A 72,089-nucleotide genomic window follows, 5' to 3' on the forward strand; every position below is an offset into this window, starting at 1 on the left:
AGAGTTTACTTAGAAATATGCCTGATGCTAAATGTGGGTTTAATAAATGATAGCTTATATTAATATAATAATTTAAATAGAGGGGAAAAAGGCAAATTTTCTGTCTGATGTTAGTTATCTAGAAGAGCCTGAATAAAGACTTCAAATGTGAGAGGGCTTTTGATAGGTGCTCTAATTCAGCAACTGTAGCATTCAGTGGATGTACTAGAAGGGCTCAGAAGACAGGAGACTTGAATATAAATTCTAGCTCTACCCTGGGATTGGTTCTTTTATTAATTATTTATAAGAGCCAAATATTGTTATAGCTAGAAGGGGTGCTAGAAAAAAATCTAATTCATTATATTTTAATTTTATTTATAGGTAGACCCATTGAGACCATAGGTAATATTCAAGGAGGCTGTAACCACCCCCCCCCAGGCTTTCAGGGAAACTTTGGAATGAGTTAGTATATGTTATTGTTGCACCCCTCCCCCTGCCCCCCCCCCCCCCACTCAAGCAAAACATCCTCATTGTTTTATGGTACTATGAGAATTAGGAGCCATTTATCTGGAACAACTTCTAAAAAGCTTAGCCTTGTATAGAAAGTATTTTTACACAGCTAGTCAATGACAAAGCCAGAACTAAAATCTAACCTGCATTCTTTTTCTTATACCAATAAAAACAATTGAAAAAAATATGCTTTTGTATTTATTTTAATGTTTGATCGAGTGTGCTTAACCAACGAAAAGGTGAAATGAACGTGAAATGTAAGGAGTTAGAGGTTGCATTTGTTTCATTTATTATGTTCCAGTGCCGAGAGCATACCCAACACAGAGTAGGGTCTCAATAAATGTTTTTTTGAATGAATAAATGACATTAACTAGTCTGTCTCACTGAATTGTTTGTTAGATTTCTGAGAACAAAATGCATACTTCAACCACATGGTGGAGCCATTTCATAGTTTATTTGAAAAACAGTTTAGAAGAAACCAAATAATCCAACATACTACCTTTTCTTTGATAAAGTGATTTGAATGCAGAGTATGAAATTTAGATAATTTATCTGGTGAATCTACTCACTTAGAAATCCTTAACAAGTAAAATGGTTAGAATTACTGATAGGAGAATGAAATGTTGCATAGGAGTAGTTTTTACTTCTACTGGTTTAGTTCAGAGAATGTTTTAATCCAAATGACATTTACTTGGTAACTGGTAGGCACTACCTATGGCTCTCTAGTAAGATCCCTTGGGACAGATAAAAACATTCACAAAATAGCTGAATCAAGATGGAGATCCCACCTGATGTCTAAAGGTATGGACACATGGGCCACAGAGGTCTCAGGAGAAACAGTAAGAACTGGAGCTTTTCTAAATTTCTACATTTTATCTGACATTAAGGTGAATCAAAGAACTTGGGTCTAAGAGACATGGAAAAATAAAACTTTGTAAGTGGGCTTAGATGCTAGAGCTAAAGAGGAAGGGCAGTGATGAAGTGTACTTGTATCAGTTCTAAGGGGCAGGTGATCCTCATTTATTTTAGTTTTTATATTCAATAATGGGGATAGGGGAATAAGTGAGAATTCCAACATCCATACTCAACGCCATTTCAGAGTTGACTTTGTGGTTTTCTTTCTAATGTTTTCAGGCTGTTTCTGCACATTCACCCTACCTCTAATACACATATGCCCTTTCTCTTACGCGCACATGCATTCACACACACATTACATTACCTTTTCCAACTGTGGTCACCAGCCTCATCCTCTGGATAGTGCCCTAGGTTTCAGGATGATATGTCACTATTAAAATACCACTTCCCACATATATCTCTATGTAAGTGATTTTATCCATTTTTTTTTTCTCTCATTTAAGCTCATCATTTTGAATCATCTCAAGACAAATATATCTTGAATTCCAAACCATCTGGGGTAGATATCGGGACTACATTCCCCCTATAAATTATCCATGAAAGTCTAGTGAAAAGAAACAAAGTCCCTGGACAGGGACTAGAGCAGGCTGCCGTCGACTCCGTTATGACATTTTCTTTGGTTCTTTTCAATAGCCCATTCTAAGCTCCTTGTCATATAACCTTAACTTCTCTTTTTATTTCTCTACCAAACCCTCAATGTCTTAATGTAACCTTCTTTTTCATTCAAAGCACTAAGATAAACATTCCAAAATATTGGTGCATCAATGTAGTAAATAATGCCTCAAATTTTAAAAATTGTTCCTTTAGCCAACCATATGAAAATGGCATTTTCTCAATGACTCACAGTATTATGTTGGAACATCCATTCCATAAGTGAAATCCCCTTAACTTTCTCAGGGGTCTACAAATTCCATTTAGAGGAGAAATGAAGGATTATGAGAGAGAGAGAGAGAGAGAGAGAGAGTGAGTTTGTGTGGGGAGGGTGCCCGTGCACGCAATTTGACATTGTTGAAATAAATTCCCCTCTTCTTTAAAAGTTTTACAAAAGGATAGAGTCATTTATAGCTTAAATCTATATTTTTTAATATATAGTACATGGGAGCATACAGACAAAAGTATGCTTTGAAAAACACTTGCACTAAAAGCAGTGAAGGCAGGACCTGACATTCCCTGCAAAACTCTTAGGAAGTGCCAGAGGTATGGCTGTCAAGGAGAAATAAAAAGGGAAAAGAAAAAGAAAAAGGAAGAAATGGAGTTTTTGTTTTTAAGCAATTATGAGGAGGCTGGTAGCTTTATGACAGATCAAAATCTAAACTATAGGCCAACTATCTTACCAGAGAGAACCATGGAAAGAGACAGCTAAAATGAGCCCTCGTGTGGTCAGAAAAATCCCTAAAGACTACTGTCAAAAACTACCTGCTTGGAATTGTGTCAGAGTGTAATTCCACTTATGCCCCAGGGATTATTGAAAACAATAGAGCCATCAGCCAGCAATTGAAGGAGTCTAAAATTGAGGGGAATATTAAAGTAAGCAGACAATTTAACAGAGAGATCAGATAAGGTTAGCCAAAGAGAGCTCTGTTAAAATCACCATCACCCCAGAGTGATTCTGCTCTTGCCCTAGCTGCACACTTTGAGGAGTAAGATCAGCAAGTTCACACTGAGAGGATGAAAGCCTTCCCTAAAATAGTCTAATCAATTCACTAAACAGATTAATGAGCTAATCACAACAAAACAAGACCCAGAAAGGGGTAAGGAGAATAAGCATCCACAATTACTATATTACCTAAAATATCGGCTTTTAATTTTTTTTTTTTTTTTTTATTTTAGAGAGAGGGTGTGTGCTAGCAGGGGAGAGGGGCAGAGGGAGAGAGTAAGAGAGAGAATCTTAAGCAGATTCCATACTGTGACCTGGGGCCAATCCCACAACCCTGGGATCATGACCTGAGCCAAAATCAAAAGTCCGGGGTGCAACTGACAGAGCCACCCAGGTTCCCTAAAATATCAAACTTTAAATATATGACACATGCAAAACAGGAAAGTATGACTGTATGACTCATATACCTGGAAAAAAAAAAAGAGGCAGGAGCCCAAGATAGGACTAGGAGATATGGAATTTAAAGGAAAAAGACTTAACAGGCACTATAACCACATTCAAAGAACTAAGAAAAGCTTAAAGGAAGCTAACATGACAATATCTCATCAGAAGGTGAATACCCTTAAAGAGTTAGAAATTATAAACAAGAAGCAAATGGAAATTACTGAAGTTGTCAAAGTAATTTCACATATAATTTAATAACCAAAAGGAAATAGTCCTTAAAGTAGGTTTGAGTAGATTATGTCTGAATTGAAAGAATCACTGAACTAACTATAAAATAGCATGAGAGAGAATACCCAATCTGAAAAACAATGGGAATAAAGAGTGAAGAAAAATAAACAGAGCTTAAAAAACTAGAAGACAGTTGGCTGAAAGTTCCCCAATTTGATAACAGGAAAAAATAGTCTAACACATGATGCTGGTATAACTAGATAGCCAAATTGAAAAGAATTTAGATTTCCGCCTCATACCATATAATAAAGTTAACTGAAATGGACCTTACACCTAATGTAAGTGTTAATACTATAAAAAACTAAGAAGAAGAAAAAAGCTATGTTTTATGAAATTGTGCTTCAAAAGAAACCGTCAAGAGAGTGGGGAAAAAAAAACACTGAATGGGAGAAACACATTTTCATAAATTTATAAAGGACTTTAATCCAGAATATGTAAAAGAAAACTTTTATAACTCAGTAATAGAGAGCCCAATTAAAACTGGGTAATGGATTTGAACTGATATTTCTCCAAAGAATATATACAAGTGGTGAGTAAGCAAGTTTAAAGATACACAACATCATTAGCCTCAGAAAAACACACATCAAAAACACAGTGAGAAACCACTCTCTCTATTCACTAAGATGCCTATTATCAGACAGAGAAGAGTAAGTGTTGGTGAGGATGTGGAGAAACTGGAACCATCAAGAACTGCTGGTAAAATGAAAAATGGTGCAAACATTTGAGAAAGCATTCTTCCAGTTTCTCGAAAGATTAAATAAGGATTTACCATATTACCCAGTAATTTCACCCCTGTCTGAATACCTAAGACCATTAAAAACATATATTCAATAGAAACCAGTGCACAAATATTCATAGCTGCATTACTTATAATAGCCAAAAAGTAGAAACAATCAAACTGCTCAACTGATAAATGGTTAAGATGTGATATATCCATATAATAGAATACTTAGCACTAAATATAAATGAAGTATACTAAATGCTATGACCTAGATGAATCTTGAATATATTATGTAAAATGAATCCATTCACAGAAGACCACATGTTGTTTGATTCCATTTATATGAGATATCCAGAATAGGCAATCCGTAAGACATAGAGTAAAAGAGTGGTTGTCTAAGGCTGGAGGGGTTGGGGGGAACATAATGAAGGCTGCCAGTAAGATGGGGTTTCCTTTTGAGGTGATGAAGTGTTCTAAAATATATTGAGGTTATGTTCGCACCATCTTATGAATACACTAACACCATTAAATTTTACATTTTAAATCTGAGTTGTGTAGTGATTCATGGTTCAAAAACGCTGTTAATTTTTTAATAACATGTCCTCGTGGATTTGAGGAAAATGAGAATAAAAAACTTCTAAAAGCTTTTTACAGAGGCAAAAGAGGTTGCCTATAAAGGAATAGGATTTAAAACTTATTTAAAAAACTTAGTCACACAGGAAGGAATCAAGATTTCAAAATTCTGGAGAAAAGTTTAGTTTTCTGTTTGATTTCCACACCAAAAATGTTCTCATTCAAGTGTAAGTAATATATTAGTTTTTTTTCTTTTAATTGCTGCATAACAAATTATCACAAACTTAGTTTAAAATAATCTACACTCAGCAACTTCCCTGTGTCAGGAGCCCAGTCTGGCTTAACTGGGTTCTCTGCTCAGGGTCTCACACAGTAGTAATCTAGATATTGGCCAGGTTATACTCCTTTCTGGAGCTTCAGGTCCTCTATGAATTTACATGGTTGTTGGAAGAATTCCTCTTTCTCAAAGTTATAGGACAAAGGTCCCCTCTTTCTTTCTACTTTCAGCTGGGGGCTAATTTTGGCACTTCTAGCACCCCTCGGTTCCTTGCCATGTGGCTCTCACAGACCCTCTTACAACATGGCAGCCTGCTTCATCAAAGGATATTCTTCTCCAGCCATCTAAAGTGTCATCTTGTAGTCATGGGAGTGACTATTCCATCACCATTGTTAGAAGTCAGTCACAGTTTCCCACCCACATTCAAGAGGAGACTATACAAGAATTTAATTCATTTGAAGGTCATCTTAGAATCCTTTCTACCATACAAGGTTTAAGTCTCAGAAAGTTTATCCTCATGCCTTTTCAGAGCAAGTGATCTCAGACAGGCGCTTACAAAACATGGCAAAAAAAAAAAGAACAAAAACAAAACAACAACAACAAAACTGGGACTTGTGATATAAAAGGGGGGCATATACCACAAGGACCATTTTGAGATATGGCTGATTATTAACATTTTAAGGAGTTTTCAGGCCAGTTGTTAAATGTAGTCAATATTAAATAAGTGTACAGTTAAATAAGTTATATTTAAAAATGGAGGGGTTCCTGGGTGGCTCAGTCAGTTAAGCGTCTGACTTTGTCTCAGGTTGTGATCTCATGGTTGGTGAATTCAAGCCCCGCATCAGGCCCTGTGCTGACAGCTCAGAGCCTGGAGCCTGCTTCAGATCATGTGTCTCCCTCTCTCTCTGCCTCTCCCCCCATTCGTACTCTGTCTCTCTCAAAAATAAACATTAAAATCTAATAAATATAAAAAAATAAAAACAGTGACAATACTCATTCTTATCACTTCCTAGTTATTTTACTACATTTTCTTACTACTATGCCCAAGATTACTTACACCTATTATATCTTTATGATAGGCATACTGGACAATAATGAATTACTGCACATCTCTTTCCAACTCTGCCTTCAGTGACTTCAGGTTGGCAGTTTGAAATTAGCCATATAGGGAGTATTCACACCACAGAACTTGGCAAAGATTACAAATAAGGCCCAATCCCTTATTGAAGAGCTGGTTGTTAAATATTCAGTACCTCATTGATTGCAGAAAGAAATTTTAGATTTCAAGGCACTATGCCTTATAGAAAAGCAGAAACAGCATAGCTGTTTACAGCTATGAACTTTGAATACAAAGATGATAGTACAAGGTTTTGAGAGTTTGGGAATGGGAAAAACTATTCAGAGGGTAGAACAAGGGATTCAAATATGGGTATGGTATAAGAATCCAACTCCATAGCCCAACTAGAACTTTGCATTCTAAGGTTATTTTGGAATAGGAATATCTTAATACCTTTGGTAAAGATGATTACTCATTGTAGTTCCTAGCTCTCAAGGATATTAACCCCTAGATGGGCTCTATAGTAAATTCTTTCCTCTGGTTGATCCTGTGGAGTAACAGGGAGAGTGAAGGTGGCTGGCCTAGATGGGAGCATAAATTTATGAGATCATTAGTCCAGAGAACATCATATTCCCCTAAGCTTCACCTTTACTGAAGTGTAAGATTGTTGTGGGCAGAGGATCAGTCCTGCCTGAAAATTTCTTCAGGTCAACCACAGGCCTTGTACAGAATAGATGCTAAGTATTGTATGCAGATGTCATATTGAATTGAATTGAGCTGAGCTACCTGGCATAGAATTAAGGCCTATGTTCAGTACTTTAATGAATATGATTAATGATTTAAGGATCAGAGATAATGTACTTGGAATGAAAGCTTATGAACAAAAGTAATCTGATGGTCTTATATTTATGAGCATACTGTCTAAACATTTTATGTATGAAGAATTCCAGCGACACGTATCTATACTAAAATACAATTTTATTTTATGGAAAACAATTAGGAAGCTCCAACTAAAAATTAAGAACACAACTCACCCCAAATATAAAGTGCTTTTTCTTTATATGCATTTTGAGTATTTTATCTTTTGACATAGAATGCTACACTGAGTTCTACTTTTGAGGACACTGTTTCTTTTTTAATCAGAGAACATTAAAATTTACAGTAATTTTCTCATAGAGAGAGAATATGGAGGGAACCAAACTATTTGAAGTGTTTCATTCTTTGGCTTATTTCTCTATGAATACTTGAATCCAATAGCTTATAAGTAGATATCCCTGTGAATCTGATATTTCAACTTTCACTCTACAGGATGAAGTTTCTAATGTGTCCTGGGTAAATGGCTTTCTTGGTCAAGACTTCAATTCTCAACACTTTTTGTAATCTCCACTAATTGTAATTCAGTGCTAAGTTTTGAGCTTTACAAAACACAAGATCCCTAAACTTGATATTGAATTTCATTTCATTTAGCATTTAATGACTGCTAACAAGTACACTTAACAATAGTTCTTCAACAAATTCATCACCTGTAATCCATAATGCCTTCCTGCTTTCATTATCTGTCAGCCCCATTTTATCTTCATTTTCCCTCATAACCAGCATAGAAGCCATGTTTCACTTACTACAACAATTACTTTGAAAATACCCAATATTTCATTCTCCTTTCTGCCTCCATCATTCTTACAAAAATAATTCGACCAACCATACTTTCTATTAATATACCAGAGCAGCTAGAAAGAATCATGCAACTAGGTAGAACAGTATATTAGTTTCCTAGAACTACTATAACAAATCAACACAAATTTGTTGGACTAAAACAACAAAAAATTACTCCCTCACAGTTCTGGAGGCCAGAAGTCGGAAATCATTACCACTGGACTGAACTCAAGATGTTGTCAGGGTATTACCTACCCTGTTGCAAGATCATCTAATTTTGGCCTCTGTGGTCACATTTTCTCCTCCTCTTTTGTGTATAATGTTACTCTGCTTCACTCTTATGCCATCATCTACCTGAACATTCTGAGGTAATTTCCTCAATTCAACATCCTTAATCACATCTTGCATAAACTTTACCATGTAAGTTAACATTCACTGGTTCCAGGATTTAGGATCTGATACCTTTGGGGGACCATTTATTAACCTACCACAAATAGTTGCTCTTTAAATTCATGATCTCAAAATTCAAGTAGGTTCTCCACATTGCCTAGCAATCTTACTATATATCAGCTGACTCTCCAAGAGGACTGTACATCTGCTCTCTCTCAAATCTTTGATATTGTGTCTTTCAAACTCCTCAGCTAAAGAAGAGTCTACATGTTTTATTTTCCTATCTCTCCAACCTCATTCCATGCCATTGCTCAATTGCTTGCTATGCACCAGCCACAGTTCATTCAACACATACAGCTCTTTCTTAATTCACAGCATTTTACACACACCATACCTTCTCAGATATGTTGCATTGTACTGCTTTTCTTCCTCTTAGTTCTCCCCCAAACTAAAACCAAGACTCTCCTTGCTTAATCCTGCGAGGTCACAAAACATCACTTTATATTCAACTTTTCAGGCAACACTATCTTGTTTCCAATTTCCACCCTCTCCACACTCTTCCCACTCAGTTATTTAATGTAACTGAAGACCACGTTTATTTATCTACAATTGTATACCTAGTATATAGTCCAATGTCTGGAGCTTAAAAGGCACTCAATGATTTTCTAAATGAATTCTAAATGATAAATGGAATAACTAAATGTTAAAACCTCACAATTTCATGTTGAAGTATCTGCATGGCTGAGACTGTGAACTTTGGGGTCAAAAAAACTTGTATTTGAATCCTGGCTTCCTCTTGTCTTAACTGGAAGAATGTGAGCAAAGTAAACAATATCTTGGTATTCTACCTATCACTGATTAAAAGCAGTGTCAAGTTACAACTCTACCTCTGACCAGGTCTGTAATTATGGACCTTGTCAGACCTCAGTTCTTCATCTTTAAAATCATGGGCTCGGATTAAGTGAAGTCTGACATTCAAATCATGTCTAATATTCTATAATTCCCTTTTTGTGGAGGATTCTAAATGGGAAAATTCAATAGGACAAAAAATTTATTAAAATTTCTGACAAAACTTAGGGGCACCTGTGTGGCTCAATCGGTTAAGCATCCAGCTTTGGCTCAGGTCATGATCTCATGGTTTGTGAGTTTGAGCCCCACATCAGGCTCTGTGCTGACCGCTCAGAGCCTGGAGCCTGCTTCAGATTCTGTATCTCCCTCTCTCTGTCCCTCCCCTGCTCACACTCTCTCTCTCCAAAATAAAGAAATATAAAAAATTTTTTTAAAAATAAATAACATAAAATTTATGACAAAATTTATATAGCTATTCTGAATATTTATGACTTTTTAAACTTTTTGATGTTTATTATGTACAACGAAGGCACATGAAAATATTGGTCATCACAATATCTATCTTTTCAGATTTTACTATGCTTGATTCAGGGGGTTGACAAGCCACACTGTTTGCCAATCATCTTTCATCCTACACATTTGACAGATTGGAAAGCCGTGACAAAGAACTAATTTCAGTTCAGCTTGGGTTATTCTTTGAAACTTTCACAGAACTAGATGGATGTGCTCTATGTGAAACAGATGATAGTTTTGGACAACACATCTGTGAGATGGATAGGTAAGAAACAGTATGAGTTCACTCAGAATTTTTATTTTATATATTGTCAGAATATGGAGAAAAAAATTAACCTCTTTGGTACAAGACAATGTCATATCTGGAAACTACTAGCTACTAATTAGAAAAATATTTTAAACATTGTTTCAGGTCAGGCAAGAACTGAAGGCAAGCACATATAGATAATAGACCTTGATATCAGAACCAAGAAGGATATTTAAGATATGCATGCACTGAATAATGAAGAGGGGAAAAAAATGAACTTGGAATCAAGATTATCTGGATTCTAGTTCTGGCACTGTCCTGAGCTTGCTTTATAACAATATATCATATAACGGTATATATGTCAGTGTTTTCTCCTGCACTAAGATGTATTGAGTCAAATAATTCTTGTCAACTGTCAACGATATGAGTATCAGTTAAGATGACCTAATGCAAGTAACAGAAGACTTAACTTCAAGTTTACACAATAGGAATACTTACGATTTCATACAATATGAAATCTAGTGATCAGACATTTGATGGCTGCTTGATTTAATGATCAACAATGTCATGAAGGGTCCAGGTTCTTTTCACCTGTGAAGACTCATCCCCTCTTAAAGGATGACTGCAGCAATTTCAGAAATAACACTCACACACAATGTTCAAGAACCAAAGGGACTCTCTGATGCCTTTAAAAATAAGAGAATTGAGAACATTTTTAAAATTGAATTTCATACACACACACACACATATATACACACAAGCATACAGAAACAGGAGGGATGTATATATGTACACATAGGAAGATGGTATATTTTAAACCTTAGAATACTTTGGTCAAACTGAGTATAATAAAATTGATTGGTTATTCCTAATTTTGCTGGACAAAGTAGAGAAAGAAAAGGATAAGCCTGGGATTCCAAGTGTCAACTCAAGTACCTCATGAATGACCTGAAGTTTTCTGGGTCTGTCCTAAAAGAAACCCTTATCTCCTATAGCTGCAGAGCTGAAATTGTTGAAAACCAAACCCAGAGCCTCATCCTAAGAGTGGCTGAATTATAATGTAAGTTGAATTCCCAACCTCAGAGTGCTGCTGTTAAAATAAGAGCATACGGGTGCCTGGGTGGATCAGTCAGTTAAGCGGCTGACTTGAGCTCAGGTCATGATCTCACGGTTCATGGGTTTGATCCCGCCATCGGGCTCTATGCTAACAGCTGAGAGCTTGGAGCCTGCTTCTGATTATGTCTCTGTCTCTCTCAAAAATAGTAACTATAATTTTTTTTTTTTTTTAAATAAGAGCATTGATTGGGATAGAATAAGATTCTCAAAATGGGAATGGAAACATACGGGAAGTTCCTGATGAATCTGGAGACACTGAATGCTTAAGTTCTGATGAGTCTCTTTTGCCAGTGAAAACTACCATGGTATCCGTATCTAAGAAGATTACCCCTGCTTTGCCTGAGAAAAACATAACAGTTTCCCATGAAATAACTGCAATGCTGCTAATTCTCTTCAGGTACTCCTCACCTCTGCCCGAGGCTCTTAGTTTCTAGACCCATAACTAGACTCATGTCCCGGCAGGCCCTGAAAATTGAGGTACAAAGTGTGGCCTATGAAGAGGTGTATTATACTACAAAATAACGCCATGCTTTTTCCAATTTATACAGGCAGAAATCCAGAGAATATGTGTGGCAATGGATATTGAGGGTAAGGGATAATGGTAGAAGGAACATAAAATTTACTCAGGCTGAATTTATTGGTATCAGCCATTTAAGCAGATAATCTGAATGTAATGTTGTGGCTTAGAGGATTAAAAAGGAATCTGGTTGGCTGAAACATAGGCCAAAAGGTGGCCTACACCACATTAAGTAGAAATGCCAGGGCCACCTGGGTGGCTCAGTTGGTTAAGCGACCAACTTCAGCTCAGGTCATGATCTTGCAGTTTGTGAGTTTGAGCCCTTCATCGGGCTCTGTGCTGACAGCTCAGAGTCTGGAGATACTCAGATTCTATGTCTTCCCCTCTCTCTACACCTCCCCTGCTCACGATCTGTGTCTCTCTATCTCTCAATAATAAACATTAAAAAAAAAAAAAAAAAGAAATGCCAGACGGTCTTGGTAAAAGGATAGAAGTGCTTAGGGAAGTTGGAATGTTAAGGTATATTTATCCTGTAAGACCTTCTCACTCACTGTTGGAGGGTCCAGAGTTCATAGCTTGACTGTGAGAAATTTGTGAGCACAGCCCCAACATCCTTGAACAGCTTTATAGTCACTCTTCTCTACAGATGAGAAATTATAGTGGGAGCTGCTACCACTGAATCAGGAAATCTAAATGCAAAAGGGACAATTGGATTTCAGAATAGCAGAGGGCAAGTGAAAGCACTTAATCAAAGGCAAGGTAGGTGTAGTTGTCCTAGAGAGAACAGAGCCAAAGTAGCAATCAGAATAGTCTAACTAGAAGAGAACACATAATGTTGGCTAGCTGAGCACAGTGTTCCTAAGTATCAAATAGATGCATGTCTTTTAAATTTTTACTTGGATGGGGGGACACCTGGCTGACTCAGTCTGCATAGCATGTGATTCTTGATCTCAGAGTCATGAGATCAAACCCCATGTTGAGCATGGAACCGACTTAAATATGAAAAATAATTTAAAAAATAAATTCTTATTTGATTTGTATAAGCAGAAGAGTTCTGGGTCAAGTGAACAAAAGTCTAACTTAAATAATAAAAACAGAGTCATGACCAATGAATTCCCAGATTTGAGTCAGTGTATAAACCCAGAAACTCATGAGTCAAGGGGAGGGTGGGTTCTCTTGAGGAAGAACCCTGTCACACTGTCAAAAATTTGTATTAATCCTTCTTTTAGCCTTCCCCAAAGGTACCTACAGCCAAAGTGACTGTACCTTAGGGAACATAAAATAATCAGATTATTTAACACTGGCTCTAAACTGATACTAATTCAAGGAAACCCAAATTTCACTGTGTTCTACCACTCAGAATAGGGCTTATGGAAATCAGATAATTAATGGAATTTTAGTTCAGATTTGTCACAGAGTGGGTCCCCAAACTGATTTTATAATCATTTTCCTAATCCTGGAATTCATAAGTGGAATATACATACTCAGCAACTGGTACAACCCACGCATTGGTTCCTTGACTCATGGAGTGAGGGGTATGATAGTAAGAAAGACCAAGTGGAAGCCATTAGAACTGCCTCTATCCAAGAAAATAATAAACCAAAAGCAATACTGAATTCTTGGAGGGATTGTAAAACTCAGTGCTATCATCAAGGACTTGAACAGGATTCCTATCACATTTCTATTCAACTTGCCTATTTGGCTTGTGCAGAAAACAGGCGGACCTTGGAGAATGACAAAGGACTATCACAAGCTTAACCAGGTGGTGACTCCAATTGCTGCTGAACCAGAAGTGGCTTCATTGCTTGATCAAATTAATACATAGTCTGGTAACTGGTATGCAGCTATTAATATGGAAAACGCTTTTTTTGTCAGTATACCACCAGAAGCTATTTGATTTCAGTTAGCAATGCCAGAAATACACCTTCACGGTCCTACCCCAGGGGTGTACCAACTCTCTAGCCCTAGGTCATAATTTAGTTCACAGGGATTTTGGTTGCCCTTTCCCTTCTACTGATCTAGAACACTGATGACAGACTGATTGGACCTACTGAGCAAAAAGTAGCAACTACTCTAGATTGTTGGTAAGATACTTGTAGGTCATAGGATGGGATACAAATCTGACAAAATTTCAAGGGCCTCTACTTCAGTGATATTTCTGGGGGTTTAGTTGCATGGGATATGTGGAGATAACCCTTCTAGGATAAATAATAAATTATTGCATTTGGCCCCTCTTACAACCAAAAAAGAGGCACAGTGCCTAGTGGAACTCTTTGGGTTTTGGAGACAACATTCCCCATCAGAGTATGCTGCTCCAGTCCATTTACCTAGTGACCTAAAAAGCTGTTTGTTTTGAATAGGACCCCAACAAGAGAAGGCTCTGCAACAGATTTAGGCTGCTGTGCCACCACCTGTGTCATAAGATCCAGTACCTCTAGTGTTTGAGGTGTCACTGTCAGGTAGGGATGCTGTTCGAATCTTAGGCTGGCTCCTAGAGGTCAATCACAGTGCAGACACTTAGGATCTTGGTTGATCACTGGATAATCAAGTAACTGGCTTGATACAGTGGTGGAATGGTCCTTTTTGAAGACACAGTTACTGGTCTTGGTGGAAATACTGTGAAGGTCTGAAGCAAGGTTCTTCAGAAGGATGCATATGTGCTAAATCAGCATCCAATGTATGGTGCTATTTCTCCCATAGCCAGGATTCATGGAGTTAGGAATCAAGGTGTGGAAATGCGAGGGACATTATTCTATAATGGGAGTCTATACCACTGTTTACCTCCTAGTGACCCACCAAAATTTTGCTTCTTTTCTCCATTACCTCATGTGCTGCTACTCTAGAGATCTTAGTTCCAAAGGGAAGAATGCTTCTACCAGGAGACACAACAATTATTTCGTTGAACTGGAAATTAGGATGAACACATGGCTATTTTGGGTGACTGGTCCTGAATAATAGGAGAAAACTGAACTGCTACTCTACAATGGAGTTAAAGAGTATGTCTGGAACACAGGCTATCTCTTAGGACATCTGTTAGCAGTACCATATCATGATGAAAATGAAAATGGTCAATGGAAAACTACAACAACTCAATTCAGGCAACATTATCAATGGCCCAGATCCTTAGGGAACAAAGGTTTGGATCACCCTCTAGGTAAAGAACCATGACCAGCTGAGGTGCTTGCTGAAGGCAAAGAGAATATGAACAGAAGGTAGTTCTAAATACTAGCAATAGCCATGTGACCAGTTATAGAGTCAATATCTGTAATTTGAATATTTATTCTTTATTCCATTATGAATATGTTTCTATTTGTATGGGAAATATATTTTCTTTCCTTTCTTCTTCCCTCATATAACAGAACATATATTGACTTTATATCATACTATTTAAGTTACTGGATATCAACGAGAAGAGTGAACATCACCCAAGGACTTCCCATCATCTTCTGGGGAAAGGGTATTTTTGGTTGTACACAGGATAGCTGTATCATGTTAGGTGGAAATATGATCTTGTTATTGTCTTTGTCTGGAGATTATGTAGGATTTAAAGAGATGTGTGTGTGGGGTAAATTGACAAGGGATAACCTATGGTGGTTAATTTCCTATCAGCTAGACTGTAGTACCCAGTTGTTTGGTCAAACATCAGTCTGGATATTTTAGATGTAGCTAATGTTTAAATCAGTAGAATATGGCTGAAGAAGATTATCTTTATTAAGGTGAGTGGGCCTTATCCAATCAGTTGAAGGCCTTAAAAGATTGAGGTCTCCCAAGAAAGAAAGAATACTGTCTTTAGAATCAAAAACCTTATCACCTCTCCCCTGGGTCTCCAGCCTCCAGATCCTCCTACCTGCAGATTTCAAACTTGCCACAATTGTGTGAGTTAATTCTTTAAACAGCTCTCTCCATATATATATTCCATTAGTTCTGTTTCTCTAGAGAACCCTAATACATCTGATAGGTTCAATAGGTTTTCATAAAAATTTCTGTGAGATCAGCTCCCAGCAAGCATCAAGTCTACCCTCCCCACACCTAATTATGGTCATCTCCACAACCCTGTATGAGACCACTATCCTAACTTCTCATAGCAAATATCAATTTGTGGTTTTTATATATTACATAAATGTAGGGCTATAGTTCATCTGGCTTATTTCATTTATCACAATGTTAAGAAGATTCATCAATATTGTATGTGGTTACAGTTCATTCTCATTTAGTATAATATTTCATTGTTTGAATATAGTGACTTAAAATGGATATTTAGGTAGTTTTAAAATTTTATTTAATACTAATGATTTTGCTACAAAAATTTTAGTACATGTCTTTTGGCAAACAAATGACTTCATTTCTTTGGTGAATAAATGCATATATACTTAGGAAAATTGCTAGATAAGGTGCATACATGTCCAGTTTTAGTAGCTGTAGCAAAAACATGTTTTGTTAATTTATATTCTCGTTAACTATACGTAAGATAGAATGTTCTACATTATTTTCAACACTTATTTTCTCTTTTTTTAAACTTTAACCGTCTGGTAAGTATGTGTTAGCATTCCTTCATAGTTTTATTATGCATTTCCCTGATGACTAGTAAAGCTGAACACTTTACATATATAATATACAACATAATATAAATATGGAAAAATATTTTATACAAATACGTGTAGATTTTATAAGTTTTTATAGATCTTATAGATACAAAAGCTTTTATATATACAAATTTTATACATACAAATCTTTTGTTCATTATTTTATATGGGGACATACATTATTTCTCTTTTTAAAACTATCATGTAGTAAGGTGTGTATTCAAACTTTTGTCCTTTTTTTCAATTGGGTTGTTTTTTCTATGTAGTCAGAAGGACTTTTTTGTTTATTAAAATTGCTGTTTGTTTAAAGATAAAATTTTAAATATGTCCTCCATTTGTGTGAACTATTTTTTCCCCATCTTGTAATGGTATCTTGTGATCATTAAGAAATAAAAATTCTTAATTTTAATATAGTCCAATTTATTAATTTTCCATTCTGATTAGCAATACTTTCCATCCCTTAAGGCTGGAAAACAAACAAAACAAAAAACTTTACCTAAAAAATCCCAGCAAATTACCTCTTATATTTAACTGGCCAAAACTGCATCCTAGGTCTATTCCAAAATTATTAAATGAGAGGAAGAACAGAATTGACCTGAAGTAATCAAACTCAACATTCTGGGGCTAAAGAGGGGTCCAGCTTCTGTGTGGCTTTTTATTTGGCCTTTGGGCACAAGAACACTGCATAGAAGCACTCAATAAATATTTCATAAGTTTTTCAACAAGGAAAAATATAGAGAAAATGACTACTGGAGAGTCAACTAAAATTAACCATGGAAAACTACATGTAATATGTGCATTCCTTGTTTGCCATCTCTAATCAGTGTTCTTTATGCTTTTTTTATGAATGAATTAGATCACCAGTCAGTCTAGAAACCTAGAGAGACCCATGTACGTCAAATCCATATATATGAAAATACATTTTTTTAGCAAATTGTACTATGTACTTTCCCTTTTCACATTCTTTCTCTTCTTTTTCTCCTTCCATGCATATTGACGTTATCATTACCTCATTTTAGGCTTTTTAGAATAGTCTTCTCTTCCTACACAGAACCCCTTCCATGAATCCTTCAATACACAAAAATCCATCCCCTAATTTTCTTCCTAATGCATCATTTTCTTTAGAATATACTTCCCTGCTTCCAATCTTCCAATGATTCCCAAATGGCAAAGGTAGTGTGATGATTCATTTTACATGTCAACTTGATTGGGCCACAAGATGCTCAGATATTTGGTGAAATATCATTTTAAGTGTTTCTATGAATATTTTTGGATGATATTGATATTCAAAATCAGTAGACTGAGTAAAGCAGATTGCCTTCCTTCATCTAATCAATTGAAGTTCTGAATAGAACATCAAAGCTGACCCCAACCCTTCCCCCAACCAATAAGAGAGTTCTTCTGTTTTAACTGCCTTCAAAGTAGGACGTTGATTTTTTCCTGCCTTAAGACTGAAACTGAAAACATAGGCACCTCTCAGGTTTTGAACTATGAGCCTTTGGACAAAAGCCACACTATAGGCCTTTCTGGTTCTGAGGCTTTGGACTCAGATTGAACCTACCACATCAGCTCTTCTGGATCTCTAGCTTGCCAACTCATCTTCCAGGTTTTGGGATTGTCAGCCCCCACAATTGTAGAAGCCAATACCATAGAGTAAATTTCTTTTTCTCAATCCTATCCATTCTGTTCCTCTGGAGAATTCTAATACAAAGTCCAAAATCCTTATCAGAAAATCAGAACTATCACTACCCTCTAAATTTATTTCCAATCAACCATTTCCAACATTCTTTCTCACTACCCTCTCACCAAACATTTTTCACTCTGGTCAAAATATTTCACCATTATACACCCTGTGAGTTCTCCCTCATTGCTGCTATCTTTGTTACAATGAAATACACTAGCTCACCTTTATTTGCTAAAATAAAGCTCACCTTCTCATTGAAACCTCCCTGTTTCTGTGTGTGTGTCTTCATTAATCACTGTATTTGTTTTAGTTGTCTTAGATGTATTTTACTTTTGTTGCTCTTTCCCAACCAATTAAAGGCAAACATTTAGTGAGTAATTATGTGTCAGCTACTACACAAAGAGTTTTGCATGCATTATCTAATATAACTACATTATAAGTTAGGCACTATTATTATTGCTATTTTATAAATGAGGAATCGGAGGCTCAGGCATGTTGGGTAATTTTCCCCAAAGCCAACAGTGGAATTAGGACTCAGCTACAGTTCTGCCTGACTCCAAAGTTCTTTCTCAATACCACCATACTGATATTTGGGTTTTTAACCCTGTTTACTACAGTTTCTTGTATACAGCAAAACTTGATAATTTCTTGATCTTCATAATAGTAAATGATATTCCAGTTTAAACTGGAATCTAGTGAGCATCCCATGATAGATTCTCCTAGCTTTGCTGCAAAATAACCATGAAGACATAGAAACAGATGCTCACAGTCCCCCAAAGCTTGGATATAAAACCATCATCTTGCTATTGATTCTCCTAGCTATAAGAATTGTGAAGATGAATTGTGAATCATGATTTGTATCCTGAAGAAATGCTATTATGTTATCAATGAAGGTGAGGTTGCTCATAGATTTTTCATTTTAACTTAGCATTGGCCTTAAACCTCCCAATACAGCCTTCCTTATCTGTTAAAAGCTAGGGGAATAATAACATACTCTAAATAAGAGCTAATACATAGCTCTTACTCTATGCCAGACACTGTTCTAAGTGCATTAAACACAATAATGCACTTAATTCTCACACCAACCTTTTGACATGAGCACTCATCATATCCCCATATCACAGATGTGGAAACTGAAGCATAGAAACACATCAAATGGCATTCTTAAGTACAGATAGAAATTGGCATAGATGGATTTGAATTCAGAGTCCTAAAGATTATTTATCACAATGCTAATCTTCACTATATATATTCATAAGATAGGTGAGTTCCTCCTATGCTGTCTGGCCTTACATTGCAAACTCTGCTCCCTCCCATCCAGTACAAATGCTGTGATCCTTGGAGCCCCTTGGCTGACTCAGGGAGCCAGCTGCAATGGTTGCCCTCTGAAGGGTATAGGCAGCCAACTTGGACTGCATCCTGCAAGCCTCTCTGCTGGAACTCTAAGAGTATGGGCCAAGACATATGGCTGCCTCCACCCAGCTTTCAAAGGACAGGGCTGCCAATAGCCTTGCAACCCAAGCTGGGGAGCACCCTGGGAACAGGACTGGCAGAGAGTCCGGAAGGTCCTTCCCAGTGAACATCCAGCCAAAGATGATTGTTCTTTAGCCTTAAGGTCTAGAGAGGGAATTTGTCCTGTTATGTTTTGGACTTACTTGATACTTTTTTTTCTCCCTTGTGAGGTGGGAAGGTCTATCCTGTACCTGTCTTACCACTGAGTTTGGAAGCAGGTAACTTGTTTGGTTTCACAGATTCACAAATGGAAGGGAATTTGCCCCAGGACAGATTGTACCTTGAGTCCCTCTTATATCTGATTTAGATGATTTTTAGGTAAGACTTTGGACTTGAACTTTAAAGTTAATGCTGTAAGTTAAGATTTTGGGGGCTATTCAGATGGAATGAATGCATTTTGCATCTGAAAAGAACATGAATTTTAGGGAATCAGAGGTGGAATGCTATCTACTGAATGTTTGTGTCACTCCACCCCCACCCCAAACCACATGTTTGAACCTAATCTGCAAAGTAATAGTATTTGGAAGTGAGGTCTTTCGAGGTGATTAAGTCATTAGAGTGGAATCATAAATGAGAGTGGAATCTTATAAATGAGATCTGTGCCCACTTAGAAGAAACCACATAGAGCTTCTCTGCCCCTTAAACCATGTGAAGACACAGGTGGGAAGATAACCATCTATGAACCAAGAAGCAGACTCTCACCAGACACCAAATCTGCCAATACCTTGCTTGATCTTGGACTTCCCAGTCTTCAGCATTGTGAGAAATAAGTTTCAGTTGTTATAAGCCACACAGTCTATAGTATTTTGTTATTGCAACCCCAATGGACTAAGACGTATGGCTCAAAGATGACTTTTCATACGAGATACTCTTAAGTTTATATCTACAATTTAGACCTTTGGCTAAGCACCCGAAAATATCCAACTGCCTACTTGATATCTTTACTTGAATATCTATTAAGAATCTCAAATTTAACATATTAAAAATAACCTGCCGATTGTGCTCTAAAACTCACTCTCTGGCAGTCTTCCCCATTTTAAAGATTCTTCCATTTGCATTCAGGCAAAAAACCTTGCAATTAACCTTGATGTGCTTCCTTTTCTCACACAGTAGTTCCAATGCATTGCAAGATAATTTTTGGCATAGCCATCAACTATTCTGTGGACCCATATAAATTTGCTAACTTTTGACCATTTTTGAGCTATAATAGTATCAATTTCAAATGGCTCAACTTAATATATACCCAGAACCAAACCACCATCTCTACCACTACGGTCCTTGTTCAAGTCACCATTATTTCCCATCTGAGTATTACAGTAGCCACTTGATAGACTTCCAACTTTCCTGCAAGCTATTTTCTAGGCAGCAGCCCTAGTGATCTGTGAAAGGTACAAATCAAATGTCTCACCATTATTCAGAATACTCCAATGGCTCCCCATCTCAGTCAATTTAAATGTCACAATCCTTAAAATGCCCTACAATGTCCTTCATGATCTTACCGTCTGCTATTTTTCTATACATGAGCAAATCACATCCCTCACATCCCTGCCCTGCCTCTAACCCTCTTCCACCCATGCTAACCCCCTCCTGTTCCTCAAACACAGGAACAATGCTTCTTTTTGGCATGCAAATACTGTTCCATCTCTCTGCAATTCTCTTGTGCAGATATCTACATGACTCTTTCCCTCCCTTTCATGGGACTTCTGCTCAAATGTCACCTTAGCAGAAGGGCCTTTCCTGGCTACTGTAAGATGGCATGATCCTAGTGCTCTCTTCATAATTCGCCTCCATAATATTTGTCACTAATATATTATGCGTTTATAAGTTTATTGGTTTATTGTCTATATTTATACATTTTCTTAGAGAGGAACTTTGTTGTGTTCATGGCTCTATCTCTGATCTAGCTCATTTTAAGTAAAAATAATATGTATTAAAGAAAGGGAGGGGGGAGAAAGCTTAAACCAGCAGCATTATTTTAAATAAAGGATATAAGTGAGTGAGTATAGTTCCCTGATGCCTCTCTTGCTCCTTCTTGGAGAGTACCCAAGGTTAAGTTGCTGATATAGTCTGAGAAGAGTGATGGCTAGAACCAACAATATGTATCAGATCATTATGACAGAAGACAATCTAGTTTTGGGTCCTTATTCAGTAGGTTGTGACCAGGTCATAGGATGTAGAAACACAATGTTCTATCCATTAGTATTCTTATCAACAGTCATTACATGTTCTTCCTATTCCAGAAAATGGTGTGAGAATCAATACAGATACTTTATGTGAAAGTATATCATAAACTGTACTGTTCTAGATAAATTCATGTGGTGGCTGATAACACTTCAAATTTCAACTAGAGTATTAATAAAAAATATCATATAAAGAAATAAAAAACAGATTGTTCCCATGTGTTTATCATCTATGATCTATGCCTGAAATAATCCAGAGTATGATATCATTTAGCCATTTACAACCTCAATTTGAAGTAGCAATAATATATAAACTTAAGAAAGGGAACTATAAAAACAATTATAACACAAAAGTATTTACATAGCTGTACTTCCTGGGCTTAAGGCTTTGTGTCAAACAAGTGATTTCCTAAGAATAAGTGACCAGTACATATTTGTTGAAATGGTGAATTTTGTTGTTGTTGTTCCTATCAATAACCAAGAGAAATCCAGGATTCATAGTGGTTTACGTTTTATATTTTTTTCATTAAAATATATTTATAACACGAAGCGAATACTAAATTAGGTGTTTGGGTGTTTTCTTTCTTTCTAAAGTTTCTCAGGAAACCGTGAGGGTATTTGGAAAAGATCCATTGCTTTGGGAAGTCAGACATTGCATAACTATGGTTTAAATGCCTTTGTGAACACTTTTTACTTTTGGAGGGTGGTGTATAGAAGCACCGTAAAATCTAGTGGACTTGGTTAGGACTTTCCTGTTAGCTCTAGAAGAACCATTTAATACTTCTATTGTGTTTTTAGAGCTCCGTTCATTTCTTTTTTCTTTTCTTTTTTTTTTCTTTAACTCTTTTCCATTTTGTTTTTACATGGAATTCTTTGGCATAATGAATGCCAAGAATGAAAACCATGGATTTACCCTTGAGGCTAAACTTTCCCCTGAACCCAACCCCTCCCCTCCCCCTTCTTTTTTTTTTTTTTTTAACATTACCAGTTGCATTCACCCTTATTTGAATAGAAATTTCTTACCCCCTACACAGCCATTGGCAATGACTGCCTCTGCCTACCTCAGCTTTTGAGATTTGTGTTCATTTCAAATTAGTTCCTTTAAAAAAATAATAAAAATAGATTTCTGATGCTGGAAAAGCTAGAGGCATTTGAGATACTGATTTAAATATTGCCTATCTGATGGTATTTCTAGATGGTATTAGTCTAGAGAAACTTCTTTGCACTGGGTGAGAGCACCAAGGTAGTTGATAAAAGAGAGAGGGGCACTGTACTCTCCCAAAGATCAAGTGAAGAATCTGGCTTTACTTGTCTCTCAGAGCTGGAGCCACAGGCAAGAGCATCAATATGCTGCCTGCAAAACTCTCTCAAATAGCCTTACTCCTGCCCAGTTTTTCTAAGCCTACTTTCTTAAGTATTAATTAACAAATGAACCAATCCAAAACCACTTAAATGTTGGCTATTTACACACTCATTCCCGTTTTGTGAAGAAAAGGGATAGGTTAAATTACTTATAAAAAAAAAGTGTAGTGGTGCCAACATACTTATTTAATTTATATTTAACAAGAAAAAGAAAAGAAAAACTAATTGTCTCTATATTCCCCCTCCCGACAACACACTCCATGCTTCATATTTTCTCTTGACTTTGTATAGAATTATTAAAAGGGAAAGAATTTTCATGGAAAAGCTATTGCTATAATGTGCTGATTGTTACATTAATTTTTCCCCCAGCTCTATTGCTTGGCAGGAATTTTGGACTTTACTCAGGAACTGCTTAGTGAGCTTGTTGGTGGATGGGATTAGCTTAATCTCCTCTCACAAGCCTCTAAGCACTGGGAAAGGCTGGGGTGGAGGAGTGCAGTGGTAAAATGGGAGGGCAGGGAAAGAAAGGTTGCTGATGACCAATGCCAAAGTTAATTTCATCTCAGAACTAAATTTGAAAAGTGAGAAGGGAGGAAGGGGAGGGAATGTGGGCATAGAGATGGTGAATAAGAGTGTTAACCTGGGGTAATACTGGTGAGTTCTTCTTGATTTCACTGTGGAGTGCCTCCAAGTTCTGGGGACAGGCACAAATGAGAGGTAAAGAGTAAGGTCAGGGAAGAGTAGAAGGGTGAAATGTGAAATACAAAAAAGGGAAAAAAGAGAGAAATTTCTGGATATGAAGAGAATAGGGGGCCAACCTGAGATTTGACTCACATTACTGTACCTTATCCACCATGAAGATGGCGTCGGTGGGGACCACAGTAAGATTTTAACATAGAATTCCTAACTTCTTTTTGATCAAGAGTAAATCAGTTAGACTGATGAGTTTTGGAACACAAAGTTTAGGACACAAAGGAACTCTACTGTGCAAAAGAAATATGAGGTATTATCATTAGCATTGCTGCATCTGGAGGAGACAGATTTGGTTTATATACTTACAACACAGTAAATTCACTAATTTAAAATTTTAATGTATACCACTTCCTATTCCAAACAAAAGAGGGAATTTTACCAGTTAAGGAGGTATGTTTTCTTTTATAGACAATGGGGCTTGGCAATATTTTAAAATATTCTACAATATTCAATTTTGAACCTGAATAACAGCAGATATATTAAGAAAACTTTTTTATTAGACCAAGAATAAAACTAAGGCAATTAGATGTTCTCCTACAATTATATAAAATTAAGGAGGGTAAAGAATGGAGAATTAAAAAAAATTCTTTTATGTTTATTATTTTTGAGAGAGGGGGAGAGACAGACAGACAGACAAAGAGCCAGCAAGGGAGGGGCAGAGAGAGAGGGAGACACAGAATTGGAAGCAGGCTCCAGGCTCTGAGCTGTCAGCACAGAGCCCAATGTGGGGCTCAAATTCACAGACTTGAGATCATGACCTGAGCTTAACCGACTGGGCCACCCAGGTGTCCCTGAAAATGGAGATGTTGTTTATGGAAATTTGTCTATTTTTCCTATTAATTATAAGTCATAAACTTAACTTGAGGTGTACAATTACTGAAGGTTTAGATAGAAATTTGTAAACAGTGGTATTTTGCAGAATTTTCCCGCATATTTCTGGTTTCTTAATAAATCAGCCAATTAGAACATTTTAATTCATAGTTTAAGAAACCTAGTTAATACCCATAAAAGGGATGAACAATATTGAATATGCTTTTATACACACTGTTCAAAAAGCTAAGTGTTTTTGTTTTGACAATTTACTGCTTGATGAGAGATAATGCAACAAATTTACCAAATCTGTGTTTGTTCTTCACGTATATTTTGTCTTTTCAACTGTATTAATTTTTCCCAAGAAAATCACTCGAATTGTTCACCATCTTACATGTGGATTAGTTCTCTAATTCATTACTTTCTCTTCTTACCTTCTTTATTTGATTGTTCTTTACTCAGTCTATTTAACTTGAATGCATAGTTTTCCCCAAATCTAATTATTTAAACTTCTCATTTCTCCTTTAACATTACTGCTTTGTTTCTATAGGTTTCATTGGTCTTATCATTCAGTTCTAAGCACTCTTTAATCTTGATGTATTAATTGATCCATCGGTTAACGTATTTTTTTTTAAGTTCCAAATATACTTTTTTGGCTGATGAATTTGTCTTTAATGTTTTACATTTCTAACTACATTTATAGAATGTGATCTCTATGATATATTTTAAAAAAAATTTTTTAACATTTATTTATTTTTGAGACAGAGAGAGAGACAGAGCATGAACGGAGGAGGGGAAGAGAGAGAGGGAGACACAGAATCGGAAGCAGGCTCCAGGCTCTGGGCCATCAGCCCAGAGCCTGACGCGGGGCTGGAACTCACGGACCGCAAGATAGCGACCTGAGCCGAAGTCGGACGCTCAACCAACTGAGCCACCCACGCGCCCCCTGTATGATATTTTTATAATAAGTTTTATATGGTCCATTGGATCAATTTTTATGAATGTTCTATATTTGCCTTAAATTAAATGTACATTCACCAGTTGCTCAGTATAAGACAATGTCAATGAATAGAACAGGTTTATGAATTGCTTTTCTAATCTTTATTATTCTTTTTATCTGCATAACCTATCACTTTTTGTGAGATAGGTGAAAAAATCTTCACTGTTATTCTCCCCTTGCTCACTCAGCCAAACTGGATCCCTTCCATTTCTTAAACACTCCAAACATGTCCAAAAGTTCAGGTCTTTGTTTTTGAAGTAGCTTTGGGTGGTTTGTCCCCAGATTCTGTATAGTTTCTTCCCTCACTTGCTTCAGCCTTCCTTGATATGTTTAATAAGAACGATTATAGTAAAAGGAATCAAGTAGAAGTTTCTGAAACTGGCTCCCCCACCCTTGGTCTCTAGCCAAAATAATAAAACAGAAGTAATATATACTGAAATTATTGAGGAGATTAGTTCTACAAAGACTTAAAGGTGTTGGAGTCCTTATTACTCCCTACTCAATTTACCTATTTGCCCCTATAAAAACCAGACGGATTGTGGCAGATCATGGTAAATTTCTATAAACAACAAAGTCTCAAATGTGGCTGCTCTGATAGATATGGTGTCTTCACTGAAATGGATCTACAAAAATATCAGCCATTTGGTCTGTGATTGGTGGTCTGGGGAATGCATTATTCTCAATCCCCATTAGCAAAGAATTTCAAAAATAGTTTATGTGGGAATAAAGGCATATATATTGTCTTGCCTAATGGCTATGTTACTTCCTGTTCTTTGCCTCACCATAGTCTGCAGAGATTTTGGTTATGTTGGCTTTCTACAGGATATCATGCTGTACAACAACATTAACGGTATCTCAGTCAGATTTTGCATAAAATACTCTAGATGCCTTCGTAGGTCACATATGGGTGGAGATAATCTCCATGAAGATTCAAAGGTCAGCCATATCGGTAAGTATGTAGGGGTCCAGTGACCTGAGGTCCACGAGGACAAATTTATTTGGATTTTAAAAGAAGCATATATTACATTTGGGAATATTATTGTAACTAATTTTTGAGTGTCTTGGAAGGCTTATTTTTTTTGAGTAGGGTGAAGAACAATGTTCCCCAGATTGTAAACTGCCCTTTCTATTGGGTCATATGACCCAGCGTATCCTATCATACTACATATGGATCATTTGTGGAGGCTCTAGAGAGTCCTAATAGGGGATTACAGTACAGGCTGTGTTTCTGAAGCAGGTCACGACTTTTGTAGCAGAGGACTATTTCTCATTGAAGACCAGCTTTAGGCATGTTGCCAGGCCCTACAGAAACTGAGCAACTGATTCTATAAGAAGTAGACCACTTTTGATGAGCCACACTATCACATCCATCATGATATAAGGTCAGGTGAGGTTATAACAATGCACTTTTGAATACAAGTAGTGCACTTGAAATTAGGCCTGAGTATATCCAGATGGGTCCAGACTCCCATGTTATTTCCCTCTGTTGCCTGATGTTATTCCATCAACTTACCCTTATGGCTTCATTGGAGACTCCCTATATCTGCAAAGGAAAATATGTATGCCTGGTTCACTGAATGATTGCCTTTGTTATGTTGGCCCTGAATGAAAATGAACGAAAATCTTCTCAGACAAAACTAAGAGTTGTGCACTTAGTTATTCGCTTTTAAGGACTCTGCTGGTTCAGAAGTCCTCTTTACTAGGGAAAGGGATGGAGGCGGTGATTTTACCAGAGAGTATATCAAGGTTCCAGTGATCTTAAAAACCTATTATTCATTGGATATTTGTAGTTTCTTATGCCTATAGAACAACAGGTAATAAGATGTCAAGGATGGTTGACACAGATTACACAGAGAGCTAGGATTATTGCTACACAGTAGGAAGAAAGGAATGAGCCTAGAGATTCATTGGGGCATCTCCTGGTGCTTCATTGACAATTATAACTGTCTGCATGTTTGTCTTCTTTGTAAGTCATGAATAGGCTTGGGCTATACCAGGTAATTTTTTATATATACCAAGATGGTATACATATAATATATGTAACATATTATATAGATTTCTTCTTTCCATGGAGAAATATCTGTTAATGTGCCTAATAACATTGATGAATTTTCAAAAACTAAGTCAACCTTAAAGTGAAACATAAATCTCTCTTGGTTAAGCTCTTACCTTCCTATATATACCTATATACGTATATATTTATGGATTTAATTTTTTAAGCTTTTAAAAGATTTAATTCTTGTATTGAAGTGTAATGTACAAATTTGAGTGTTACAACTGGATGACTTTTCAGAGTTGTATACTCCCATGTAACCAACACTTAGTCTAAGATTTATAACATTACCTGAACCTAGAAACCTCCCCTATATCCCTCCTAGTTAATACCACCCCCAAATAGAAGCACTATTCTGGCTTCTACCCCTGTAGATTTACCAGTGCTGCAGCTTTATCCACATGAATCATACGGTATATATTTCCTCTGTCTAGTTTCATTTCCCCAATATTATATCTGTCTTTATATACAACAATTCTTTATTTTACGTTTATGTATAATATTCTATTGTATAAATAGGTCACAATTTGTTCAGGTTTACAGATCATGAATGAAGCTGTCATCCATACTTTCATATGTACCTTCTGTTGCATAGATGCACTCATTTCTATTGCATCTATACATAGAAGAATGACGAAGTCTTAGGGCATTATATATTCATTATTTAGTAAATACTACTAAAATATTCAAGATGGATGTAGCCATTGAAGTTCACAGAAGAAAGGTATGAGAATTCTATTTGGTCTACCTCCATCTTAACACTTGATTTTTTTTTTTTTTTAATCTTAGACATTGTAAATAGGAAGGTAGTGATAGCTTAATGTGGCTTTAATTTGCACTTTCCAGATAACTGAAGATTTGAAGACATTTTTATATACTTATGGAACATTTGTATACCCTGTTTTCTAAAGTGACTATTTGGGGAGCACCTGGATGGCTCGGTTGGCTGGGTGTCTGACTTCGGCTCAGGTTATGATCTCATGGTTTATGGGTTCAAGCCCTGCATCAGGCTCTGTGCTGACAGCTTGGAACCTGGAGCCTGTTTCATATTATGTGTCTCCCTGCCTCTCTCTCTCTGTTCCTCCCCTGCTCACACACGCTCTCTCTCTCTCTCAAAAATAAATAAAAGATTAAAATAATAAAGTGACTATTTAGTTGTTTTTCCCATTCCTTAAATGAGTTTTATATATTTTTGTTATTTGTCAGAATGTGTTTCAGTATGAGTAGGACATGTACATTACAAAGATTTTTCCCAGTCTTTGGACTGATTTTCCTCACCTTTAATATCTTCTGATGAAGAACAATTTTCAGTTCTAACAAAACTTAATTCGTTAATAGTTTATGGTTAGTGTTTAAGAAAACTGTTTAAGTTCACTTTGACTATTCCAAAGACATGAGTTTCTCTTCTGTGTTATCTTACAGGAGTTTTTTCTTGTTTTATGGTTTACTTTTAGATATACAATTCTTCTGGAGTTGAATTTGGGGAGAGTCAAAGTGATATGCAATACTAATGTATTTTAAAAATATGGATATTCAGTGAAACCAGTACCATGTATGGAAAAACCGTATCTTCCCCCACTGTTTTGCAGTGTCATCCACACACATATATACAAAGTCTTTTTTAACAAACGTTTGTTTTATCTCAAGTTTAGTATAAGTTTTGTTCCTTATCAATATTTTTTGGTAATTTTTGCTTTGCATTTCCATACATATTTTGGGGTCACTTTTCAATTTCTAGAACAAACAAGTAACTTTTTCTGGCATTTGTATTGGGATTATATTAAATCTATCGATTAATTTGATACAAAGGATATCTTTGTGATATTGAATCTTTTTAATTAAAATTTTTTAAAAAAAATTTTTGAGAGTGAGAAAGCACAAGCATGCTAGTAGGGGAGCCAGGGGGAGGGGGGAGAGAGGGAGAGAGGGAGAGAGGGAGAGAGGGAGAGAGGGAGAGAGAGAATCTTAAGCAGGCTCCACACTGTGCAGAGCCTGACACGAGGTGGGGCTTGATCCCACAATCCTGGGATCATGACCTGAACAGAAATCAAGAGTTGGAGGCTCACCTGCCTGAGCCACCCAGACACCCCCAAACTGAATCTTTCAGTCAATGGATATAGCATACCTCTCTTGTCATTTAGATTCCTAATTTCTCTCAAAAATGAATCCTAACACAGAATCTTAGATATTATATTAAACATATTTTGTTGGTCACTGCAGCCACTTTTGCATTTTAGTTCTGCCTTCTAATAATTCCATTTAAGTTATCGCTAAAAATATGGAATGGGGCAGAAGAAACCTAGATCACTAGGCAAACTGTTAGGGAGGTTTCCTCCAGCTTAATGTGAAGATTCAGTAGCTACTTCCTAGAAAAGTTCACTCAGTTAATTATTGATTCAATTCTAAGAATTTTCATGCAGCCCTCATTTCTCTAGCTTGTCTCAAGTATAGCACGAAATGTTCATTAAATTTTGGATAGGGGCACCTGGATGGTTCAGTTGGTTAAGCATCCATCCCATGATTTGTGAGTTCAAGCCCTGTGTTGGGCTCTCTGCTGTCAGCACAGAGCCTGCTTCAGATCCTCTGTCCCCCTCTCTCTGCACCTTCCCTCCCACTCTCACATGCTCCATCTCTCTCTCAAAACTAAAAAAAACACTAAAAAAATTTGGATATATTATGACTATATCATTCCTTTTCCAGGGCTGGGTTACCATCTTTAAATCATTGGCACTTGAACATTCAGGAATAAGCAGCAGCAATGCCAGGCTTTCTGGAAAAATTCTCTCAGCAGCCTTGTACAGATTCATTCCTTGTAGCCAGATTCATTCCTTGGCCTCCACTCTCTTCTCATTAACTTTAATCCCAAGTCTTGCATTTGTCTCTAGGAATACATATATTCTTTCAGTTTGACATATTTTTATTCATTTTTGAATAATCAATCATTCATTTGATATTGTTAAAGTTTCCAGACAGAACACCTGTTTGGTCAACATCCCAAATGATGATTCACCTGGATTCATAATTAGACCCAACATTCTTTCTATGCTTCCATTCTGTCTTTGGTAATTTGTAAAAATCTCATATCCACAAAGTTAATAATTCCATGAAAAAAAGACCCCTGAAATTTAGCTGGTACAACCAATTCATCCCATATTGTTCTTCATTTTTACCATTTCCTACTTCTGGGAAATCTCATGCCATCCTGTTACTAATTCCCCTTCTGTAATCTTGCCAAAGATAGATTTCAAGTTCACATTGATAGTTTTTGGTATCTATATATTGCATCTATTTATAATCATAAAGTACTGTGTTCTGTAACCTGCTCTTTTTCACTTCAAATATATATCCTAAACATCATTCTTGGGTTATACAACTGATGACCACCAATCTTTCTTTCCTGATTATTTCTTCTAAGATAATCCTACTGATGGTTTAGAATTGAGATGATGTGACGAACCATAGAACAGAGACAGCAACTACTTACTAAAGGGATTCAATCGATTTGGAGACATCCAGAAGAGTTAAAGACAACTTACAAAAGAGAAGGTAGGACGGAGGTTGCCGCGGGTTGGAGGGTGGGGATTAGGGAGATGTTGGTCATAGAATACGAACTTCCACTTACAAAACAAAGAAGTTCTCGGGATCTAATGTACAATATAGAAATTGTGGTTAATAACAGTGTATTATATACATGAAAGTTGCTAAGAGTAAACCTTAGATGTTCTCCCCACAAAAAAGGAAATGGTAATTATGCGACATGTAGGTGTTAGCTAACCCTATCGTAATTATTTTGCAATATACACATATATCAAATCAATACCTTAAACTTACACGATGCTATATGTTAATTATAGCTCAATAAAGCTGGGGGAAAACCTGTTCAATTGATCCCTGAAGTTCATAGAGTAATTCTTGTACACAAACCCCTTTAACTCTACCAGTTCTGATTCCCTGCCCCAGAGCCAAAGCATCGGCTGAAAAATAATTTTAATATCGCATATATATCTACCAAGTGCACAAGTATGTGGTTATAACTTATTCTTTGGGGCAACTTAGGATTTAGAACCAGTTCTTGAAGAAATCCTAAAGTGTCCTAGTTACCATGACAAAGGGCAGAGAGCAGGTCCTCTCCTTCACAAGGGCCAACATTTTCTTTCCCAATTCCATTAACCACTGAAATTTTAAATGATAGATTTGTCACTTATATGATCTGTCCATGATAGATAAAACTTTTGAAAATTTAATCTCACAAAAGTCTAATAACACATATTCTATTGTTTCTAGCACATTCTAACTTTCAATGTACTGCCTGAGTTCTTCCTCCATAAGGGTTTTTGTAACTATGACAGCCCATATCAGCTTCTTTCTTTGAAAATTTGTGTGACTTAAGATCTTTTAAGTTTATACATTAATTATGAAGTTATAAAGGTACTTTGGAGATCTTTAGCTTGTCAATCCTATTTTATAGAAGGGAGTCTGAGACACAAATAGACGATAAATGGGAATGTCATGTAATTTCATATTGTATATGTTGTTTAAATATATATAACACATATTACATATATGCTTATGTTACATATATACACATATGCACATGTATATAAACCTATGTATATAATACATTCTCTGAATTGGTCATCATCCCGAGTGTTTTATTTTCTCCCTTGGTCCCAAAATACAATATTATGAATATATCAGATATAGTGAATTGATTTGGAGAGGACCTTCACAAAATTCTAGAGAGACCTCCAAATTATAAATAGATGATATCTGCCGATCATTCTTGGAAAACAGAACATTATTAAATTTAAATATCCTCCTTCAAACACTTAATTTTCTTTTTTAATCAGGCTAGAAACTAAGAAATGCCAATAGAACAAGCTGAGGTTTAACAGTATTGATCCTGTTCAGAGTTGTGTAGAGTAGTGTACAGCATCCAAGAAAAAGAAAAGACCCATTCTAGGTCCGAGCATAACAAAACGTCTAGGTGATTGTCAATGTGCAGTTAAATCCCCCTCTGAATGGAGACTTGAAGAATTCGTCCCACTGTGCCTTTAAAAAGCCTCTTGTGTGTTAGTGTGGACTCCGCTGCCAGGCCTAGCTGGGACATTCCTCATCTCTCACCGCTGAGATTCTCTAGATGTCTGTCCGCCAGTCACGGAACTTGCTGAATAGGTCAGCGTTACTTCATGCTCACAGAAAAGGTGGCAAAACAAGCCTGTTGTCTGGTCTCTCTGCTTATTATTTGTTTTAGGCAAATATGAGTCCTCAGGTTTGAGACAGAGCACTGGTGGTAACTAGAGCACAGAAGAATAGGTTAAAGGAGGTGAAGGGAGGGGTTGGCAGGCAGTTCTCACTTGGGGAAGCCTGAGGAGGTGGGGGTTTGGGGTGAACAGGGGCAGAAACGTGAGTTAAAAGAAAAGCCCAAGTGTGCGTCTGGAATCCTTAAATAGATGCAGAATACTGACTAGTTGGGCAAATTAAGTCCTTTCAGGGAGGTCCAGATAAATGATTGGTTTGCATTCAAGCAGAAAATAACATTATTTCTGGCTTCATGTCGTGTAGGGTAGAGAAAAGAGGACAGCGCCTCCTCTGTTAAGTTGAAAATGTGAAAGAGATAAGATGTACAGAAAGTAAAGAAGCACTGCTTTTTCTTTTCCCTAGAAGAGGTGGACTCTGTTGAGGAAGAAATTTTGTTTACTTTATTTTTAATTTTTTAATGTTTATTTTTGAGAGAGACAGAGAGAGAGTGGAGGAGGGGCAGAGAGAGAGGGAGACACAGAACCCAAAGCAGGTTGCAGGCTCCAAGCTGTCAGCACAGAGCCCAATGTGAGGCTTGCGCCCATGAACCCAGAGATCATGACCTGAGCCAAAGTCCGAGGCTTAACCAACTCAGCTACCCAGGTGTCCCATGGAAGACATTTTAAAAATACCAAATTAATGAAAAGTGAAAAGTAATCTATATTCTCTCTGCAATCTATATTCGCTCTGTAATCTATCTGCCCTAAATGGTGTTGGAAGGCTTAGTGAAGAGCAAGGAGGTTGTCAAACAATGGGTCAGCCTTTGGGCTGTCCTGTGGTCTCAGCTGCACATGGGTAGCTGGTACAGGCTGCTGGTGCTTAGTATCCATCAGTGTCAGTGGTTTGATATTTTAGTTGAACTAGAACCTCCTTTGGTAATCTGAATCAGAACAATCTGAATGAAAATCCCCTTCAACAATCTGAATCTTTGAAGTCAGAACAAAATGTTGAAAGGGGATATTTATGTGTCCATGAAGAAACTCATTTCTTATTAAGTTGTAACAGGGGATGACAGAAATGGGAAGAGATTCCCTCTGACTCCTGATGAAAAACTCAAGAAAGCCATTGTACATAGTATATATAGACTTAGTATGCCAAAATGTCAATGCTGTTTTAAGATATAATACATATATGTATGATGGGTTTAGAGTCTGAATTGAAAAGTCAGTCTCTTTAATTTTGAATAGACTACGGTTTATGTTCTTAAAAGCTTCTAGGAGAGGGGCGCCTGGGTGGCGCAGTCGGTTAAGCGTCCGACTTCAGCCAGGTCACGATCTCGCGGTCCGTGAGTTCGAGCCCCGCGTCAGGCTCTGGGCTGATGGCTCGGAGCCTGGAGCCTGTTTCCGATTCTGTGTCTCCCTCTCTCTCTGCCCCTCCCCCGTTCATGCTCTGTCTCTCTCTGTCCCAAAAATAAATAAAAAACGTTGAAAAAAAAATTAAAAAAAAAAAAAAAAAAAAAGCTTCTAGGAGAAATGTTTTTTTGCCTTATATTCTTACAGCCTAGGAGATAAAGCATTCTATGAAATCAAGAGTGACTTAACCACAGATGTACATATTAAAGTTAAACATTTATTTGTGTAATGTTAAAAAAAGAAACAATGTACAGCATGGTGACTATGGTTAATACTGTATTGCATTTTTGAGAGTTGCTGAAAGAGTAAGTTTTAAAGACTCTTATCACAATTTTTTTATGTATGGTAATAGAGGTTAACTAGATTTATTGTGAGCATTTCACAATGTATACACATAGCAAATCCATATTTGTACACCTGAAACTAATGTTATAGTCAATTATACCACAGTAAAGAGGTTTTGGTATGAAAGATGCACTGAAATACACAAACACATATATTCAGTTAATAGATATAGATACAGAATGTACACATCTCTATTTAAATAAAGAAACACATCAGTACATTGTGGATCTGGATTTGAATCTCGGTTTTGTTGTATATAGTTATGTGAATTTGGGCTAATTAGTGTCTCTAAGTTACAATCTTTTATGTAAAATAACTATTCCTAGCTCAGAGTTGTTTAAATGCTATCACATACATAAAAGGTTTAGCACTGCATTATATGCTTGGTAAATGCTCCACTGGTCTTTGATACTTTTTAGGTTTTTTTTTTTTTTTTTTTTTTTTTTTTTTCCCCCACGTAGCTTGGTTCACAGTTTTTTTGGTTGTCTCTCTTAATTAAAAACTCCTATCTTAATAATAAAAGGAGTCAATGAAAAGGATAAAAGATCTTTACCAGTACAGACATTCCAGGGAAAAGACGAAAAGAACTTGTTCAAACACATTCTGAACGTCGTATCAATATTAGTGCGTGGGAATAAATAAGTGAACATAAGGATGGAAGTGTCTACATAAGTCTGTTTTAATGGTTCCAGAAGACTAGAACTGGGTTAAGTGTTCACAAGTACACATGCCTTTTCATTTTTACCTCCTTTTATTTATTTGGGCACAATTTTGGACCAGGCTAATGTTTTAGTTGTCAGAGCATACTCTACCCATCATATACACACGATCTGGATATTGCCATGGTAATGGGGAAGGCTGGCCTGGATTCCTTAGAGTGTGAATGCTTCAAAACAAACAAACTTGCACCATGGACCCACGCAGCCTATTTTAATCAGCATTAATGACTCTGACAACCAGAGGCTCCTTTATCTGCCCCATTTGAAACAATTCACTAATGATAATTAAAAATGCCTGATGTTTGCCAACAATTCCAGAGCGACCTTCTTTAACTTAAAAAACCAAGAGTAGGGAGAAATCTAAGAATAGTATCCATATAAGAAATATTTGTCTGGTGAGTTCAAAGAAGTTTGGAAAGACTGGTACAGAAGGATAACATGGTTTATGAGTTTGAGGAGGGAGATTGTATTACCTCAACTACAAAGCCCAAACTGTTGCTGGGATAGAAAAGGTATTTATAAATAAAACTGGGAGTGGGCATGGAATTTTCATAGAAATCAGCATATACAACCATTAGATAAAATAACTGATGTGGAACTATTATGTAATTTAAAGCTGTATCAGGGATTCCTAACATAATTCACAGGAAATGAACTGGCTCCAAGAAGCCTATCTGCCTCTGAAATTTTAGACAATATTTTGATTTTGGCCCATCTGTGATATTTTTTTCTGGAAAGAAGATCCATAGCTCAAATTTTTTTTTTGTTTTTGTTTTTTAAGTTCATTTATTTTTGGGAGAGAGAGCATAAGCTGGGAAGGGACAGAGCCCAGACCCCACTGGTGACTCGATCCCAGGAACCGTGAGATCATAGCCTGAGCCAAAATCAGGAGTCAGACACTCAACAGACTGAGCCACCCAGGGTCCCCAGAGCTCAAAAGTTTCTCACTTAATTAAACAGTTATTATGTTCATTATTTTTCAGTCTTTGCATTTTCTTAGGTAATTGAATTTTAAAGTTATTATATTGGAAGGTAAAATTAAAACACATTCCAAGAGTGATTAATAACTCTATTCTTGGGAATTTATCCTAAATAAAATCCAATTTAGCCTAACAATCCAATATAAAAATAAGTCAACAAACAAGTATATATCAATCAGAAAGTTTTTAGTGGCCTCAAAAAATAGCTTTAAGAATATTTGTCATCTCACCATTACAAGAAATATAAAGCCAAGAGTTGCATAGTTCATTAATTCAGTAATCAATTAACTGACACCTTCCTCCCTCTTTCTGCTTTGCCTTCTCCATCTATTCACTTACCAGTCAAGGGTGGTCTCCCCAGGTATCAGATGACTGCAGTAGCTCCAGGAATCACATGCAGGTAAAACAATGCCTAGCAGTAGAAGAGAGATGATACTCTTCATGTGTCTGTCTTTATTTAAAGCCAGAAAACTTCCCAGAATTCCCTCACATACCCTTTCCCTCTCATTGGTCAAAATTATATTATATGCCTTTGCCTAAACCAATCTTTGGCAGAGATAATGAAATTCATTCTCTACAGGTGGGGAGAGTTTCAGCCTACCTGAAGGACAAGATTGCTCAAAGAAGGGTGAAAATAATTAGAGATATATTAGGTAGAAAGAAGATGAAGTATTGGCCATTGCACAGACAAGTATCAGTACTGGCCACAATGAACAACCAAAGGAATTTCTTTTATTGAAAACTTTGTGGGTTTTTTTTCTGGTTAAATATTCCACACACATGGACAATAATTGATAGTAACATAGCCAACATCTGTGACCCAATCACTCAGTTTAAATACTACTAACATTTGCTCAGATTTTCATTGAAGGATGAAACCTACGAATATATTTATGATCCCATCCCCTCTGTACCCAGCATTGATTAGATTTCCTTCTCTTCTTCCCCAGCTATGACTATTAACCTGAATTCCTTATTTTTTGTCATGCTTAATTTCATATTCATGCTACATATTTACGTACTTTAAGGAAACTCTAAAATTCGTTTGTGATTTTCATCCTTTAGTAAAGAAAATAGAAAAATATCAAGTTTGTGGGGGAAAAATACAAATAATAATATTTTATTCCCAAGAGTTTCTGACTATAAAAAGTCCCTTGTGGACCTAAATTTGCTTCATCAAGCTCTGTTAGGCAAACAAGTCAGTAAAAATTAGGACTACATTTTACAAGAAAGTATTTTTCACAAGCAAAAGTCCGATGAATAATAATCCTCCACTTGTGATCTTAAAAATTTAAAGAAACACTTCAGTGAATTTTGTGTCATGCATGCTAACAGTAGCAGGAACAAGAAATAAATGAAGTCAAATTTCATTATATAGAACACTGCCATCAGGATGATGCTTTGAAATCGAACTGAATTCTTATGCTCTCCATTTTAAATGTGCGACTGAAAATGGGGACCCAGTAGCACATAGTCCAGGAAAAAGCCTTAATATTGCATCCAATAACAGCTATTTTTATTCCATAGGGAAATTTCCCGACTATAAGTCTGCCTGAGTGGGCAGGGAATTGGTGCTCCTATTTGTTGTACTGTCTGTACCATCGAATAAATAAATAAATAAATAAATAAATAAATAAATAAATAAATAAATAAATAAGAAAGACACTATTCATTCTTTAAGACTTTGGACCCAGTTCAACTGGCTAATATACATAAGTTAGGGAGTTTGGGGCTAAGCATAATGCCCCCTGCCCATAATTATACCATAAAATTACCCATAATTTTGTACCCATAAAATTGTACCCATAAAAGTACCAAGTAGATCATGTCTTATTCATGTATTATGTCCAAGCTATGTAAGTAGTCAACAAACAATCCAAGATGAAGGAAAAACAACAGTTCACATTTTAAGGAAGTCACTCTTGTTGGGCATAAACATTGTAATGAGATGTGATAAATGCTCTCTTAAGTGAATATTACAGGGTAATCACATATTATCAGTCAGAAGTTTGGGTCCACTGTGGGGATCTGAGAATGTGTCATGGAGAAACATTTAAGATTGTTCTTGAAGAGTAAGTAAGAGCTCACCAGGTAAAGTAGAGAGGAAAAGAATGTCAGACAAACAAAATATAATGTGTTTCAAACATGAAATGCAATTCTATTTGGCCCCTGGCCTTTTGAATGTCATCACTTATAGTGCTCTTTTACTAGAGCCACTTACTTGGCTCTTAATGGACTGCAAATCTGTTCCCATTTTGAGCAAATGTTCTCAGTTTAGCTCCTGAGTTTCTGAGTTTTAGCTCATGAGTAAGTCATACTTTTTGTTTCTTCATTCCATCTTCTGACCTCCTTTTGCCTTCCTATTTGTTTCAGAGGTAATTCTCTTCTCAAACCCAATACTTTTGTTAATCTTTCGTAATAGACCTTGGAAGCTCACTGGGACCAGAACATGAATCCATAGTATCTGGAAACTCATTTTCCCATCTTTAAATGTATGGTAAATTTAATCCCTAACTCTTCATCAAGGTTGAAGGAAAATTATTGCACCTCTAAGAATGAGGAATGGCAAAATAATTAAATATCCATAGTAAATCATTTGAATGTGCACATCACATCTTGCCCCAATCTCCTTCTCTTTCTCTCTCTCTCCCTCTCTCTCAGTGTTTTCTTAACCATTTAAAAAAATTATTTGCTCCTTAAGGAATCTTTTTAGATTTTTTTTCAAGTTATCCTTCCATGAAATTTTAACACCATAGATATGTTGTATATCTATTCATTTACTGTATGTATATCTGAGTTTACATATTAAAAAGTAAAATATTTTTTGTCCCTTAAGAATCAATTTTTACCCATTGGGTGCGATATTGCTCTGTTGAGAATTCATGAATGATAAATTCGTCTATCATCTATCCATCCATGTATACATCTTTCCACTTTTTTCCAAAAGAAAAAAAAAACACTAAACTTTTGTGAACTTTAGTCATCAAGTTTATAAAAAGTGACACTTACTCTGACTACTTCATGGAGCTGTTATTATAAGACGTTAGGACTGGGGCACCTGAGTGGCTCAGTCAGTTAAGCATCAGACTCTTGGTTTCAGCGAGGGTCATGATCTCACGGTTTGTGGGTTTGAGCCCCACATTGAGCTCTGTGCTGACAATGCAGTGCCTGATTGGGATTCTCTCTCTTTCCCTGTCTCTCTGCTCCTCCTTCATGTTCTCGTCCTCTTTCTCTCTCTCTCTCTCTCTCAAAATAAACAAATAAACTTTAAAACACATATTAAAAAAAAGATATTAGGACTTACATGAGAGTCCTAAAATCAGTTATTATACAAATTGAACTTTGAAGAGAACTGTGGGCAAAATACACACAAGTTTTGGCCACCATCTTGAAAGTTTTAGATTTCTACCATTTTCTCCATGATCTCTGAATAATCTGTTTCATTTCCCTACCAGTTCTTTATGCGGCGGGGTGGGAGGTGGGGGTGGTGGCTGTATGTATGTATGTGGGTGTAGGAATGAGTGAATTTTGCTCATATTTTGTACTTATATTTCAACTATGGACTTATTTCTAGTCACCTGGATGGATTATATAAGAAACCATTGCTAGTTTGTACAATCCTAATTCAAAAACTGAAAAGCAAAATCTCTTTGGGTAGAAGCTCTAGAACTGGTGAAAAAAGAACTCCTCCTCAATCCTGTATCAGTGAGGGAATTTCTGAATTTCTGAGGGGTGTTCTTATACTAAATAATCTTTAGGTAACTTCTGATTTGATTATTTCTGAAACATTAAAAAACAAGCAACCAACCTCTCACCAAACACATGCTAAGTAATCAGGTGCCACTAGATAATGTCATTTTGCTGATTAAGTGGTAAAAAGAACAACTTCATGAAAAGGTAAGATAGATTTTATTTCTTAAACTCTGAGCAATTAAATGTGTAAAATCTGGCTTCTACTGTAATGCAGTTTCTGCATTCAATTTTAAAAAAATGTTCTGGTATGGAAAGAATTCAAAAAAGATTCTCATTCAGAATAAATTTATTTCCATACATTTCTTTTAAGATGGACTGGTTTTGAGGCTTTTGTTTATTTGTCAATGATCACGGGTTATGTTTAGTGGATCAATCACACACTTTGGAGCCAGGCATCTAGGCTTGAATCCCATATTAGCATAAAATGGTTGCATGTTTGGGCAAATGATTCTACCCTTTGAACTTTAGTTTCCTCATTTGAAACAATGGAGATAACATTATATATTTATAATATTTGGGGGAGATTAAATGAGAGAATGAGCCTAGCACAAAGAAGACATTAAAAAATGTGAATCTGTTTAATTTCCCTAGCCATATTTCCCTCCAAGTGCAGAGACCGCATCTGACATAGATTTGTGAATAGACACTTGTGAACCACCTTCTCCATTCTAAACACGAAATCTTTGGGGGTATTAGGTGATTGATAAATAGGAGAAATGGAGAGACCATCATTTTCATTCATTATCAAGTATTTCCAAAACATATATATTATAGATCAGCCCTCAAGTTGGGCCCTGTGAAGATTTTAAGAATTAATAAAACAAAGCGTTCACTAAAAAGTGGGTGAGACAGACATAAAAAGCAATCAACATTAAAAGGCAAGGCTTGATGATCTATTGTTACAAGGGTTCCAACAAATGCCAAGAGAGCACATTAAAGGGTATGTAGAATTGTATCTGCAGGAAATAATCCCTATTACCAAGAGAATAAGCAAGGAATCCAAAAACGGTGTCCTATTTAGGGATAGAACTATGGCATAGAGGCTACCTTCTCTGGCATCCAGACCCGCAGGTAGTTGGCATTTTGAAGTATGTCCATTCTATATTTCATGTACTGGTATTACACGCCACTGCTGCTTTCACTTTCATCCTACTTGTATGGGCATCCAGGAACTATAAAATCAACTTTTGCCAAATGTCCAGTGGAGCAGATTAGCTAAGGCTGTTAACAAGGAGCAACTGACAGCCACATTCCTCAAAAATGGCTTGCACTTGGGTTTGGGGAACACGAGCTGCCAAAAGGGAAATTTGTGGGTGCTAAATTTAGAAGTGAATAGAAAACTTGTGGGCTACAAAATCCCATTTGGCTCCTAAGTCAGACACAACTTCAGAGCTGTGTGGGGCTTTTTCTCTCCTTTCCCCCCTCCCTCCCTTTTTTATTTTATTCCCATGGCAGTTTTAGAAGAAGGAGCAAGAATTCCTTTCAAGCAAGAATGTTTATTGCCTGCATGATGCAGGCTTCCATTTAGCTAGAAAAAACATGTTTTTCAATTAACTTTCCCTTGATAAACAATGATTTATTTTAAAGGAACGGCTGTTTTGCAAATTGCAATAAAATAGATTTTATGTAGGAGAAAACCTTACTTTTTTTTTTAAAGGGATAATTAGTTGCCAAAGTTTCTAGAAGCAGAGACTAATATTTTTGGCTCTCGCTTCTTCTCATGCCACAATATTTTTAGTAGTGTACCTGAAATGCAAAAGCCTGAATAATCCCACTTGAAGTGTCCGAGTGAAAATGGCATTCATCCAATGTAATCCATTTGATTTCCATTGGTTTGCCTTTTGGTGAACAGATTCTCTTTGCTGATAGCAATTGGCTTTAAAACTGACACCACATCTTGGCTTGATTAAAAATGAATGCCTCATTGTTTCCCATCAAATCTTCACATTTAATTCTCTCACTCGCTCTTTCTCTTTCTCTCATTCTGTCTCTCTCCTTCTTAACTGTGTTTAATGTCTAGATGCCTGAGGATTATCAGAATACTTGTCCCTTCGTTGATGTACCAAGCCAAGTAATACAAATGCAAATTTCTTGAATCCTCCTCAGTTACCGCCATATACACATGTCTAGGCATATTCATATATATGAAGTATATAAAAAGGAAAAAAAAAACACAAAGTGTTAACCTGAATGTAAGTCATTGCATAAAAACTTACAGTAGCTCTGTCCATAAAGCCAAATGGAAAGTGTGCTGATTTTATAGTAAGTGAGAACCTTCATGACAACAATAACAGTAATAGCAATTAACTAAATACCATACCTTTTTTGCCCCCAAACATTTCTCTCTCCCCTGCCACCAGCAGAAGCTGTGAGAGTGATAAGTCTTACCTAACAACTTAAGCTTTTATAATGGCATTTTAAAATCTTTAGCTTGGTGTTTTCATAATTAAAACAGAAATCACCAGGTATATTTGGCCCAGGAAAAGGCTTATTTATTAATTCTGGCATAAGTGTGCAATTTGAAAATGGGAAGAGCGGAGAATTGCACAATGCTAGTAATCTTTTAAATAATTATATGAAATGCCAACTTTATTGTGATGCAAATAGTCTTACAGACTTGGGAGGCTTTAAGGAAAATGTTTCCACAAAATATGTTGAGATGCTATTTTTATGCATCTTTGAGAAATGAAGAAAGAACACATGTATGATTATAAGAGATCAAATGGGTTACCTACTGGACATGAGGCAAACCAAAACTGTGGTGTAACAGTTCACACATCCAAAAGGAGCAGACTTGATGTGGTCATGCTTGCTCCGGAATGCTCTCCAAGTCTTGGGGTATCTAAGCAACCTCAAAACCTTAAAGTATTCCATGGTTCTAGGAATGCCAAAGGCGACCATAGACTGTCCTGGTGACACCCATGGAGTGTGTTCCTTAATGAACAAATACAACTGGAGAAAAAAAGAATAGGTCCCAGAGAAAACCAATTCCATTGGGTGCATAGTAGGCTTCCTTAAAAAATGAGGATGGTTTATAAAGTGGAAGTCAGAAGAAGTTGTGAGTTTGGATTCTTTCCAAATGTTAAATGTCTGAAGTCAGATCAAGACATCTATGAGACTCCCCCAGTGAAACGTTGAACCTTCTTGAAAATTTTCATTCTGAATATGGGAAAGCCAAATACAGTGCAATTAAATTGTTAAGCTCTCTTACGTGATTTAGCCATCCCAACCATTCAGAAATTCTTGGTATATGATACCTAAACAGCAGCATGTGATGGTTCTGTGGAGGAAAGTTGCCTTTGTACAGGGAGAAGCAGTCTATGGTGGTGATTACAATCACGAGTTTCAGATAGTTAAGATAACTGATGTGATTAGTAGAACCCACAATGATGAGAAACAATTGTCAGCTAGATGGTTCAGGAAGTATGTCAGAACTATCAAATTCCAACTGAATCTTTGCCAATATGTAACAGAAGAATGTGACCCTTAATGGGGAAAAAGACTGATACTTGGGTTGAATTAAAAATAGCAAACAATTACTTAGTATTTTGTTTGAAAATATGATGTCATTTCATAATCCTGCATTGATAATAAAAAGTCTATAACTTGAAAAAACACAATGTTGCCTGGCTTGCACAGCTTAGTGGCAACAGATCCAGGATGCCAAAACTACCTTTACTGAATCTATAGAATAATTGGCAAGATATTCCGGTTTTCCGTTTCAATTTTCTTTTAAAAATAATTGCATTATAAATGTTAAAAATTATAGAGAGCCTTGAATAAACCAACTGAATTGTATCAGTTTCAATATTTATTGTATTATTTATTATATTTAATATTTTAGGTTTTGATTTTTAAAGAAAAAAACCATTTCAGATAGTTCTGAAATCTGTTGGTACCTTCACTGACTCATTCCATTTATCTGTCTCTCTTTCTAGAAGGAACCAGCGTCGGAATGCTTGGGTGGTTCTATTGGTTAAACATTTGACTCTTGGTTTCAGCTCAGGTCATGATCTCATCATTCATGAGTTCAAGCCCCATGTCAGGTTCTGTTTTCATGGTGCAGAGCCTACCTGGGATTCTCTCTCTCTCTGTCTCTCTCTCAAAATAAATAAACTTTAAAAAGATTTTAAAAAAAGAAGGAACCAGTGTCCTGAAGTTGAATTCTGTCATGCCCATTGGTGTTTTTATATACCATATCATGTTATATACATAATTAAATTATATATGTATATCTATACATTACACATACGTATAATATATATATGTGTGTATATACAGCTTTGATTGTTTTAATTTTACTACAGGGTCTTATCCTGCACCCAGATTTAAAATAAAAAGTTCAAGGTGCCTGGATGGCTCACTCAGCAGAGTTTATGACCCTTGATCTGGGTGTTGTGAGTTTGAGCCCCACATTGGGTGTGCAGGTTACTTAAAAATAAAATCTTAAATGAGCCTCCTGGGTGGCTCAGTCAGTTAAGCATCCAACTTCAGCTCAGGTCACGATCTCACTGCTTGTGAATTTCAGCCCCACATTGGGCTCTGTGATGACAGCTTAGAGACTGAAGCCTGCTTTAGAATCTGTGTCTCCCTCTCTCTCTGCCCCTCCCCCACTCACACTCTGTCTCTCTCTCTCTCTCTCTCTCTCTCTCTCTCTCTCCCTCAAAAATAAAATAAACATTAAAAATATTTTGGCCCTTGCTGGGGATGGGGGTGGGAAGCGCCACATCATGAGTACACTCAAGCAACCTATGAATAAGTCTATGTAGTAGGAAACTGAGGCCTTTTGATAATAGGCGGCAAACAACTGACACCCCCTGCTAACAACTAGCAAAGATCTAAGGCCTTCTTCTAAGGGTGAGTCAATGTGGCAATGAACCTTCTAGACCACTCAAGCTTCTAACACCTGTAGCCCTGGTTTATACCTTGCTTTAAAGCTCATAAGAAACCCTGAGCCAGAACCACCCACCTAGGCTACTCTCAAACTCCAGACCAAGGGAGTAATGCTCACTGCTTTAAAAAATTAAGTTTTCTGGCAATTTGATATAAATCAATACAGCTGTGAAGGATCCTCATCAGAGATTTGTCAGTTTGTATCCTTTCTCAACTTTATATTAGATTACTTTTTCTAATTGATTTGCTGAAGTTTTTTCATCTACTTTAGATATTTATGCAAATAACTTTTCCTAGTCTGAATTTCTTTCTAAGTTTTTTATGGATTAATTTGTAATATAGAAAGTATGGATTTTGATGCATTGAAATATATCAATAATTTTCCTTATTATTAATGGTTTTTAAGTCTAGTGTAAGAAAACTTTCCTGGAACAATTAATGATAAGTAGCTTTTGATTTCTTTTTAAATGCTTACATTTTTGTTTTTAACGTGTAGCTACTTAATCTATTTCAAAATCATGTGTGTGTGTGTGTGTGTGTGTGTGTGTGTGGTATGAGTTATATACCTATTTTTTATTGCTAATTGTTCCTCAAATGATATATTCTTTTCCCCTTAACCTAAAATGACACTTCTGTAATATGACATATAAATGTATATTTATATTTTATGTTTCTTTTTGTTCTATTTTCTGCCACTATTTGTTTTCTATATTTGTACCAATAGCTCACACTATTTTAAATATTTTACATTTGCAATAAATATTGACGTTTAAGTACATAAAACTTCCTCGCATCATTTTTGTTATTTGAAATTTTCTTGACTCATGTTGACTTTTTCCTCTACATATAAACTACGTCAATATTCCTGCTTGTGACTTACTGAATTTATAAATTAACTTTAAAAGAATTAACATATTTTTATGGAGGGAAGTTTTCTCATCCATGAACATCATATACTCTATTGAGGTGTTATTTTGTTTCAATTAGATTGTATCGATAAGTGTTTTGAACATCTTTTGGTAAGATTTATTCCTAAGAAGTTTATAATATGATTAATCTTTGAAGTGTTTTTTTTATTTTATTATGTCATTTTTATTACATTTTCCAATGGATTATTGATTTGGGTAAGTTGATACAGTTTTGAACAAGTTTGCTGAACTCTACTATTTATAACCTTATCCTCACCACTGTGGGTTCTGGTGTTTTTTTATAGCCACTTATATCCAGTTCAAATTAGGTTACATTTGTTTCTAACTATGCATTGTCATGTCCTCCAGTAAAATTTGAAGGAAGGTGTGGAGCATAATGGGTGACCTTGTCTTTGAAGTAAATATTTTAAAGTTTTACTACTGCATGTTATGTTGTGCCTTCTTTTCTTTGATAGATTCTTTTGTCATATTAAAGAAAATCCCTTCTATTTTAAATTGTAATCTTATTTTTCTTTTTTTAAATTAAATTAATTAATTTTTTTTTATTTTGAGAGAGAGAGAGAAAGAGAGAGAGAGAGAGAGAGAGAGAACAAGTGGACAAGGGGCAGAGAGAGAAAGAGACAGATAATTCCAAGCAGGCTCTGCACTGTCAGCACAGAGCCGGATGCAGAGCTCGATGTGGGGCTCGAACTCATGAACCACAAGATCATGACCTGAGCTGAAACCAAGAGTGGGATGTTTAACCGACTGAGCCACTCAGGTGCCCCTGTAATATGATTTTTCAATATTAAATTTGTACTGTATAGTAGTGAATATTATTTCTATACATCTATTAGGGATTCATAAGCTTGCTTACATGTTTTTTAAAAAGTTCTGTTATTTTCTAAAATCTCTCTTATCTCTGCTTTGTGAGTGAATTATTTGGTATTATACCCTGTTTCTTCAATCTGTTCAACTACTGTATCCATTCTAGAGTTCATTCTATCAACCAGTCTTTAAATGAAATAAGTATGATTTAAATTTTTTCATCTTTTTTCCATTTGTGGTTATTTTTGTTTCATAGTATCTTATTCAATTTTTGATAGGATTATTTCACTTATTTATCCAAAGCTCCTAACCATATCATTTTATAGTTATTTTAACATTGTTGTAGTATTTTCGTATCATTTATAGTAAACGTATCTCTAATTACTGATTTTTATAAATAGCTTTAGTGTTCTGAGTGGGTTTTGGGATATTGAACCTCAGGCTCATCTTGAATGGGAGGTCTCTCAGTTTCCCTCCCCCAACATTTTGCCTAGCTAATAGTGTTGCTGTTTTTATACTACCTTATGTGGCCTCGAATCTAGGCCACATGAAGTAGTATTTTTAAATGAAGTTTTATTTTTAAATAAAAAAATAATCTTTTTTACTTAAAAAATTTTTAAGTTTATTTACTTATTTTTGAGAGACAGAGACAGAGACAGCGTGAATGGGGGTGAGGAGCAGAGAGAGAGGGAGAGAGAGAGAATCCAAGCAGGCTCTACACTGTCAACACAGAGTCCAACACGAGGCTCAAACTCGAGAAACTATAAGATCATGACCTGAACTGAAATCAAGAGTCAGACGCTTAACTGACTGAGCCACCCAGGCATGTTAGAACACCATTTTCTATGTAGGGTCCCAAATCCTCTCCTGAGATGATATCGGACGATCTCTCCGACCTGGCTCCAGTCCATTACCTGAGCCTGTATCTGCTGTGTCCTATATCCTAAACCACAGATCCCCACATGAGCCTCAGGGAGCTCCAACAGATACGTTTTTCAGCTTCTTTTACTGAATTGGAGAGTTCTACACAATTCCTAGCTTTAAACTCTACTCGAGGTCTCAGTGCTACACCTCAGATGTATAACTTTTATTTCTCAAGAACAGAACTTCTGGTTGACTCTGAATTTTGACCTAAAGCCAGAGAAAACTTTAGCTGTATTGATTTGTGTCATAGAATGTTTATTTCTTTTAATATGACTATATATTTTTAAAATTTTATTTTACATTTTATATATCCTTGCTATGTATTTAAAGTTTAAAGAGTGAGAGAAGGCTACAAACCAAAAATTAAAAATGCTGAGAAGTCTGTATGATTCTTGAAGGTAAAACAATTATATCAGTCTTTATTGGGTCAAATGAGAAAGAAAGAAACTAAAAATTAAATGTACCATTTGTTAAATACTAGTTACATGTTACTTTGTTTAAACTTAAAACAATTCACCTAAGTAAGTCTTATCACATTTTGTAAATAGATGACTGAATACCATGTGACCCAGTAATTCTACTACTGGGTATTTACCCAAAGAAAGTGAAAACACTAATTAAAAAAGATATATTCACCCCTATATTCATGGGGTGGCCAAGATATGGAAGACATGATAGATGAATGGATAAAGATGGTGATATATATATATATATATATATATATATATTCACCATCAGTATGTGTGTATATATATATATATATACACACACATATACAAACATATATACATACACACACACATATACACAAATACAAACACACACATATATACACACATATATATACATATATATATAACAATATTTTTTCATAAAAAAAAAGAATATAATCTTGCCATTTGCCACATATAAATGGACCTAGAAGGTATTATTCTGAGTAAAATAAATTAGACAGAAAAGATAAATACCATATAATATCTATTATACAGAATCAAAAAAAAAAAAAAAAGCTGAAACAGGGAATGTAATCTTGCCATTTGCCACATATAAATGGACCTAGAAGGTATTATTCTGAGTAAAATAAATTAGACAGAAAAGATAAATACCATATAATATCTATTATACAGAATCAAAAAAAAAAAAAAGCTGAAACAGGCCCATGAATACAGAGAATATACTGACGTTTGTCAGAGGGAGGGGGTGGGGAACGGCAAAATGGAGGAAGAGGAGTGGAAGGTACAGGCTTCCAGTTGTGGAATGAATAAATCATGGGGATAAAAGATACAACATAAGGACTATAAGCAATTATGTTGCAAAAGGTGGTAGGATAACAGGTGGTAGTTACACTACATAGCATGAGGGATAGACAAGTCATATTACTATGTTGTACACCTGAAAGTAATGTAACATTGTGTGCCACCTACTCATCAAATAAATAGATAGATAGATAGTAGATAGATAGATAGATAGATAGATAGATAGATAGATAGATTTCAGATTTGAATTCAGACCAAATGTAGGGAAACCAAGTGTTTCCCTACTACCCCATGAGTCAATTAGAGGATTTTTGTTGGTTTGCTTGCTTGCGACAATACCTGTAATAATAAAGAAGATCCAATCCATAAATGTATTTTTCTATTAGACATAGATAAAGAAGTAAGCAAAAAGTCATAAGGGAGTATAGAAAAAAGAAATAAAAGAAAACAAGTAGCAAAAAAAGCCTAACATTTATAAAGCTTTGTAAGTTACAGCGAGCACTTGCATGGCTTCCCCGCTGGATGATGTTTGCCAATCCTGTGTGGACTGATACCCCATTTCACACATGAGGCAACTGAGACTCAGAGCAGTAAAGTAACTTGAACAGATCAAGCAAGTGGTAAGTGGGAGAGCTGTATTGAGGACTGAGATCTCTTAACTCCAGACATTGTCCTCTTTCTACTACATGTAGTAGAACATGTGTGAACATCATGTTTTTTTCTCTGATATAACTTGACTGGCTTTCCACTCTCTTCCCTTTTGTTGGGAAATTTCAGTGATTTATCGCGCAACTCATTAAAATTTCAATTTTACACATCTATATTTTATGCATCTGCAATGTAACCACAGTACCAACAAGAAATATATTTATAATATACAATAATTTAGGAGTGAGCTGCTGGACAGGTGTGAGATGCAGAGGCAAAGAACATTCTTTATGAGGCTGCCTTGTGGAGATTATTCTTGATAAAATGGTTAGATTACAAAAGTTGTTGTGTTTCTAAGTACACAGCTTCCACTTTTAAATGTTTTCCCCCCTTGAAATCTTCCATCCTTTCTCTATGAATCAAATAGTATCCTTAGTATCCTTACTCCCATTGTCAGACCTTCTACCATACTCTTAAAGCTTCTAGTGTTTAGAATCTACCCGTACACAGGGATTCTAAGAATAAAGAAGCACCATGTTAATAACGAGGGGAATCCCATTTTAGAGTGACTACCTTAGTGGAGGAGAGTCTTTTAGTCACTGAAGGTGTTTAAGCAAAAGAGGGAAAGAATCAGTTCTTCTGCTAACCCCTTGAAAAGTTTTTGAAAAAGATCAAGCTCTAGAAAGGGCCAGTGGAAAAGCACGTTGCCCCCACCTGGTGGAGATCTAGGATGGTTACCAGGCAGATTCTGTGTCATGCATGTAACCTTCCCAGACTGTTTTCTCAGTGTTGGAGAATCGTATGACTATACCCTGAGCTTCTCAAGTGTGTCTGAGTCCTGCTACCTACCACAGACAGATTTCTCTTCATTCCATGGCACTGAGGTTCTAGACAGAACAGTAAATTATGTTCTGCTTCTTCAAAGGGTCATGATGACCCATATATAAAGTTCTGCATTCCTGGAGGGGGCTACCTAGATTGGATGCTGCTTTATGTCTCTGGACTTATTTTATCTTCTTAGAATCAAGACTCTACCAGATGAAGTCTAAGGGGAGCACAGCACTGACTTTGGGTTTCTGAAGGTGTCCCTACTCTGTTTAATTAAAACTGCCTTAAGGCCTTCTAATCCAATTTTTTTCTTCGATTCACAATATATTACTAAAATCTGCTGACTGTTTATATTTCAGTAAAGAACTTTTCTTGCCTTAGGGAAATGACTTAAGCACCAAGGCATTGGGACAACAAGTAGAGCTTTTTCCTATTTGAACTGGAAAATAATTGTTTCATCCAAGATATGGGCCTCGCAATATAATGAAAGATAAAAATTTACTTCAAGAAAATTAAATGTATTGTTCTTAAACTCTGTAAATTTTGTTTAATGTTTTATTTATTCTTGGGAAAGAGAGAGAGAGAGACAGAGCATGAGCGAGGGAAGGGCAGAGAGAGAGAGCGGGACACAGAATCCGAAGCAGGCTCCAGGCTCTGAGCTGTCAGCACAGAGCCCGACGCTGGGCTCGAACCCACAAGTGGTGAGATCATGACCTGAGCTGAAGTTGGATGCTCAACCGACTCAGCCATCCAGGGTCATAAGTTATTTAAAAAAGAATATCACCATCAGCAAAGGATGGTAAAGCTGGGTAACAGTTAAATAGACGTGAAAATTATATGTGTGTATGTATGAGGGTTTTTAAAAACTGGACTGAGGGGCATCTGGGAGGCTTAGTTGGTTGTGTCTGACTTCAGCTGAGGTCATGATCTCACAGTTTGTGAGTTTGATCCCCATGTCAGGCTCTGTGCTGACAGTTTAGAGCCTGGAGCCTGCTTCAGATTCTGTGTCTCCCTCTCTCTCTCTCTGCCCCTCCCCCACTCGTGCTTTTTCTCTCTCTCTCTCAAAAATAAATAAAACATAGAAAAATTTTAAAAATAAAAATAAAAACTGGACTGAAACTGGACATAATCTTGGTAACCTATTATGACTATTTTCTCAGATTCATATGCTTTTTTTAAGTTATGGAGAAAGAATATGAAATATTATTATAGTAAAAAGTATAACAAATAGTACAAAAAGTATGCAATATGACATAGTAGATAAAAGCATGGGTTAAAGATGAATAAAGGCTGGATCTGTCACTCACTAGTAATGACCTTGGATAAGTTACTTAACATTCATGTGCTCCTGTTTCCTCATGGGTAAAAATGCAGATAATCATATCTTCCTGGGGGCACTTGGGTGGCTCAGGCCATTCAGCTTCCAACTTCAGCTCAGGTCATGATCTCGGGGTTTGTGAGTTCCAGTCCTGCATTGGTTCCATACTGATAGTGTGGAGCCTGCTTGGGATTCTCTCTCCCCCTCTCTCTCTGTCCCTCCCATTCCTGCTCTCTCTCTCTCTCTCTCTCTCAAAATAAATAAGTTAAAAAATATATATTCATAGGAATGTTATAAAAATAAAATGAATAAATAATATTAAACTATTAGGACTGTGTCTGCATATAGAAAACATTTGATAAGTGGTAACTCTTGTATACTATGCCTATACATGTGCATCTGTATGGATGTAGTTTAGAAGAGAAGCTGAGTGGGGCACTGGGGTGGCCCAGTGGGTTAAACTTCCATCTTCAGCTCAGGTCTCGCTGATCTCCCAGATCTCGCTGATCTTGCTGCTTGTGGGTTCGAGTCCTGCATTGGGCTCTGTGCTGAAAGCTCAGAGCCTGGAGCCTACTTCAGATTCTGGGTCTCTCTCTCTCTCTCTCTCTCTGCAACACCCCCTGCCACTCATGCTCTGTCTCTTTCTCTCTCTCTCAAAAGTAAATCAACATAAATAAATAAATAAATAAATAAATAAATAAATAAATAGAAGAGAAGCTGAGTGAGAGGAATCTCTTACAAATTGTTCTGTTCCCTAGGGCTCTGAGGCATGGGTGTTAGGGAAGGAGTGTGAGCTTTCTCTCCACATATCTTGATTTGCTAATTAGCCACTCTTCATGGTTTTCTTTTTCCCTCATCTATACTCTGGATTAAATAACCATAAAGGGGAAATTATACTCTGGGCTTTAGCTTCAAAAAATGGAATAACGCTGTTAGCTGGATCTGGAATACAGGTACACACTCATGAACATAAGTGTATATGCACATGCACACACACACACACACACACACACACACACACAGGTTGATATATCCCAATATAATATAATCCCTATGGTCTAAACTGTTTTGATTTTTTTTAATCTTTATTTTTGAGGAAGAGAGGGAGACAGAGCATGAGCAGAGGAGGGGGAGAGAAAGAGGGAGATACAGAATCTGAAGCAGTCTCCAGGCTCTGAGCTGTTTGTCAGCACAGATCCTGACACAGGACTTGAACTCACGAACTGTGAGATCATGACTCCAGGTGAAGTCAGACGTGTAGCCGACTGAGCCACCCAGGCGCCCCTGGTCTACACTAGTTTAAAAGGTCATTATGGCATCACTGAGTAATGAAAAACAAGAGAGCCATTTTACTACTGTGTAAGAATATAAAGCTGTCTCTTAAAATCAAAATGAGAGTAATAATTCTATTTCCCTTAAATTCACAGACTCAAACTTGCATGTAAGCCAACCACATGGACTGTCAGCACAATGACATAATGGATAAGTCTGCTGTGAACTGATAGCCAATAGAGCACTTACAAAGCTTTGCATAACACACCTGATATTTCAGGCAGATGAACAAATGGCTATGCTAATATAACAGTAGCCTCCAATTCCATTCCTATACTGTAAAACAGTTAGAATTGGAATTGAACTGCCTAGGCTCCTTGATCTCAATGCCTAAAAAAAATATCCCCAGCAATTTATCACTTACCATTGCTTCTTCAGCCTATACAGATGGTCTGTATCAGAATTATTCTTTCGATCTGGATGTTGCATAGTTCAAAAAAGCCATTACTCACTCTGTTCCGTATACAAAAATCCTTAGATACATTCTATTTATATCTGGTTCTAGGAAAAACACATCTCTTAATATTAATGTCTTATCTTTGCTATCTAACAAGAAAAATATTTAAATGTTTTTCCTTATTTTCTTCTGCTCTCAGTAATTAAAGATTAGTCATATAAAAGCCATTTCAGGGGCTTAATAATTTAATTTAAAAAGTCCTTACATTTTTTTTACATATAATCATTCTGTTTCACAATTTATTATAATTTTTTATTCTTTTTAATTGGATAAGTTTTTTTTTTAATATTGGTGGTACATAAATTCTAAGGAGAGTCTAAGATTTTAACATTTTACTTTAATTTGTGGTACTTGAAAATCCTGCTAAAAAGAGAAATCTCTCATTGGAAATGAATAGTAAGATAGTAATTAAAAATTCATAATTACCATTGGATTTAATTAAATATGTTGAAGATAAATTCTATGCCACCCCAAAATATCTTCAAGACCTGTGGCATTTTTACTATTTGTTAAGTGGGTATATGATACCTGACTTTAAACCCTTGATTTTCCATGATCGTATTGAAGAAGTTCAAACAATTTTGAGTGCCAGTTGGATATGAATTTAGTAATAATTCAACGTAGGGAAATATGGCTTTTTGTTTGCTGACACATTTTACTTAATTTGCATAAAATTTTGGCACTGAAAGGGTATTAGTACTCACTGCTTCCTCTTGCCAATTATAAACTCCTCAAACTTTGCACACTATTAAACTAAAACATCACTCTTCTAGGTTATGAATCATATTGTTAGTTGTCTACTACTGCATAACAAATTGCCCCCAAACTTAATGGATTAAAACAACAAACACTTACTATATCATAGTTTCTATGAGGTAGGAATTTGGAACTGCTTTTTGGTTAGAGGTGTCTCATGAGGTACACACTCATGAACATGAGTGTATATGCACATGCACACACACACACACACAGGTTGATATATTCCAATATGTGTTTAAATATAATCCCTATGGTCTAAACTATTTTTTTTTTTTCTAATCTTTATTTTTGAGGAAGAGAGGGAGACAGAGCATGAGCAGAGGAGGGGGAGAGAAAGAGGAGATACAGAATCTGAAGCAGTCTCCAGGCTCTGAGCTGTTTGTCAGCACAGATCCTGACACAGGACTTGAACTCACAAACTGTGAGATCATGACTCCAGCTGAAGTCAGACGCGTAGCTGATGGATGTCAGCCACTATTGCAATTATCTGAAGGTTTGACTAGGGCTACAGATTCCATTTCAATGCTCATTCATGTGGCTGTGAAAAGTAGGTCTCATTTTCTTGCTGATTGTTGGCCAGAGGCCCCAGTTCACCACAAAGACTGCCGCATAGGGCAGTTTGAGTGCTCACAATATGATAGCTGACTTCCCCGGAGTGAGCCATCCAAGAGAGAAGCTGACTTCACGACGTCTTTAATGATCTAACTTACACACCAGCAATTCTACCACATGCTAGTAGTAAGAAATGAGTCCTTAAATCCAGCTGACACTCGAGAAGAGAGGATTTACCCTTTGAAAGGAGCAATATCTAGTAATTTGTAGATGCAATTGTGTAATGCAAATTTGTGAACTGCAATCTGCCCTCTGGTTACAAATTATTTATGTTTATCTCACATGAAAGATAAATATATGCCTCCTCAAGATCCTCCCTACCCCCACAAGAGTCCTATCCTTTTGCAGCATTAGTTCAAAGTCTAAATCCTGTCAAAGTGGAGAAGATACTCCTTGGGTGCAGCTCCTGGAAGAGTTTTTTTGAAACTGAAAAACGGGACTTAATGGACAAAATTGGCCTGTTGCCCAGTGTATCGTGATATAGACATTCGTGCTCAAAATGGAGGACGTCTGTCTCTGTAACAGGAAAAGAAGGGCAAGTCTAAATCTCTAGAAACTTACTGGGGTGCCTGGGAGGCTCAGTCAGTTGAGCACCTGACTTCCGCACAGGTCATGATCTCACGGTTCCTGGGTTATAGCCCCACATCTGACTTTGGGCTGACAACGCAGAGCCTGCTTTGAATTCTCTGTCTCCCATCCCCAGCTCACACACTCTTTATCTCACTCTCAAAAATAAACATTAAAAAAAATTTAGGGGCGCCTGGGTGGCTCAGTCGGTTAAGCGGCAGACTTTGGCTCAGGTCTGTGAGTTCCAGCCCTGCGTTGGGCTCTGTGCTGACAGCTCGGAGCCTGGAGCCTGTTTCAGATTCTGTGTCTCCCTCTCTCTGACCCTCCCCCGTTCATGCTCTGTCTCTCTCTGTCTCAAAAATAAAATAAACGTAAAAAAAAAAAATTAAAAAAAAAAAAGAATTTAAATCTCTAGAAACTTATCAATGAAAAAGGCACGGTGTTCATTCTTCATAACAACCTTACCCTTGTTACTGTGCATTGGCTGGTAATCTCCCACAACTGACTCCTCACCTCCAATATCTTCTTTATCCTTAGCTTGGAGATGTTATTTAAGGTGGTGTCTTGGGCCATTTCTGGGAGTTACTCAGTTTTCCTGCGTAACTCCCATGTATAATGTTATTAAATTTTGTTTGTTTTTTTCCTATTAATCTGCCTTTTATTACTGAAGGGTTTCAGCCAAGAACCTAGAAGGGTAGGGGGAACTTAGTTTTCCTTCTCCACAAAATTCTGGTTTGTTATACCACAACCCTTGTTTTCTTTCTACTACACCAATTCTGACATGGCCCAGATTACCACTTCTTAGCATAAATATTCTCACTTGAGCACTGATGCTTTACAAAGAATCCTTTCTTTGCCTGGCCACTATCCTTTGCAAGTTGATTTAAAGACAGTTAAATAAGAAAGAGTGGTATTACAATAATGCACCAAATCTACTCCCAATTTGCATTTTTTCATCTCTTAGGAGCCTCATTTGTCCATTTACTACTTTTTGGCCACACAGTGTTCCAGGCTTGATAAAGTTTGTTAAGTATTGAATGAACTAATTCATTAATCTAGCTACTTTCCCGCCCTACCAGCCTATAAGTCTATCATCATACTGAGAAGGATTAAAAACAAAACAAAACCTCAGAATAAGAAAAAAAAGTAGACACTACAAGAATGCCTGAACAGTAAAGGGACTCCATAAAAAATGTTTCCTGTGAATTTACATCTTTAAGAGGATTACCTCTGGAGGGGTATTGGTGCCTTTTTTCCAGAGTAAGCAGTTGTGGGGCAGTTTGGGCTCACCTTTTAGCCTCTGTTTCATTAAGAGCTCAGCTCCCTGGGTGGAGAACTTGCTGGGCTGGTTGGCACCTGAATGAGAAAAGCTTTATTATACTGTGGAAAGGGAGGAGCCATGTACGACCTTGACCATGCAGCTTTGTATACTGAGAATCCTCAAAATCTTTCTAGTGGTTGCTGTTCTTTAAAATCGATTTTATTAAGATAAAATTTGCATAGAACAAAATAGAACAATTTTAAGGGTACAGTTTGATGAGTTTTGGCAAATATATACATCTTTGGTGTAAATGCCATCACAAGCATGATATATAATACTTGCAACATCCTAAATGGTTTCTTCATGCTGCTTTGCTGTCAATCCACACTCACTCCAAACCCAAAGCAACCATTGATCTACCTTGGATCACAATAGATTGGTTTTGTCTCTTCTAGAATTACATATGTATAGAATCATCCAGTATATACTCTGTGCCTGGCTATTTTTCTCAGCATAATGTTTTATGATTTATGCATGTGGTTCTATCTAGTAGTAGTTCATTGTTCATTTATTTTCCTGGTAAGTACTATTCCCTTACACACACACACACACACACACACACACGTACAACTTACATAGCTGTTCACTTGCTTCTAACATTGAGTAATTTCCAATTTTGATATTATGACTAAAGCTGCCATGTACAATTATATACAGGTCTTTGAGGAAACTTCTTAAAATGTTTTCTTGGGTAAAAACCTATGAATGGAATTTCTAGGTCATAAGGTATGTGTATTTCTCACTTAAGTAATTACCAAACTATTCTCTGAAGTGGTTATATAATTTAACATTTCCAATGCAAATATATGAGAATACACTTGCATATATTGGGATAGTCGTATGTTTTTCTCCCTTTATTCTGTCAATATTTAAATAGCATTGATTTATTTTTGAATATTAAACCACCCTTGCATTTTTGGGTTGAGCCTCACTTATCCTTTTTATTTATTCCAGGATATTAGTTTGTAGTTCTCTTTTCACATAATGTTTTTGTCTTGTTTTGGGATTAGAAGATGGCTTAGGAAATTTCTGTTCCTCCACCATTTTCTGAAAGAATTTGTGAAGGATGTGTATTATATCTACCTTAAAAGATTAATAGAATTCACCAAAGATGCCATTTGGACTTGAAATGTTTTTTATTATGAACCCAACTTCTTTAATTGAACTGTGTTATATAGGTTTTCTTTTTATGTTATGTATATTTATAACTTTTTATATTATACATATATTCAAATAATTTGTCTATTTCATTTAAGTTGTTGTCTTAGTCAATTCAGGTGACTATGACAAATTACCCTAGTGTGGATGGTTTATAAACAACATAAATTTATTTCTCACAGTTCTAGAGGCTGGAAGTCTGAGAACAGAGTGCCAGCATGGTTGGGTTCCAAGGATAGCCCTCTTCAGGGTTGCAGACTGCAGTCTTATCTCACATGATGAAAAAAGAGGGCAAGAACTTAGAACTCTCTGGGATCCTTCTTATAAAGACAATAATTCCATTCATAAAGGCTCTACCTTCATGACCTAATTACTACCTAACAGCCCACTTCCAGATATCATCACATTGAGGAATGAGGATTTCAGCATTAGAATTTGGTGTGACACAAATATTCATCTCATTGCAGTTGTCAAATCTATTTACATAAAGGTGCTTATAATATTCTCTTGCTATCCTTCTCATGTCTGAGGATCTATGATGATATATATCTGTCATTCTTAGTATTGGTAACTTGAGCTTCTCTAATTCCCTTATCAGCCTCCCTAAAAACATGTCAATTTCTTATCTGTTTAAAAACAAAAACCAGATTTTGATTGATTTTTTTCAGGTTCTATGTGAATAATTTCTACTCTTGTCTTTACTTGTTTTTTTGTTCTCTTAGGTACTTTGAGCTTAGTTAGGTCTTCATTCAACTGCTCAACTTAGAAGCTTAGAGCATTAGTTTTCTACCTTTCTTTCTTTCTTTCTTTCTTTCTTTCTTTCTTTCTTGGTTGTTTTCATTTTCATTCAGTTCCAAATGTTGTATTTTCAATTTCTAAAGCTAGGGAATTTTTTTTTCAAATATTTTCTTTTGTTGATTCTAACCTAAGTGAATTTTGATTGGAGAATATACCCTTTTAAATTTATTGAGTTTTTTTTTTCTGTTATTTGCTTATTTCTTTGTTTTGTCTATCTTCATGAAAGTTTAATGTTGACTTGTGAATTCTGCTATTGTTCCTAGATAATTGTGTGGAGAAATATAGATAAAAACTGATGAACTTCATAACAAAGTTAAGGAACTTGTGTGTTGGTTAGCAACCCATCCAGAAGAGGCCTAAAGGAATTTTAACTTAAATTTTACAATGAAATCAAACATATTTTTCTTTAACTTATTTTTAGCAGCTAAAATCTTGGTACAAGATTCTTTTTATATAATTATACAAGAGTGCTTGCCTGAATCAAGAAAAGAGGATAGCTAAATATTGATGCACCTTTCACCTCTATTTATCTCTTGGGATGCCAATCTCACTCCAGATAGAATTACAGACATTTTTCTTGTTCCTAAAATCAGTGCCATATTGAGTGATAGAAGGGCATCTTCAATCCAAACAATGCCTTGCCCTACTTCATCAGTACTCAGTACAATCTGGAGATTGCAAGAAAGCAACAGCCAGGCTACCTATTATTCATTTTTCATAGTCCCTCTTTAGAAAAGAGCCCTGTGAAATCATAATGCTTCATATAAGTGATTATTCATATGTAAATTCCAGGGAGATGGGTAACATCATCAAGATGACAACATAGGTCTTTCCTGACTTCAATCCCTCTCACAAGAAGATCAGCTACCAACTACTCATAGATAAGACACCATTGTGAAGATCCCAGAACCTGGAGATGAGGCCATAGGGACCAAGGGGGACCATATTGGAAGGATAAGAAAAGTGGCTATATTCTGACCATATCACCTTTTCTCCAGGCCAGTACAGCACAGCACCAAGAAACCCCTTCAAAAACTATAGTTTCTCCAGTGGGAAAAGAGAACTCAAGGTGACATCCAGCTCCCCCAGACTTGTGGAATGTTTCCCAGAAATACTTTTCAGGTCTTGCCCCAGGTAGATCACTGGGGGGAATATGTGGGGTTTGACCACTGGGGATCAGATAGAGATAGAGAAGGAAGATGGGCTTGTAGCAAACAGGGTTCAGATCTTGCCCCAATGCATTCCTGCTTACAGTGGCAGTTCCCAAACAGAACCCAGCCAGTGACTCTGCCCATCTGCAGAGCCAAACTGAGGGCCCTAACTTACCAGGCAGCTGGATTACAGTACTGTATGCTCTGGGTGTTCAGCCATGGAGCCTGTACTAAGGCTCATCTGGGCAGGGAAGCAAATTTGCAGCCCCATTCAACTGTGCAGTATGGTCTTTAGTCCCTCCCAACCAGGAAGCCTGGCATGAGAATGCAGGCAGCTATAGAACACATCGTAATTGCCCATTTGGGCAAGAAGCCAAACCAATAGCTTTACCCAACTTTTAAGTATAACCCCTAGCCTTGTGTAACCAAACAGCCTGAATACTGATCCTGGGTAGCCTCAGATCCTGGCCTGTGGTCTTGTATGATGGCTGAACAAAGCCTGTTTTCTCTTCTAGTCAAGGAGCCCAGCCAGTGACTCCATCCAATCATGAAGCATAATCTGTCTCCATCCACTGAGAAATCCTGGGTAGTGGCCCTTTGGAAATTCAGAGAACAGTCTCTAGCTCCTTTAAGCTGCAGGATAGAGCTGAAGGTCCCTCTATACTACACAGCCTAGCCAATGACCTTGCCCAACAATGGAACACAGCCAGAGACCTACTCAATCATGAAGCCCATACTGGAGCCTCACTCAACTTCTGAATACAGAGCCCAGCCAGCAGCACTATCTAGTTATGGAGCACAGTCTGAGGTCTCACCTGACCAGGAGCAATTGTGGAGCTCAGCTCATGAGCCCTGACCAATAGTAGATTCCAACTGGTGTTCTACCCTATGATGGGACACACCCTATGATCTAGATGTGGCTAGAGGTGAATGAAGGATGCAGCTAGTAACTCCACCTGACCATAGGGCACAGCCAGAAGCCCTACTTGAATGTGGAGCCCAGTCAGCAACACCCCTACTGACTTCAGAGCACAGACAGTAAACTCACCTACTAGAAGCCCCAGTAGCAAGCCCCATCTACCATGGACAATACCAACCCAGTACCCCAGACTGAGCTAACTAGTGAAAGTCTTTAATTACAGTGTTTTCTTGAATCACAAAAGCCTTGTATTGTTTGATTTTTGGGATCTGTCTTCCTTCCTTACATCCATAGCTTCCTATATATATATGTTTGAAGCTCAAGTTAAGGATTTATTTACTTAAGAGCTCTTTTATCAAACAAAGATAGGTGTCTTTATTCAGTCAAATAAAAACATTTAACTTTTTATTAGTTTGTTCACATGCCACTATTGGATATTTCTGAGTACTTATGAAGAACAAACACTCAAATCCTCTATTTTTGCTATCTGGCTTTTTCCTCTGGCACACAAGAATGAGGTCCAGCTTTGGGCTACTACAAATTCCTTGGTACTAATTTCATGAAAGTCCATGCACAAAAGAGACACAAAAGATGCAGGTGAGACAGTTTATGAAGCTAACAATAGTGTGCTCCAGGGCAAGCTGTTCGCCAGAGTGAGAAGGCAATGACCACTATAAGGGAAAGTTACCAGAAAGTGATGAAAGGTTTCCAAATAGAAAGTGATTTTAGCTTCTCATTTAAGTCAGAAAATGTAGTATTTTTTTACCTAAAGAATTAGTTAATAACCCAAAGTAAAAATGCCTTGAGAGCCAATAGATAACTAGCCAAGTTTAAGCAGTAGGTCACTATTAATTTTCAAACAGAAAACAAAACTGAATTCTTTTTTTTTTTTTTTTAATTTTATTTTAAAGAAAGAGTGTGAGCACAGCATGAAGCCAGGCTTGGGGCTCAACACAGGGCTCAATCCCACAACCCTGGGATCATGACCTGGTCTGAAATCAAGAGTCAGATGCGCAACCAACTGAGCCACCCAGGCGCCCCCAAAAACTGAATTCTTAATAAGCTCACTCTACTTTTCTCAGAATTAACACATGGCTATTCTGTTCCAGCTTTGGGGTAATTATAAGCTCATATTAGTCAGGATCTCCAGAGAAACAGAGCCAGTAGGAGATTATACACAAATTTATAATTTTAAATATATATGTGTGTTTCTCTCTCTCTCTCTCTCTCTCTGATTTTTTTAATGTTTTTATTTATTTTTGAGAGAGAGACAGAGTGTGAGCAGGGAAGGGGCAGAGGAGAAAGAGACACAGAATCTGAACCAGGCTCCAGGCTCTGAGCTGTCAGCATAGAGCCTGACGCGGGGCTTGAACCTATGAACCACAAAATCATGACCTGAGCTGCTGGACACTTAACCAACTGAGCCACCCATGTGCCTATATATATATATATATATATATATATATAGCAAAGTTCAACTGAGTAAATTTGAAGATCTTATTGATTTTATTAACCGACTCATAAATTAGGAAGCATCCCATCCAGCAAGTAGAGGGGAGTTCCAAGGAGCTGTACAAAACGGGAGGTTTTTATAGGAAGGAAGATGGGGCGTGAAGTTATGAGCAAAAGAAAACAAAGATTGTTTTAGGCAAGATCACCTTCCCTTATAAGAAGTGAGGTCTTTTCATGCAGATTACCTCATTTTCCTTTGTGAAATAGAGAGGGCCTATGTGACAGATGACCTCACTGATGCTGATCAGAAAATTCCTGACTGACTGGTTAAGACTACATTTTTGCAAGAGGTTGAAACTGCAGTTAGGTTAGGTATTAGGTCCAGATTTGGTTACGGCTTAAGTGATGCCATTTTGGGCCTTTATATATGTAAAGGCGAGCAGAGGCCCTTCAAAAATAATCAAAATAAGCTCTCGCTATATAGTGAGAGAAAGAGAGGTTATAGATTATTTCTGAATATCAAGATTGCTTAAAATAATATATAGTAAATGGTCAATTCCAAATTTTAAACAATGACTTCTTGCAATTTAGTGAAAATATTGAACTCAATCAGTTTTAGCTCAGATTACTATTCATAATATTTGCCATGGTCGATCTTCAATAAGTATTTTCAGTTCATTTATTGTCTCATTAATTTATTCACTTGTTCTAATTTCTAATGTACCAGGCAAGTGTAATAACTCCTCATATTATAACAGGAAGATGACCCTAAAGTGTCCTTTATTCTTGGTTGCTCCTATTTAATCATTCAACAATTAAAGATTTATATCGTATTTAATAATGTGAGGTTCTGATAGGCAGTAGTATTCAAAGTCAGTTAAGATGTGCTTCCCATCATTATTAAATATTTAAAAATAAAGAGTAGGGAGAATACCAAATACATTTTCATTAGACTGAATACATGATCGATTTTGAGTACATACCAGCTTTTTTAAAGTACCTCGCCAAGAATGCAGTTAGACACGCACACACCTATACACAGCATGCATAGAATTTATCAAAATCACATAACACATAATATAGGTAAAACCATATATATTCTATAACAAATAAAATGATGCTTTGATATTATAATATTGTTTTTACCTATGGAAATCAGTATCAAATTAACATTAATGTTACTTCCACAAAGCCTTAATAAACAGCATATTAAAATTAAAAAATGCAAAAAAATAATTAAAAACACAGTATTATATATCATATTTTCATATAAAAAGCATTCAAGCTAACAGATTATTTTAGTAAGGAAACGGAATATTTATTCATTTTTTAAAAATTTCATTCAAGGAATTCTTTTTTTTTAATGCTCATTTATTTTTGAGAGAGAAATAGGGAAGCAGTGGAGAGAGAGGGAGACAGAATCCCAAGCAGGTTCTGTGCTGCCAGTGAGAGTCTGATGTGGGTCTTGAACCCACGAACAGTGAGATTACTACCTGAGCCAAAATCAAGAGTCAGACGCTTAACTGACTAAGCCACCAAGGCATCCCCTCATTCAAGAAATTCTTTTTTCTTCTTTTAAAGTGTTTATTTATTTTTGAAAGACAGAGTATTAGGGAGGGGCAGAGAGGGAGACACAGAATCCAATGCAGGCTCTAGGCTCCGAGCTGTCAACACTGAACTGGATGCGGTTCAGCCCCGACGCGGGGCTCGAACCCACAAACCGCCAAGATCATGACCTGAGCTGAAGTTAGACACCCAACCCACTGAACTACCCAGGCACCCCCCTCATTCAAAGAATTCTTAAGTGCAAACGAAATTAGAGATTTAATAAAGGATCGACAGCTATTAGAAATCACTTTGTTATCTATATCACTTCCAAATTATCACCTTCACAAAATAATAAGTATTTTGTTTCTAATATATTAGTTTCCAACATATGTTATCAAAAGATTGAGAAAGTTATACTCCTACCTGAGAAAAACATTTTTATGAAATAATACATTTTTAATCAGTTATTAATTTGAGAGCAAATTATTCATTTTCCATTATTCTATCTGTAAAACCAATAAAAAGTGGAGCGTCCAAGTGGCTCAGTCGGTTAAGTGTCCGACTTCAGCTCAGGTCATGATCTCGAGGTCCGTGAGTTTGAGCCCTGCGTCGGGCTCTGTGCTGACAGCTCGGAGCCTGGAGCCTGTTTCAGATTCTGTGTCTCCCTCTCTCTCTGACCTTCCCCCATTCATGCTCTGTCTCTCTTTGTCTCAAAAATGAATAAAAGTAAAAAAAATAAAAAAAAAAAAAATAAAAAAAAATTTAAAACCAATAAAAGACTAATTTTGGAGGACAGGGATGGAGATCATCTGAAGACTAATGAGATGCAAATCACCTGGATTTATTTATTAACATTCTGAGCATTATTGATCTCTTGCTAGTGACAATACTGAATATGCTTTGAGGTTTAGAATAAAGATTCCTTGACAACCTTTGCTCTTGAGTTCCCAAAAGCCAATAGTTAACAATGAATGGTATTTTATGCTTACATGATGATGTTTTCTAATTACACTTTGTTTATTTTCACCACCTCAGATATTTCAGGGGGAATTAAGATACAGAAAAGAAACCAAGTTACAATGAACCCAGACCAGAAGACTTATAGACTGTGATCTTACAACTTCATTACATTGTTTGTTAGAACATATATTTACTACATTTAAAAATAAGCATAGGTGTGTGAATACACTTGCCAAAATAGATCAAAATAATTTATATTTCTTTTAACTCTAGAAACATTTTGAGACCCTTTTTAACAATGAAGGCATTCAGTAATTATCGTAAATAATATAAATATGAATTAGGTGTTTAATCATTTGACTTTCTAATTAAGGCAAATGGCAGGCATAACACGGAAAGCAATAATCTGTTCCCTTCACACAAATAGCTGCCGAAAGGCAGATGGAGGTGCCAGTTGTATGGGATGCAGGTGATTACTGCCCAGCCTGCACACCACCAGGTTGTTTTTCTCGCCACCAGAAAACCGTCCATTAACTTTCCTAAGAGCCAAAAGCAAAAGGAGAGGAATTTATGAAGTCGCTAGCCCATATGGCTGGTAGTGAGTTAATCTGTGTCTGAGCAGCAGGTAGCATGAGCCAGTCTGTCTGTTGGGGCTGTTAGTAACCCAGGGGCAGATCAGAGAACAGCAGGGAAGGGGATCAACTCAGGCTGCAAATACAGTCAGGAATGTGGCAGGAAATTATTTCTGAAAACACACTCTGCAGCATAAGGGCAGCCATCAGATGCTACATGACAATCTATCTGCACTTTGCACACGTTGATAATTATATAGAACTGTATATGTAGGAGCAAACTTAACACATAGATATATAATTATCATGTGATTTTCTTTTTTATAGTTTCTTGCACGAAAATAAATATTTCAAGTGCTCCTTAAAAATAAGATATGTAGGCACTGAGATTTTAAAATTTTGAAAAACAAGAGAAATTGCTCTAGATAGGCTATAATTAGAAAAGGAAGTGGATATGTTCAAAAGGCAAGTGCTCTGATACATAACCAGGAGGAAACTGGGGTTAAATAATATCCTGTGGATGAAATAGCAAAATAGGGAAGGAAAAAAAAGGAAATACTTTAAGAATTGTTTGAAAACACTAAAGGAAGGCTGAGACGTGGGGACAATTACATACTAAAACTTAAATAAGAAACCATGAAAATGGTAGCATGATTGAATAATAGTAATTAGTTCCTTCTTTCCTTCCTTCCTTCCATCTGTGTATCGATCTATTGTCCATCTATGTATCTACCTATCTACCTATCATCTATTATCTATGTATGGTAATATGAAGACTAATGGTAAGTTTTGGTATATTCTTGTATTCACAGGGTTAAAATTAAGGGATTTACAAAGATGAACTAAAGCAAGGAATATGCTTCCATGTAGTCTTTTGTTTCTTAGTCATGAAAATAAAGCCACTAATTTGCTCAAAGTTACATTAAAGAGCCAGAACATTGTTGTCATTCTTTAAACCTTGAAGAGAAAGATCAGATGCATAAATTATTCACAGAGGAAAAAAGAAAGCTGAATTAGAATGGTTATCCCCCACCCCCCCCCAAAAAGACCATATCTCTCAATCAGATTATTTTAAAATTATTGACAATTTGTTTTTAATTTTTTAATGTTTATTTTTGAGAAAGAGGGAGAGAGAGTGAGAGTGAAAGACAGGCAGAGAGAGGGAGACACAGAATCTGAAGCAGTCTCTAGGCTCTGAGCTGTCAGCACAGAGCCTGACGCTGGGCTTGAACTCATGAACCACGAGATCATAACCTGAGCCAAAATCAGATGCTTAACCGACTGAGACACCCAGGCACACCAGTAATTTCAAATTATCTTTACAGTATCCTTGTTTTAACGAGTGATTATAGGAATTAGAGTCAGGTTTGGAATGTGGACCTTAAGACATAGAAAAGGAATATTTTATTTCTTTTTTCTCCTTCTATTGGGTAAAGAATTCATTGAGCACCTGACCTGTATAGTGAAATGTTTCCAAACAAATACTAAGGGAGATACAGAGATAACCAAGATAGTACTAGCCATTGTATAGTTTATAGATAAAAAGGAAACATATTTTTCTGTGATGTTCACAACTAATACTGAATGTGATTACCAAGAAGAAATATTTCCAGAACAGTAAAACTGCTATTTACTTTTAATAATTAACCTTTCTGATGACATAAACTTTTGCTCAAGCTCAGAACATATTCAATGGGTAGAAAGGTTTAGTTATGCAAGATGATTAAATTCTAGAGATCTGCTGTACAACATTGTGCCTGTAGTTAACAATATTATACACTGAAATATTTAAGTGGATAGTTTTCACGTTAAGTGGTTTTACCCAAAATTAAAAACAAAAATTCTCCAAACAAGGAAAAGAATTGATTAGGAAGGGGAAGTCTGTGCCCCATGGTCCAAATGCAGCACTGTCTTCCTCTTTCTGAGATCCGTGGCCATTAGTTTCAATGCACCTCATCTCATCTTCTGTTACATCATAGTGAAAACATGTTTTAGGTAAAATTAAAATATTTACTATTTTTATGGCTCTATGATCTGATCCTAGTAATAAAGCATGGCTGTTTCCACAGTGAGGCATGTTCTACTTTGCTTTATAGAAACCTGGAAAGTGAAATAGTGTTACTCCTAGCACATTATAGTTGCTCTGAGATATTTGTTGACTGAATCACTGAATGAATGAATGAATGAAAAAGCCAATAAATGATACCTCATAACTGTCCTCTGACACTTATGTAACTGGGGATACTCTTGAGCATGGACCTCAGAGACCAAATCAAATTTTCTTCTCTCATTTTAAATTTGAACAAACTTCCAAAAAAAAATTTTTTTAGGTGGTCAAGAAAGGCATTGTGAGCAAACTAGCATCTGAGCTGAGCCTTGGAGTTTTGGATAACAAGAATGGAGGGATATAGACATCCCAGGTCAATGCATATCAAGTATCAAAGCATAAAGGAGAAAAATACCAGGATGTGCCCAGAGGGGCAATGCAGAATGGTATGATACTTAATTTTGCCTCTAAATCCTTTCTAAAATTATAGCATAGAGCATCCCTGAAATATAAATATCAAATTTGTGATAATTATGAAAGGATTTTTGAGAGAGAGCAATAAACCCTGGAAGTGATGATTTGGAAGAAGCTTGATTCCTGATGATGAAGGAAAAGGACACCAAGAATAACAACAGCAATCAGAAAGATGTACCCACCACCAACAGGCTTTATGGTAATAATTATATATGTATGTTTTTAGTAATATTTAGTGGTGTCTATGTAAGTTTCATAGAAAATTTTAGAGTGTAAGGTGAAGGAGTTTATATTTTATTAAATGGGAGCATTTGTGTGTAAATATTTTGTTTGTAAATATTTGTAAATTTTATTTTATTTTATTTTTATTTTATTTTATTTTAATTATAGGGAAGAGAGAGAGCACATGAGTGGGGGAAAGGGAAGAGGGAGAGAGAGAGAGAGAGAGAGAGAGAGAGAGAGAGTCTTAAGCATGCTCCACACTCAGTGTTGAGCCTGACAAGGAGGATCCCACAACTCTCAGATCATGACCTGTGCCTAAATCAAGAGTCAGATGCTCAACTGACTAAGCCACCCAGACTCCCCTATATTATTTTCTATGTAAATATATATATATATATATATATATATATATATATATGCATATATATATATATATGTATGTATGTACAGGTTACACAGCAATTTCACATTTGCTACATTTTATTTTTACAATAATAGTTTTCCTTAAATCATGACAATTTTCTAATAAACTCCATTTTATTTTAAAAGTAGAACTGTGTTTTACAAAAACAATTAAATCTGAAGATTTTCATCCATGCAATCTCTTTGAAATACATCAATGTTCATTGATTTTTTTATGTTTATTTACTTTGGAGAGAGAGAGACAGAGCATGAGCAGGGAAGGGGCTGAGAGAGAGGGAGACACAGAATCCGAAGTAGGCTCAAGGCTCTGAGCTGTCAGCACAGAGCCTGACACAGGGCTTGTACTCACAAATCGCGAGATCATGACCTGAGCTGAAGTCGGACGCTTAGCCAACTGAGGCACCCAGGCACCCCAATATTCATTGATTTTTAAAGTTACCATCAAAATAATATATAGACATGAATAAAAGCAACAGTGTTCACCCCATTCCCACTCCTAAGTTCTAAAGGTAATGACTTGTAGTTTAATTTTGTTGTTTGTTATATTATCTCTGTATCTCTAAATTATATGCATGTACTCTTTGGTTTATGAAAATATACTTATCACTTATTGTTTTCCTGCTATGACCGAAAAATATTTAGCACATTTAGACTACCTTCTCATCTCTTCTTTCCATGCGTTTCCAATATGGCTATGTCATTATTTTTAAGTGTTCCTTGTTGCTACATTTTTATCATTCTCACCTATCACCTACATGGAAAAAAGACTATAACTTAATATAAAAAATACATATGTAACCACTACCCAACTTAACAAATTAAGTATTGCCAACACATTGAGGTCTTTCCTTCTCTCCCCCCCCACACCAAAGTTCCCCCCATAAATTTGGTATTTGTTATTTGCATACAATTCTATGCATTTTGTTCCTGCCCACCATCTCTTATTCAAAACCTGTGTGGTCATATGTATTTTGGAATTCAGATGTCTTCAGATTTAATAAAAGTATTACTTTATAGATATTATATATGACACCCTTTGCAGGGTCTAGAGCAGATCCTATACTTAAAATCTTTTCCTGTATTTCTATAACAAAAAGTGTAGATATCCACACAAATGTGATAAACAAAACCTATAAATAGCTTCATATTATTTTAATCATATTTTATCACTAAATGCGTTAAGATCGGGTAAGCTTTTGCATCCAATTGATTTCAGAGAAAAGAAAACAAACTCCTGATTTTCAGAGCCCTTAAGATTTGAGGCTTATAGATTAGAAATTGTAGAACTGTATTAAAGCCTGTATGTCTTCCTTACTGTCCACACAGGAGTCATTCCACTCCCCACTTTGTGAAACAAGGCTACTGCTAGTGCTCTTCCTACCCTTGTACCTCTAACCCCTGTCCTCTGTGGTCTGATAACACTGGTCTTCTGTATAGTCTTAAGTGGGCTTTCTTTTCTACATCTATAGGTTGATGCAAAACATGGGGTATCAATATAACACATTGATTGTATGAATATGAGTCATGCAGAACCAGTGATGACATCCATGTCAGTTTTAATTCTATTTTGTTTGTTTCACAATATAAGCCTAACGTCACCCAAACTTTTCATCCAAATAAGTTCCCCATCAGCTCCCTCTGAATCCTGAAACTCTCTTAGCTTCTGCATTAAAAATGATTCCCTTTGAGGGCACCTTGGTGGATCAGCTGGTTAAGCGACTGACTCTTGATTTTGGCTCAGATCATGAGATAGAGCCCCACCATGAGCCCTCCATGGAGCCCCACCTGGAGCTACAAGTCTGTCAAGATTCTCTCTCCTCTCTGTCTGCCCCTCCCCTGCATAGGTGAGCACACACACAGCCTCTCAAAAATAAACAAATAAGTGAGGTGGTCTCCTTAAAAAAAAGTTACCCCTTCTTGTTGTCATTGCCTCCTATGTGTGAGTCAAATTCATCTGTGAAATTTAGCCTTTTGTTTCCAGTTTCTTGCAACATCCATAACTACTTTTCCATCTGCATTTTATCTTTCAGAAATTTGTTGAAATATATCATTTGCTAATCACCTCTGACTTTTCTATTTATGTTGGGGGTGTACATATATATGTATATTTATATGTGCATATACATATGTAACAGTGTGTAGTGTGGTCTTAGGAAGGAGAACAAATAAATTTATATTGCTAACTTACTGTTTCTTCTTGTGAATTTTATAAACAAAATTTTCCAAACAACAGTGACTACAAAAGATTATATTACCCAAAAACAAGATGCTGTGGAAGAGAACTCAAAACAATAGTTTTTATTTTAAAGTGCTGAGAAGTTCAATACAGAAAGCAATAAAAGTGCAATAAAAATGAAGATGTACTTTGAAAATATGGGTAAAAGAAAACAATTTCCTATTGTGTCATAAAGAAATAAAAAATTGAGACTGATTCTAGACTCCATGGTTATGTCATTTTGACACAATAGGAAGACAACACAAATGACTAAGAAAAATAAAATTATAAAACAGAGGGATTCAGTAAAAACTGATCCTTGCTACACATTTCCATTGGTGATTTGATGTGAATCCAGAATTTCTGAGTTCTCTACTGTATGACCAAGTTCATTTAGATGGAGAAATTATAGGAGTCTATTCAGAAAATATTAGAGAAGTACAAGAGCTGCTGTTGGCGTCCCACTCGTGTTCCCCCTTCTCTACCACTGCAACATACCTGCTCCACTTCTAGAACGTGCACACTTTTGTCAGTTTGCTAAAGCTCTTATGTTCACCCATGTGGTAGGCCAGAAGTGCCACAAGTGATGAGAATTGGTATGTAAATTCCTCAGCTCCTGCTATAGACCATATATTTGTGTCCTTCCAAAATTCATGTTGAAGGCCTAACTGCCAACGTAATATATCTGGAGACAGAATCTGTGAAGAGGTGATAGAGACTCAATGAGGTCATAAATGTGGGGATCTAATCAGATGAAAGTGGTGTTGTAATGAAAAGAGAAAGACTTCAGAGATCTGTCTCAGCTTGCGTTCAGAGGAAAGTCCATGGTGGGGACACTGAGGCCACCTGCAAGCTAGGAAGAGAGCTCTCACCAGGTACTGGAACTTGCCTGAACCTTGATATTGGACTCTTTAGCCTCCAGGACTGTGACAAGTAAATTTCTGATGTTTAAGCCACTGGCCCTGGTATTTTGTTATATCTGTCTGAAGCAGTCCCTTGGGTGGGATAACCCCAAGGTGCGCATTCCTTAGGAGCTACTCTTGTTATCCCCACTGGGACTGACCTTCTGTTAGTTGAGTACAAAGGGCCTGAAGATTTATGCTTTGTTGGTTGAGGTCTCTTCTGACCTATCAATGTTTTCTTCAATTCCTGTTTTCACTGTATTCTTTATCGGACTCTCTGCTTTTGAAGTAACCCAAACTGGGACAAGAAGCATACTCTCAGTCCAGGTCTTTTGAATTTGCTAATATTTGTTGTGCATGAGGGGAACTGGGGACTGGGCATGGACAGAAGAGGCAGGGAGAAAACGTTGGTTACAGCTTGTTTTATATATAACACTTTATTTCCAAAGGATTCATTAAGTACATAGCATTTTTTTCACATAACAAATTACTCCTCAAAATGCAATTCCTAAGGCATAAATGATCTTCCTCCTCCCCCTCTTCTTTTTCCCTCTCTTCCCCTCT

General features: G+C 36.5%; 1 long non-coding RNA gene across 1 annotated transcript; it reads right to left on the bottom strand.

Moving 5' to 3' along the window:
- Positions 1 to 10,538: 10,538 nt before the first annotated feature.
- LOC132682746 (uncharacterized) lies at positions 10,539 to 42,853 on the bottom strand. Its single transcript, XR_009611842.2, has 3 exons — positions 42,769 to 42,853; positions 36,620 to 36,692; positions 10,539 to 10,699 (listed from the first exon to the last, which is right to left on the bottom strand). It is a non-coding gene; the product is annotated as an uncharacterized LOC132682746 (long non-coding RNA).
- Positions 42,854 to 72,089: the final 29,236 nt, after the last annotated feature.

The sequence above is a fragment of the Panthera onca genome, chromosome C2 (assembly GCF_046562875.1).
Source record: "Panthera onca isolate mPanOnc1 chromosome C2, mPanOnc1 haplotype 2, whole genome shotgun sequence".
Lineage (NCBI taxonomy): Eukaryota > Metazoa > Chordata > Mammalia > Carnivora > Felidae > Panthera > Panthera onca.